At 41.9% G+C, this 72,089-nt stretch overlaps 1 protein-coding gene and 2 pseudogenes across 5 annotated transcripts in view; 2 read left to right on the forward strand and 1 right to left on the reverse strand.

The window, feature by feature from the left end:
* The first annotated feature begins 13,052 nt into the window (after positions 1-13,052).
* Positions 13,053-15,590, forward strand: LOC116541617 (annotated as a pseudogene). The gene has a single exon (XR_004264882.1). The product of XR_004264882.1 is annotated as a heat shock protein HSP 90-beta pseudogene (transcript).
* A 30,717-nt stretch (positions 15,591-46,307) lies between these two features.
* On the reverse strand, positions 46,308-46,449 carry LOC116554445 (annotated as a pseudogene).
* Positions 46,450-60,809: 14,360 nt separating this feature from the next.
* Positions 60,810-72,089, forward strand: part of ZNF608 (zinc finger protein 608) — a 115,592-nt gene continuing 104,312 nt past the window's right edge. The window contains exons 1-2 of one of the 4 annotated variants that reach the window (XM_032266153.1): positions 60,810-61,101; positions 64,462-65,550. In XM_032266153.1, coding sequence (XP_032122044.1) covers positions 64,645-65,550 — 906 coding nt within the window. In that variant the 5' untranslated portion in view covers positions 60,810-61,101; positions 64,462-64,644. The other 3 variants (XM_032266083.1, XM_032266233.1, XM_032266312.1) reach the window with 3 other exon arrangements.

Raw genomic sequence — 72,089 nt, forward strand, 5'->3', positions numbered from 1 at the left:
GAACTTAAGACCTTTTCTATCTATAGTTCTATGAGAAATATTGTTGTAAGTCACACATCTCAGATTTTCTGGGACATCCCAATTCCAAATGTTGTGGCTCATCATGTCTCTGAAAATATTTATACTCATCAAATGCTGAATTCAGGAAACATGATCACCCTTGCTAAAAATAAAAAGAACTATCCGAGTTAAGAAAAGAACGTTGAAGAAAGGCTAGGGAGAATGACGTTACACGATAATTTTCAAAAGAAGGGTGAAATCACGACCCTCATGCAGATATAAAAATGAACACGTTAAAGAATTGATTCTAACCATTAATCAAAGACGGAATGCAGAAGATATTATAACCAGTTCAAGAGAATGTGAAGAGACATATTTAAAGATCAGGAATATTGAAATTAGCATGCAAATGGAATAAAACTGGTTTTTCCAGGGGTAGGGGAAGGAAGTCAATTGAACCTGTATTAGACAGGGCAGAATGTGCATGTCTATCAGTTATCTACAAGTTACAGAGTTGTAACATAAGTCAAAGACAATGAAAGGCTAGAATCAGATAATAGGAGGGGTATACTCCACCAGACGATGCATAGTTTCCCATTGAAGCAGGGTTTTTTTTTTTTTTCTGCAATGAAAATAGCTTTGATGGGGTTCAGAAACCACTCCCCCAAAATATGACATCTTGCATCCCAAGTATTTTAAGCTGAAGGAATGTGAGAAGACGGCAGAAGCAGGAAGGTCTGTCTGACCTTCTCCCATCCTTCCTTCCTGAAGCAGGTCAAAAAATCCTTTCTAGGATTTCCCTGAAGCAGAACTTAAGACCTGGATGTGACAGGCTGCTTCCTACGCCTGGAGGAAAGGAACATCCTTATCTCTGAAGACACAGGGATACAGAGAAGAATCTAAGAAATAGGTGTCGCTAAGTCTCCGCAGTTTATTGTCATTAGATCAGACTTTTTAATCCAATCATACTTATCCACAACTATCTACTTATTCATCAAATCTAGCATAAAAATACATAGATTTTCCTGTTTCTTCAGGTCTTCATTACCTTATGAAGGCTCCCATGTCACATAAAACTCAAATTTCTTTATTTTTCTCTTGTTAGTCCATATTTTGTTACAGGGGCCTTTGCCATGAAATCAGCAATGGATGAGGAAAAGATATTTTCACTCCCCTACAGTTTCAGGTGGAATACTTCATTTTATTGTAATTTTTTATTTTTCAATGGATATCTAAGAAAAGATGTCAGTAGAGGGCCTGGGTGTGAACAAAAATCACCTGAGATACTTTCGAAATAGAATCACACCTCCTTTGACCTGCATCAAGCCGTCCAATAAATGCACTAAACAAATAGAAGGCCTCTTCAACTGCTTTTTGAGGTTGAATTAAGATTTGAGTAGACCTAGAAATTCAGCGGTGTGCAGTCTTTACGGATACAGTAACACTTGCTAATCCTTTAATGAATCTTTTGCGATTTTTCTTGATGTGGTTTAAGTCATGAAACTGTTAAGAGTTTGGTTCAGCAAGGGCTAAGGACCAATGTGCACATTGCAAGGACAGGAAGGTCAAAAGGAAAAAATGGGATCTCGAGAAATAAAAATAGGAAAGAATAAGATAAGGAAGACTAGAAATAGAAATTCCCCTACTAAGAGGGGAATCAGCTGGTGCCCTGGCATGCCAAGGATGCCTCCCTGATAGGACTACTTTGTTAATAAAAATACCATTTTAAACCCGTGCCCATAAAGAGTAGGAGTGAAAAGAAGCTTTATTTCTAAAGCTCTGCTGCCGCCTCCACTGGAAATCTAATGTGGCCGGTTTTTTCCTAACCTTTCAGAGCGTATGTATTCTAGTTCCATTGTAATGGCTGAAAATGCTCTCATACACACTGTTCCTGTGTTTTATGCTTTGGCTTTATTTTCCTCTCTTCTACACTCCCTCCCTCCACAAAAACTGAAAATAGATTAAAATGATAAGTTGAAAGCCCAAATTGTAGTCTTTTAAATTTTAATTTATTTTTTTTTAAACCACAATGTTGTGAATAGACTGGACTAAAGGATATGTAGTTATTTATAGCTATGAAAGGGGAATTTATGGAAATACCAATTCAGGCTTAGCTCAGCAACTAAAATGAAATGTGAAAAAGAAAAGTGGAGCTCTCTGGAGGTTCCAGGATGATTGTGAGAATCACCAGAGATTGATAATGCAGATACTAATCAGGAATTACTTTTGAAAGAAACAAGGTAATGGGTTTCAGGACATGCTGCCCCCCAAATACAGCATCATGGCATTTGAGAAAAGAGCAGAAGCAACAAAGTCATTCTTCCCTTTCCCTCACCCTTCCTCCTTGGAGCAGGGCATAAGACCCTCATTCAAGAAACATCCTACAAAACACAGAGAAAAGGAACATCCTTATCCCTGGGACACAGAGACACAGAGAAGAATATGAGCTAACAGATTTTGCTTAATCCCCCCTTAATTCTTAATTTTTATTACCATTAGATCACACCCTTTTGTCTTCCAATCATACTTAATCCAACCTCAGCATAAGAATCCCCAAGTTTTTCTATTTCTTTGGCCCTTCATTTCTTTCATGTTGTTGTCGAGACAGAGTTTCGCTCTGTTGCCCAGGCTGGAATGCAGTGGTGTGATCTTAGCTCACTGCAACCTCTGCTCCTGGGTTCAAGTGACTCTCCTGCCTCAGCCTCCCAAGTAACTGGGGCTACCAGTGTGCACCACCACGCCCAGCTAATTTCTGTATTTTTAGTAGAGACGAGGTTTCACCATATTGGCCAGGCTGGTCTCGAGCTCCTAACCTCATGATCCACCCGCCTCAGCGTCACAAAATGTTGGGATTATAGGCGTGAGCCACCAAGCCCGGCTGGTCCTTCATTTCCTGATGAAGGCTCCCATGTCACATAAAACTTATATTAAATACATTTGTATGTTTTTCTCTTGTTAATCTGTCTTTTGTTATTAGGACCTATTAGGGCCTAAGCCATGAACTTAACAATAGTTTTTGTTTTTTTTTGACACGGAGTTTCGCTCGTTACCCAGGCTGGAGTGCAATGGCGCGATCTCGGTTCACCGCAACCTCGGCTCACCGCAACCTCCGCCTCCTGGGTTTAGGCAATTCTCCTGCCTCAGCCTCCTGAGTAGCTGGGATTCCAGGCACGCGCCACCATGCTCAGCTAATTTTTTGTATTTTTAGTAGAGACGGGGTTTCACCATGTTGACCAGGATGGTCTCAATTTCTTGACCTCGTGATCCACCCGCCTCGGCCTCCCAAAGTGCTGGGATTACAGGCATGAGCCAACCGCGCCCAGCCAACAATAGTTTTTTAAAAAAAAAGATATTTCTTTTCCCCTACTAAGGTAACTCTTACATTCAAACATACCAACCTAAGATGGGAGGCAATTTGATCTTGACTAAATCCTTCTGGAACGATGGACACTAGGAAAGGAAGAGAGGCCCTATGGCTTTTCTACATGACACAGAGCAGATGGTCAGCAAACTCTCTGTGGGCAGTGAATTCACAGTCAAAAAAGGTTAAACCAACTAACAGCATGAAACAAATGAAAGAACGCTACTTGAGTCTTTGTGAAATCAAAGTTTCAAATAAATTGTTTGGTCGAACAGAATAGTTGCTTTCTTTTCACTGTTTTAACCTGAGGGATGAAGCAAAATAAATCAATGTCAGATTTTTTTAAAAACCGCTTCTGGTGGCTGGGCAAAATTTATAAAGAAATGAAAATAATCATTTGCTTGTGGGAAGAAAAAGCCAATAAAACTTATAGAAGCTTCCTTCTAAGAGTGCATTGCTAGGGTTCAAGACACATTACACCCAAGATATGTTGCCTTGGCATGTTAAATATTTTAAACTGAAGGAATTTGAGAAAATTGTAGAAGTAGGAAAGTGTCTCAGATCTTCTTCCACCCTTCTCTTCTGATGCAGGTCCTAAAACCTAGGAAGGATTTTCTGACCTTTCCCTGAAGCAGGTCATTAGGACCCTCATGTCAGAGGTTCCCTGCCTACACATAAAGGAAAGGAACATCTTTATCTCCAAAGGCACAGGAACATAGAAAAGCAGCAAATGTTGCAAAGTTCGCCGCCCCCAAGTATATTACCATCAGATAATACTTTTTAACCCAATCATACTTCTTCACAACTATCCACTTACTCACCCAGCTTAGCATTAAATCATATAGAGGTAGCTCAGGCTCCATGCCTGATGCCTGTAATCTTAGAACTTTGGGAGGCGGAGGTGGACAGATCACTTGAGGTCAGGGGTTTGAGACCAGCCTGACCAACATAGTAAAACCCTGTCTCTACTAAAAACACAAAAACTAGCTGGGTGTGGCGGCAGGCACCTGTAATCCCAGCTACTCAGGAGACTGAGGCAGGAGAATCACTTGCACCCAAGAGGCAGAGGTTGTAGCCAAGATCAAGCCATCACACTCCCAGAGTGAGACTTCATCTCAAAAAAAAGTAGGGGAGAGAGAGAGAAAGAGTCCTTGTCCTTTTTTTTTTGAGACAGAGTCTCGCTCTGTTGCCAGCCACCAAGCTGGAGTGCAGTGGCACGATCTTGGCTCACTGCAACCTCTGCCTCCTGGGTTCAAGCAATTCTCCTGCCTCAGCCTCCCGAGTAGCTGGGACTACAGGTGCGCACCACCACGCCCGGCTAATTTTTGTATTTTTTTAGTAGAGACGGGGTTTCACCATGTTAGCCAAGATGGTCTCAATCTCTTGACCTCATGATCTGCCCGCCTCGGCCTCCCAAAGTGCTGGGATTACAGGCGTGAGCCACCGCGCCCGGCCAGAGTCCTTGTCTTTTACAGATACATACTAAAATGCAGTTGTCCCTTGGTGTCCATGGGGAATTCGTTCCAAGACGCCTACAGATACCAAAATCACACCACTGCACTCCAGCCTGGACAACAGAGCAAGACTTCATCTCAAACAAACAAACAAACAAACAAAACACACAGGTTTACCTGTTTCTTCAGGTCTTCATTTCCTTATGAAGGCTCCTATATCACATAAAACATGTATTAAATAAATCTGTGCTTTTCTTTAATCTGTCTTTTGTTACACAGGCCTCACCATGAACCTGGCAATGAGTGAGGAAAAGACATTTTGACATTTTTTCTCTGTCACAGTACACTGGTGTTTTTTTGCTGTGGTTGTTGTTGTTTTGAGACGGAGTCTTGCTCTGTCACCCAGGCTGGAGTGCAGTAGAGCAATCTCGGTTCATTCAACGTCCGTCTCCCAGGCTCAAGCAATTCTCCTGCCTCAGCCTCCTGAGCAGCTGGGGTTACAGGTGCACTGGCACCCACCCAGCTAATTTTTGTATTTTTGGTAGAGAAGGGGTTTCACCATGTTGGCCAGGCTAGTCTCGAGCTCCTAACCTCAAGTGATCTGCCCACCTTGGCCTCCCAAAGTACTGGGATTACAGGTGTGAGCCACTGCGCCTGACCACAATACAGGTACATTGTTTAAAAAGGAACTTTAGAGACGTTATTTCTCTTCCGCTCTTTCTCAAAAGCTACGAGGCACACAAACTAGGGCGCTTTCTAGATGTCATGTTTTAAATAGTACTATACACATATCCAAGTTTTTAAAAGCCCATTCAATGTTTTAAATAAAAGCAATTTAAGGAATGGGTAGAGAGTGCACTACTAAATATAGCAACATAATTACTTTCATGTAAATTATCTCTTCTATAAAGTGTTAGAAAAATAAGAACCAAAAAAATGTTTATACTGACAAAATTGAATAAGTAGAAAAGGTGGATTTAATTCAGAATGTCCATAACTTTTCCATCCATAGAAAAAGAGTAGGGAGCCCCTTTAATTTCCTTTGCATTTGGGGAGTTGTCCACGGTGCAGTCAGATCATGTGTCCCTGCATGATCAGGTGAGAGAAGGAGAGAACTACTAATGATGAAAGGAGACAGCACAAGGGCAAGATGCAAAATAGCTCTTCCTTTTCTCACCTCATCTGGCTGGGTCTGAATTTCAACCATCTCACTTTTCTTCTGTTCTCATAGTGATGGTGGGTCTATTTTCGAAAACTGGGTTAGAGACATTGCAAATTGAGTTCTACAGATTATTTTTCTTCAGTGCCATTCAAAGAAGAAATGTGATGTCAGTTTGCTGATTGGCTATTTTGTTCTGTCTATTTGTATGCATTTCTCAGTTAATAAATTGAGGGCAGCTTAACCATATGGGCCAGGTTCAGTGGCTCTTGCCTGTAATCCCTTTGGGAGGCCGAGGTGGGTGGATCATTTGAGGCTGAGAGTTTGAGACCACCTTGGCCAACATGGCAAAAACAGATCTCTACTAAAAATATGAAAAATTAGCTGGCCGTGGTGGGGCACACCTGTAATCCCAGCTACTTGGGAGGCTGAGGCAGGAGAATCAGTGGAACCCAGGAGGTGGAGGTTGCAGTGAGCCAAGATCGTGCCACTGCACTCCAGCCTGGGCAACAGAGCTCAACTCTGTCTCAAAAAAAAAAAAAAAATTAATCATCATTCAGCAAGCATCAGCTATTATCCAGGTACATGGAAATAATAAACACAGAGATCTTGTTCTTGAAGCAATTTTTTTTTTGGAATAGAAAGTTAGAAAGCTGTGATTAAAAAAAAAAAAAGTTTACTTATCAGAATAATGGAGCATTAAAATTCAGGAGTAGAAGTGACTTCCAATACTGTGTCTTTTAGGTAAATGCAGGATTGACCCAGAGCCCTCAGTAGACTGCAATGTAATATTCCCTAGAATAAGTCAACATCTGGAAGTCAACACTGGGTACTGGACCCCGGAAGCAGAACAGGAGAGTTGTCAGGAACGCATGGGTCTCCAGCACACAAACTAGACCGCTGATCAGGTCGTTTTCCTTTACTGCACGCTTCCAAAAGTCTCTAGAAAAGAAAAACTCTGTCCTTTTAGGGAAAAATGTGAAAACAACAGCAAGGTCAGCATTTCATTTCATTAATATAGATAATACACAGACCAAGTACAAACACTCTTGTTTTAAACTCAAGTTCATACTTTATTTAAATTTCCTTAGTTTTTAACTCTGTCCCAATAGCCCACTGATGTAGGATATTTCCTTGACCCCTTTGTGGGACTCATGACAGGGGTGCCCTGTTGACTCAGTCTGCCATGCTCCAGCCCCACCGGAGGGGACACGTAGATAATCGAGTTCGGGAACTAGCTGGCTGCTTTGGCAACAGCAGATGCAAACTCTGTGCAGGCCCTGCAGTGGCATCCAGGTGGGGGTGCCTATGACCCTAAGGCCCTAGAGGGTACATTACAATGCTCTCTTAGCTCTGCCCTCCACAAACAGCAGGGTGATATCAGCTCAGTGAGCCTTCTTCCTCCTTGCGTGGGGCGGGCTGTCCTCCACCAGCAAGGGCAAAGGCCCAGTGTGTGACAATCTTTTGGGGTATCTGGACTTGGTGGGTTCTGAATTCTTGTCTGGTGCCCAAGAAGAATGAGGTCATAGGATGAATTGAAGGACTGTGAATGCAGAGAATTTTACTGAGTGATGAAAGCAGCTCAGTGGAGAGGGGAGCTGGAAAGCAGATGGGAAGAGCAGGTTGCTCCCTCCTGAAGTCAAGTGGTCTATCTGCTTCTCTCCTCCGAAGTCAAATTTCCTCTGTCCAGCATCCAGCCATTGTCTTTGAAGCCAAGTCGTCTCTCCTCAATGTCCAGCTGCTTTTCTTCTCCTCCAGCTGAGTCAGGGATCTTTGCAGGTACAGGAGGTGGGTCAGGGTGGGCCACAGGTAGTTTTGGAAAAGGCAACATTTGATTGGTAAAAAAACATTATTCATCTGGGCACAGTGGCTCACTCCTGTAATCCCAGCACTTTGGGAGGCTGAGGCCAGGAGTTTGATCCAGTTGGCCAACATGATGAAATTCTGTCTCTACCAAAATTACATAAAGATTAGCTGGGCATGGTGATATGCACTTGTAGTCTGAGTTACTTGGGAGGCTGAGGCAGGAGAATTGCTTGAATCCAGGAGACGGGGGTTATAGTGAGCCAAGATTGTGCCACAGCACTCCAGCCTCGGTGACAGAACAAGACCCAATTAAAAAAAAAAAATGACCTTTTCGGAAAGAACCAATCAGGAGAGGGCAGGCAAACAGGTACAGAAGTTCTCACTTTGGACTGTGGGTTTCAGGCTTTTTGGCTTGAAGGTGGGGCAGACCTTCCCCTGCTCACCTAGAGTTTCTCTGCCTCCTGCTTCTATCACCATAAAACACTCTCATACAATGAAAAGAATACAGGAATACAGAAAGAAGAAAAACTATTTTCTGTTGACTTACCTAGGAAAATGTCAAAGGCAACTTGGAAGTATGCAGCAGTCAACTGGCTGGCCTGACCAGGGAAGGCTTAGCAGACAGCCTTTCATCTACTGCCTGCTGCCATTTTGGGTCAGGTTCTTCCCTGGGGTGAAGAAGACATCCAGAGTGAGCAACAATATCCCAAACATGAAGTCACTCTACTCTAGGTCACCCAGAAACACAGTAACTCTGAGTTGACTACAAATACACCCTTGCTTCCCTAGGCCAGCATTGCTTGGTAGTAAAATCTCTCAGGCTGCATGGCCTCCTGGGCCCTGTCTCACACAGAGAGCAAAAGGAACTATGAAATAGTGACAGTCAGGCCGGGCGCGGTGGCTCAAGCCTGTAATCCCAGCACTGTGGGAGGCCGAGGCAGGTGGATCACGAGGTCAAGAGATCGAGACCATCCTGGTCAACATGGTGAAACCCCGTCTCTACTAAAAATGCAAAAAATTAGCTGGGCATGGTGGCGCGTGCCTGTAATCCCAGCAACTCAGGAGGCTGGGGCAGGAGAATTGCCTGAACCCGGGAGGCGGAGGTTGCGGTGAGCCGAGATCGCGCCATTGCACTCCAGCCTGGGTAACAAGAGCGAAACTCCGTCTCAAAAAAAAAAAAAAAAAAAGAAATAGTGACAGTCTTATTAAGAGAATGGTGTTTTTTAGTGGAACATCAGTCACTGCTAAATAATTGTTATAAAGGAAATGTAGCTCCTACAGTGGGAAAATTCTTTCAGGACCAGTCCAAAAGTGAGAGCATACTAGCAATAATCTAAACATGAGAACGCAGTTATGAAAGAATCCCTTCCAGTCCCAATCCCACCCTCCCACGTTCTAAATGTTTTCTTTCCCAAAAAATATCAAAATGGTGGTTCCCAACCTTTTTGGCAACAGAGACCAGCTTTTCGAAAGACAATTTTTCAATGGACAGGAAGGATGGAGGGGATGGGTTGGGGTTTTGAGCCATTAGATACTCATAAGGAGCATGCGACCTAGATCCCTCACATGCACAGTTCACAATAGGATTCAGGGTCCTATGAGAATCTAATGCCGTGGCTGATCTGACAGGAGGCTGAGCTCAGGTAGCAATGCTCTCCTCCCCTCAACTCCTGCTATGAGGCCCGGTACCCGTCTGCAGCTTGGGGGTTGGGGACCCCTGCCTTAGAACATATTCTAAATTAAGACAAACACACAAATAAAAGCAGCATCCTACCACCACCTGCACAGGCATTTTTCAGCCACAAACCCACATCCCATTGAGCCCAAAATGCAGAGGGTGGGGTGTGCAGAGGAGATGGATTGGATAAGAGCAGGAAGGGCAGATAATACCTAAACTTCTGATAGGAATGATGGTGCTTTCATTGAGATAGGAACTCTGGACAAAGACTAGGTTTGGATAAGAAAGACTGTAATGGGGAAGAATCAGGAGAGAGAGAAAAACACCTGAAAATAGAGAAATGGAAACACATGATAAAACTAAAACTGAGAGAAAACAACAAGGAACTGATGAGTGGCATACAGGTTGAATGTTTTTTTTTTGTTTTATTTTGTTTGTTTTAAAAAAAAGAAATGGGGTTTCACCATGTTGGCCAATCTGGTCTCGGACTCCTAGCCTCAAGTGATCCACCTGCCTTGGCCTCCCAAAATGCTGGGATTACAGGCATGAGCCACCGTGCCTGACCAAAGCCCCTTTCTCTTTCTTTTCTTTTTTTTTTTTTTTTTTGAGACGGAGTTTCGCTCTTGTTACCCAGGCTGGAGTGCAATGGCACAATCTCGGCTCACCGCAACCTCCGCCTCCTGGGTTCAAGCAGTTCTCCTCAGCCTCCCGAGTAGCTGGGACTATATGCATGCACCACCATGCCCAGCTAATTTTTGTATTTTTAGTAGAGACGGGGTTTCACCATGTTGACCAGGGTGGTCTCGATCTCTTGACCTTGTGATCCACCCGCCTCAGCCTCCCAAAGTGCTGGGATTATAGGCGTGAGCCACCGCGCCCGGCCTAGGTTGAACGGTTAATCTTAAGGAAAGAAGAACACTGATTCCTGTACATTAGGAAACTCCTTACTCTAAGCTAGAAAACTCCTTTCTTTCAACTAAGAGCCTAACATTTGTTGATGGCTTTGCATGTAGCTAGCCCTGTGCTTCAGCACTTCTTGTACAGTTGACACTTGAACAGCATGAGTTTGAACTTTGTAAGTCCACTTATATGTGGATTTTTTTTCCTACGTCTACCATCCCTGAGACAGCAAGACCAACCCCGCCTCTTCATTCTCTTCCTCAGCCTGCTCAGTGTGAAGATGGCAAGGATAAATAGCTTTATGATGATCCATTTCCACTTAATGAATAGTAAATATATTTTATCTTCTTTATGATTTTCTTAATATTCGCTTTTCTCTAACTTACATCAGTATATAATACATGCAACATACAAAATGTGTTAATCACCTGTTCATGTTATAGGTAAGGATTCCAGTCAATGGCTGACTATTAGTAAATTTTGAGGGGAATCAAAAGTCATATGAGGATTTTTAACTAGGCAGGGGTTGGCATCCCAACCCCCAAGTTGTTCAAGGGTCAAGTGCATGTTAGGGAACTTTTTATTTCTTTTTTTTTTTTTTTTTTAAGATGGGGTTTCACCGTCATGGCCAGGCTTGTCTTGAACTCCTGACCTCAGGTGATCCACCCACCTCAGCCTCCCAAAGTGCTAGGATTATAGGCGTGAGCCACTGCGCCCGACTAGGGAACTTTTTAAAAAGAGCAGGTTATCATATGATAGCTTTTATTTTCTATGTGTCTACAGAACAAGATCACTGACTGAGATTTTAAAAGTTGAGAGTGAGATTAAGAAGATGGTTACATTTGGGAGTATGCTTTGGGGAAAGTGAAAGGAAAATGACTAGTGATAAATAAAAAGAATGCCAAATGGTATTCAGTGTGGAAAGCCGGATATGCATGGGCCAATGTCTTAATTTTTTTAGACTAACTATCATGTTGACATAATCCAGGGTCTATAGCAATTAGAATCGAAGAAAATTGCTTTCTTTTTTCTTAAAATAATTTTATTCTTAAAACGCTAAACTAAACTCGAAGAACTGAGAAAACAGAAGTAGCTGGCAAATTTCTGAGTGACGGCTTGAAACTGTGCAGGATTCTTAAATAGGTACCCTTCTCAGGTCAGTAAGTTCAAGACTAGCCTGTGTTAGATTGGTTCAGATGCCCTGCAGTTTTCCCAAGGGTTTGATTCTACAAATTAGCAATACCAGGAGATACAATTATTACACAGCTTCATGAGCTCTGATAACTAAAGTATTTTTGTGAATCTCTGACAGGTAAGGTGCAAGCAATGTAGTCAGATTTCCTGAAAATGTGACACATTCCTGCAAAATTAGTTACAATAAGCACTCTTGTAATAACCAATTAAGCAAATAGGCTTATTCAATGTAACAAACATTTACTAGGCACACCTGGGTGGGAAGCACAAGGCTGGACAAACAGGGAGGTGTGATGAGGAGGAGTGGGAGAAAAGGGAAGAGGAAAAGACAGGAGCTAACCTTCATGGAGGACTTACTGTGTGTCAAGTACTGTTCTAAGGTCTCCACATGTGTCCATCTCAATAGATGCTTACAACAACCTTATGAAATAGGTCTAATCCCAAGTGCACAGAAATGGAAACTGAGGTGTGCTGGTCACTCTCTCTGCCCTTCTGAGGCCCGGGGCAGTGAAAGCCACACTTGGAGGAAGAGTAATCTGTCTCTCCTTGTTTATCCCACACTCACTGTAAAAGCAATAGTGGTGAAAGGGAGCTCAGAAGTCACGAGAGAAATAAGTGAACTCTTACATAAAGTCTAGATGTTGAGAAAATGGACCAATTTTATTGTATCATATTAGATCATATCAGATCAGATCAAATTATCTTTTTTTCTGTCTTTTTGTCGTTTTCGTTGTTTTGAGGAGTCTCGCTCTGTAACCCAGGCTGGAGTACAGTGGTGCGATCTGAGCTCACTGTAACATCCACCTCCCCGGTTCTTGCAATTCTCCAGGTGCACACCGCCATACCCGGCTAATTTTTTGTATTTTAGTAGAGATGGGGTTTCACTGTGTTGCCCAGGCTGTTCTCAAACTCTTGAGCTCAGGTAATCCGCCTGCCTCGGCCTCCCAAAGTGCTGGGATTACAGGCATGAGCCACCACGCCAGGCCATTTTATTTTTTTACTTCTTTTTGAGACAATGTCTTGCTCTATCACTTAGGCTGGAGTGCAGTGATGTGAACACGGCTCATTACAGCCTTAACCTCCCAGGCTCAAGCAGTCCTCCTGCCTCAGTCTTCTGAGTAGCTGAGACCACAGGTTTGTACCACCACAGATGGATATGTTTTTTGTTTTTTATTTTTTGTAGAGATGAGGTCTTGCCATGTTGCCCAAGCTGGTCTCAAACTCCTGGGCTCAAGAAATCCTCCTGCCTTGGCTTCCCAAACTGCTGGGATTAGAGGCATGAACTACTGCACCTGGCCATGATTATCTTGATTGTCATAAAGATAAATTTAGAAGTGTCATAAGCAGCCTTGGAACAAAATTTCTTGTTAACTATATTGGTTAATGGGTAACTGCTACACATAATGTAATCGTCGTTCTAACCTTAAAATGTTTGACGGTAGTGTGAGTGCTTCTGATGAGGACATGGGAGGAAATGTGTAAAAAGCATGTGATCGCTCTCGAGTCCCTCCGGTGCTGCTCGTGTGCCGCGTGTGTGTTGGACAGCCAGCCCACCTTCCTTTCTAATACCTGTGAGCCTTTTCTTTTCAAGATGCTTGAGGAAGTGCACCCTGGAGAGGAGGAGGTGAGACTTTTGCTTTTCAGGCAGAAATTGCCCAACTCACGTCTCTCATCATCAATACCTTCTATTCCAACAAGGAGATTTTCCTTCGGGAGTTGATCTCTAATGCTTCTGATGCCTTGGACAAGATTCACTATGAGAGCCTGCCAGACCCTTCCGAGTTGGACAGTGGTAAAAAGCTGAAAATTGATATCATCCCCAACCTTCAGGGACATACATTGACTTTGGTAGACACAGGCATTGGCATGACCAAAGCAGATCTCATAAATAATTTGGGAACCATTGCCAAGGCTAGTACTAAAGCATTCATGGAGGCTCTTCAGGCTGGTGCAGACATCTCCATGACTGGGCAATTTGGTGTTGGCTTTTATTCTGCCTACCTGGTGGCAGAGAAAGTGGTTGTGATCACAAAGCACAACAATGATGAACAGTATGCCTGGGAGTCTTCTGCTGGAGGTTCCTTCACTGTGCATGCTCACCATGGTGAGCCCATTGGCAGGGGTACCAAAGTGACCCTCCACCTTAAAGAAGATCAGACAGAGTACTTAGAAGAAAGGCGGGTCAAAGAAGTAGTGAAGAAACACTCTCAGTTCATAGGCTATCCTATCACCCTTTATTTGGAGAAGGAACGAGAGAAGGAAATTAGTGATGATGAGGCAGAGGAAGAGAAAGGTGAGAAAGAAGACGAAGATAAAGATGATGAAGAAAAACCCAAGATTGAAGTTGTGGGTTCAGATGAGGAGGATGATAGCGGTAACGATAAGAAGAAGAAAACTAAGAAGATCAAAGAGAAATACATTCATCGGGAAGAACTAAACAAGACAAAGCCTATTTGAACTAGAAACCCTGATGACATCACTCAAGAGGAGCATGGAGAATTCTACAAAAGCCTCACCAATGACTGGGAAGACCACTTGGCAGTCAAGCACTTTTCTGTAGAAGGTCAGCTGGAATTCAGGGCATTGCTATTCATTCCTCGTTGGGCTCCCTTTGACCTTTTTGAGAACAAGAAGAAAAAGAACAACATCAAACTCTATGTCCGTCGTGTATTCATCATGGACAGCTGTGATGAGTTGATACCAGAGTATCTCAACTTTATCCGTGGTGTGGTTGAATCTGAGGATTTGCCTCTGAACATCTCCCGAGAAATGCTCCAGCAGAGCAAAACCTTGAACGTCATTTGCAAAAACATTGTTAAGAAGTGCCTTGAGCTCTTCTCTGAACTGGCGGAAGACAAGAATTACAAGAAATTCTATGAGGCATTCTCTAAAAATCTCAAGCTTGGTATTCATGAGGATTCCACTAACTGATGCCGCCTGTCTGAGCTGCTTCGCTATCACACTTCCCTGTCTGGAGACGAGATCACATCTCTGTCAGAGTACGTTTCTCGCATGAGGAGACACAGAAGTCCATCTATTACATCACTGGTGAGAGCAAAGAGCAGGTGGCCAACTCAGCTTTTGTGGAGCGAGTGCAGAAGTGGGGCTTCGAGGTTGTATATATGACTGAGCCCATTGACGAATACTGTGTGCAGCAGTTCAAGCAGTTTGATGGGAAGAGCCTGGTCTCAGTTACCAAGGAGGGTCTGGAGCTACTGGAGGGTGAGGAGAAGAAGAAAATGGAAGAGAGCAAGGCAAAGTTTGAGAACCTCTGCAAGCTCATGAAGGAAATCTTAGATAAGAAGGTTGAGAAGGTGACAATCTCCAATAGGCTTGTGTCTTCACCATGCTGCACTGTGGCCAGCACCTACAGCTGGACAGCCAATATGGAGTGGATCGTGAAAGCCCGGGCACTTCGGGACAACTCCGCCATGGGCTACATGATGGCCAAAAAGCACCTGGGGATCAACCCTGACCACCCATTGTGGAGACGCTGAGACAGAAGTCTGAGGCAGACAAGAATGACAAGGGAGTCAAGGACCTTGTGGTGCTGCTGTTTGAAACCGCTCTGCTCTCTTCTGGCTTTTCCCTTGAGGACCCCAGACCCACTCCAACCGCATCTACCGCATGATCAAGTTAGGTCTAGGTATCAACAAGATGAAGTGGCAGCAGAGGAACCCAGTGCTGCGGTTTGTGATGAGATCCCTTCTCTTGAGGGTGATGAGGATGCGTCTCGCATGGAAGAAGTAGATTAGGAGTTCATAGTTGGAAAACTGCCCTTGTATAGTATCCCCATGGCTCCTCCTGCAGCCGTGAGTGCCCCTGTCCCACCTGGCTCCCTCTGCTGATGTCTGGTGTATTTTTTCTCTCCTGTCCTTCTGTTGAAGGCAGGAAACAAGGGTGTCAAGCCCCCATTCTTTCCCTACTCTGACAGCAGGATTAGATGTTGTAAATTGTGGTTTTTTATATTGTTTGTTCATTTTGTTCTGAAATTAAAGTATGCAAAATAAAGAATATGCCGTTTTTATACCAAAAAAAGCATGTGATCAACCACATTTTATCTCAGTCTCCTCAAAACATGGAAAAGAAACTTATGTCTACTAAAAACATTGTGTATGAATGTACTACAATAGTTCTAGGAGCGTCTGTATTATCAAGATATTTAGGAATTTGTCCATATTGAAAACATTCCTTTATTAAAATGTCTGGCTATCACTCCATATCATTGTTGACCTTGGATTTTTTCTTTTCTTTTTTTTTTTTTTTTTTTTTTGAGACGGAATCTTGTTCTTTTGCCAGGCTGGAATGCAATGGCACAATCTTGGCTCACTGCAATCTCTGTCTCCCGGATTAAAGCGATTCCCCTGCCTCAGCCTCCTGAGTAGCTGGGACTACAGGCACACGCCACCACACCCAGCTAATTTTTTTGTATTTTAGTAGAGGCAGGGTTTCACCATGGCCAGGATGGTCTCGATCTCCTGACCTCATGATCTGCCCGCCTCGGCCTCCCAAAGTGCTGGGATTACAGGCGTGAGCCACCATGCCTGGCTGACCTTGGATTTTTTTAAATGCCATCAAAAACATGTCAGCTACCACTTGCAGCCTCAAGAGTATACGTTGTCCCTCAGTAACCATTTGGGATTGATTCTAGAACTCTCTTGGATGCCAAAATCTGCAGATGCTCAGTCCCTTACGTAAACTAACCTGGTATTTGCATATAACTTACACATTCTGTCATATACTTTAAGTTCTCCAGATTGCTTATAATACTTAATACAATGCGTACACATCACCACATTCGCGTGAATTCAGCACAATGCTCGGTGGGTGGCAAATTCAAGTTTCACTTTTGGCAATTTTGTGGGACTTTTTTTTCCCCAATATTTTCAACCTGAGGTTGGTTAAATTCATGGATATGGAACCCAGGAATGTGGAGAACCAACTGTATACACAGATCTTACACCATTTTTAGAGAAAAGCTTGTAAACAGTATTTGTGGCTAGTTTATCAATATTATTTAAATAATAACACAACCAGAGTTGATTTGCTGCCACTACCTTGGAAATATTTAAGCATTATTAAAACTTAGCTGCACATTCTAGTTTTATCTCCAAAATTAATGCTTTTAGGCACAATTTATGCCTGTCAACAAGTAATGATCATAGATGTGAGCTGGCTCATAATCCAGCGGTACCAGGTTACAATGCGTTACCATGGAAACTGTGTTTTATCGCATCCTCTCTTCTTGATTTAAGGCATTTGACAATCATAGCAACTGTTTGCCAGTCTTCTCACATCATAAAAAATTCAAAAACACAAACAACCAATAGAAAAAAAAAAGAAAAAAGGAAGGAATATCCTCTACTGTTCTTGGACCCCACTAGAAACATAAAAAGGAAATGAGAGCCTTATACTTAACACGAACCTTTTGTGAATAGTTTATCTGTTAGAAACTCTAAACGTGTTGGAAAATTCAATCAGTGGTTAGTCATCGAATGGGCCTGTCTGCCTATGGTTCATTTTGTTTATTGCATCATATATCTTTTATGATCACTGGGACTTTAGCCTGAAACAGCATTTTCTTTAATAAGGACCGTGTTTCCTTTAACGTTGTTTATTGCATCTGAAACATTACTCTTTGAAATCATGGTACATTTTCCATCGAGCAAAGGTCTGCAACTGAATCTTGCATGAATGTGTTTATTCAGGAGCCAGAGCAGAGCAGGGGTGGGGGAAACCACCTCATCCAGTTCATGTAACATTAATCACTTTGCCAGTGTTCAGCTGAGGTCATTGCCACATTCCTAGCAGTATTAAGGCAAGTCAAGATTAATCACGTACATTAAACCTTGGAAGGGGAGCACGTGAAAGGGATCTCAAATTAGACAGGTCTTAAAATACAGAGAAGGGACTGTAGCGAAATGGGTTTACCTTGCTGCAGTTTGTCTTGGATATAACTTGCTTGCTTTTACCACATGTAGTCATATAACTGCTATGAATCTGTAGGTCTTTTTCCTATTTCTGGAAGTTTATAAGTCAAATTTAAGGTATTTCTGAGAATTCAAAATGAAGACTCATTCACCAAACATTTTTCAGTACATACTAAACACCTGCTAGGAGTTGTCCATGCTAAGACAAATGAGACAGAGCCCTCCCTCTCTCTGCCTCCTCCAGTAAGTGCCACCCACTCAGGAACACTAATACCGCTAATACTAGCCCTGCGCACTGGGAACCTGATTTGGTGGGAGTGCAGGAGGGAGAGGAGCTGATTGTGATGGGAAATCAGAAATTACTGAAGTTAACTTTAGACAGGGAGAAAGATGAGTAAAGCGATTTAGACATAAGAAAACAACATAAAGGCTTAGTGAGTGTTCACAGACTAATGAGTAATCTGTTGGGGCTGGGGCAGAAAGCAAGATTGTGTGCAAGAGCTGGAAGGAGCGATAGAAGATGAGATTGTATGGTAAATTGGAGCCAGACTGCAAAAGTCTTTGAACATATACTTTATTCTAAAAGGAATAAGAAAACCGTGAAGGATTTAAAGCAGAAAAATTAGAATCAGATTGTATTACAAACTGATTATTTAAGGCACGGACAGGTTGGATGGCAGATTAGTTGGTAAGAAACTAGAATCACTGTCTCCAAAGTGGAAGAGAGTGCAGGTCATTCAGAAGCAGTGATAAGAGCTTAAACCCACAGAGTGGAGAGAAACACTGTGGAGCTGGATGTGACAGAACTAGTCAGTGGAGTTCCTGAAGGGAGCCAGAGGGTGGATGGTGGAGCAAAAGGAATCTAAGACCCAAGGGATTGGGTTGTGTCAAATAGGCAGATGCTAATGCCATGGACCAAGGCATGTAAGGTCACAGGAATGGTGATTTCCGTTAGGATGTTATGGCACACATGAGTGACAATAGGGCTGTACATTGAGTTGGGTGTTATCAACTTATATTTGATTGTTTAAGTCATAGAGGAAGATGAGACTCTCAAAGGCAAAAAAAAAAAAAGTAGATGAAGGAGAGAGAGTCTAGGGAATATTTCATGGGAGAAAACTACTTCCCATTTTTTGTGATAATTTTTACATTAAGAAAAACATTAGGGCCGGGCACAGTGGCTCAAGCCTGTCATCCCAGCACTTTGGGAGGCCGAGGCGGGTGGATCACGAGGTCAAGAGATCGAGACCATCCTGGTCAACATGGTGAAACCCCGTCTCTACTAAAAATACAAGAAAACATTAGCTGGGCGTGGTGGCGCGTGCCTGTAATCCCAGCTACTCAGGAGGCTGAGGCAGGAGAATTGCCTGAACCCAGGAGGCGGAGGTTGCAGTGAGCCGAGATCGCGCCATTGCACTCCAGCCTGGGTAAAAAGAGTGAAACTCCGTCTCAAAAAAAAAAAAAAAAAAAAGAAAAACATTAGAAGCTTGAGGAATTTTTATGGTATTTTTTTCTATTTACAAAGTAAAATTGGCACAGAGTATCAATTTCTTAAAGACAAAATTTGAGAATAAATTTTAGATTGAAAATATTTTACATTGGTTGCTTATATATAACACAATCTGTATTTAAGGTGCTAGTGGGCTCATATTTATAGACTAATGTTTCACACAAGAGGCTAACATTATTTTGAACCATTGCAGCTTTAAATGTTCATAATATGCATATTTAAATGTGTACTTATATTGTAGGTGACAGATTTACACACTTTCCATGTCAACCATCACACACTTTCATTAAAGATTTATTTATTTTTAAAAATACATTTTATATTCCCATAAAAAGGGGAAATTAAATCGTAAAAATACACACAAAGTTAGTGTTTACAGTCTACTACTCACTCAAGAACCAGCGGAGTCAGTGCTGTCTTTCCCCAGTTGAGTGTGGAGAGAAGCCCCAGGGTAAGAGCTTAGTCTCTGCTCATGGAGATTTGAATTACAACGACTAAATTTTAATTCAAACCTAAATATAACAAATGTGACATACAAAAGTATCATCTTCTAATCGAGCAGAAGACTAAAATCATATTCATCTATGCTTTGCCTCATCTTTGTTAATATTGAAAATTAATAACTGTTAATCATCCAGTAGCAAAAAACCAATGAAAAAATAATAATTTTATGTTAAATTCAGATGGAAGGTTTATACTTTATAGCGAGTCTTCTGTGAACTCATACAATGATTCATTCATTCATAAGTACTTACCAAGCAGCCATAAAGAGCCAGATGCTATGAGTGGATAGAAGATGGTGACATAGTCCTTGCACTCAAAGAGTGAATACTCTTTGGGAAAGGATGAGATAAATTCTAAGGCTGCCATTGTGATTGGCTGGACACACTGTGTTTTACAAAACTCCAGGGGGAGCTAATTATATATAGACTACAGTGTAGCCCTGAAGAGATGCTAACCCTGCCTTAAACCAATTGGCATACACATCTCCCTGGTTACCGTGACGAGCTCAGAGATGAATGTGCAACCCAACCAGAGCCAATGAGATGTGAAGAGATGTTTGCTGGGACTTTGGGAAAAAGGAGTTTTCTTGCTCTTCCTGAGAGCTCCCAAAAGGAGCTCATGCTTAATGTGGTGTGAGGACGTGCAGTCAGAAATTGCTTTGGGTGTTCTGCAACCAGAAGTTATGAGCTTGGAGTTGCTGAGGTCTATCATGTGGAACCTGAAGGCAGAAACAAGGCAGGCAGAATGGAGGGATGGAGTACCCAGCCCCTTAACAACATCATGGGAGCAGGTCAAGCCTCCTCCAAAGTCAGAACTATTTCATGTGAACGAGCCCTTTTTTGCTTAAGCCAGACCGAGTGGAATTTCTGGTCACAATTGTGAGAATGCTGACATAGTCACCAAATTAACACCTTCCCTGTATCTAATTTTTGCACCTATTCAGGTATCTATTGGTCTATGTTCTTCCAGATGTATATTTCAGCTTAGGGTGACATAAGTTCAAGTGGAGTCAATGAGAGAATGAATAAGCTCATTTTTGAGAGCTTGACCTAAGCACAGGGTAGAACCAACTGCTTTCTAATCCATCAATTCTCATTCAATTTGATAGAAAATGGACATTAAAAAGAAGTATTTAGGCTGGGCGCAATGGCTCACGCCTCTAATCCCAGCACTTTGGGAGGCCAACGTGGGCAGATCACAAGGCCAAGAGATTGAGACCATCCTGGCCAACATGGTGAAACCCCGTCTCTACTAAAAATACAAAAGTTAGCTGGGCATGGTGGCACGCACCTGTAGTCCCAGCTACTCGGGAGGCTGAGGCAGGAGAATTGTTTGAACCCAGAAGTCGGAGGTTGTAGTGAGCCGAAATAGCACCACTGCACTCCAGTGTGGTGACAAAGCAAGGCTGTGTCTCAAAAAAAAAAAAAAGTATTTAACATTCAAAGCTAACCTCCCAAGCTGTCTTAACACTATCTTCCTGGAATTGGAGGCTTTTTGTTTTTAACGTCCTCAATAACACATAAGAAACTGTTCAGCATTTGTATGATCCTTAATAAAGATTTGCTTTAGAAATTTTGTTTTAATTGTAGTAAAATATACATAACATAAAGTTTATGACTTTGGCCATTTTTAAGCACACCATTCAGTGGCATTAGTACATTCGCAATGTTGTGCAACCATCCATCCCTCTCCATAACTTTTTCATCATTTCAACCTGAAACTCTGTACCCACTAAACAATAAAGAGTCCAGCCAGGCACAGTGGCTCACACCTGTAATCCCAGCACTTTAGGAGGCCGAGATGGGTGGATCACCAGGTCAAGAGATCGAGACCATCCTGGTCAACATGGTGAAACCCTGTCTCTATTTTTTAAAAAAATTGAAAAACAAACAAATAAACAAAAACAATAAACAGGTCAGGCATGGTGGCTCACACCTGTAATCCCAGCACCTTGGGAAGCCAAGGCAGGTGGATCACAAGGTCAGGATTTCAAGACCAGCCTGGCCAAGACGGTAAAACTCCATCTCTACTAAAAATACAAAAAAAATAGCTGGGCGTGGTGGCAGGTGCCTGTAATCCCAGCTACTCAGGAGGCTGAGGCAGAGAATTGCTTGGACCCATGAGGTGGAGGTTGCAGTGAGCTGACATTGCACCACTGTACTCCAGCCTGGGCTACAGAGTGAGACTCTGTCTCACAGAACAACAACAACAATAAATCAATCAACAACAGCTTCTCGTTCCCCCTCTCCTCAGCCTCTAGTAACCTATATTCACCATTCTGTCTCTAAGAATTTGCCTATTTTAGGTACCTCATATAGTGGAATTATACAATATTGTCATTTTATCTCTTATTTTATTTACCAGAATGTTTTCAAGGTTAATTCATGATGTAGCATTAAGATTTATTTTTAGGACCGGATGTGGTGGCTTACCCCTGTAATCCCCAGCACTTTAGGAGGCCAGGCGAGTGGATCACCTGAGCTCAGGAGTTCAAGACCAGCCTTGCCCATACGGCAAAACTCCATCTCTACTAAAAATACAAAAATTAGCCAGGCGTGGTGATGTGCACCTGTAGTCCCAGCTACTTGGGAGGCTGAGGTAAGAGAATTGCTTGAACCTGGGAGGCAGAGGTTGCAGTGAGCTGAGATTGCGCCACTGCTCTCTGGCCTGTGCGAGAGAGCAAGAGTATGTCTCAAAAAAAAAAATAAAATCATTTTTAGCAGAGTGCAGTGGCTCAAGCCTGTAATCCCAACACTTTGGGAGGCCGAAGCAGGTGGATCATGATCATTTGAGGTTGGGAGTTTGAGACCAGCCATGGCCAACATGGTGAAACCCTGTTTCTACTAAAAATACAAAAGTAGCTGGGTGTGGTGAGGGGAACCTGTAATTCCAACTACTCCAGAGGATGAGGCAGGAGAATCACTTGAACTGGGGAAGCAGAGGTTGCAGTGAGCTAAGAAAGCACCACTGCGCTCCAGGCTGGGTGACAAAGCGAGTCTCCATCTAAAAAACAACAACAAAAAAGTTGTTAAATGTATTTGCCCTCACCATGTTTCATTTCTACTGTTCAAAAAAGAACACGTAAATATTGTTGCTGTTTTTAATTATAACATGCTCAGGAGCTGTATTAGTCATGGTTCTCTAGAGAAACAGAACTAATAGGAGATACACACACACACACACACACACACACACATATATGTAAAGGAACTTTATTAAGTAGTATTAACTCACACAATCACAAGGTCCCACAATAGGCCGTCTACAAGCTGAGTAGCAAGGAAGCCAGTCCAAGTCCCAAAAGCCAAAGAACTTGGTGTCTGATATTTTAGGGCAAGAAGCATCCAGCAGGGGAGAAAGATGTCGGCTGGGAGGTTAAGCCAATCTAGGCTTTTCACGTTTTTCTGCCTGCTTTATATCCTGGCCTTGGTGGCAGCTGATCAGACGGTGCCCACCCAGATTAAGAGTGAGTCTGCCGCCGGGCGCGGTGGCTCACGCCTGTAATCCCAGCACTTTGGGAGGCCGAGGCGGGTAGATCACGAGGTCAAGAGATCGAGACCATCCTGGTCAACATGGTGAAACCCCGCCTCTACTAAAAAATACAAAAAATCAGCTGGGCATGGTGGCGCTTGCCTGTAATCCCATCTACTCAGCAGGCTGAGGCAGGAGAATTGCCTGAACCCAGGAGGCGGAGGTTGCGGTGAGCCGAGATCATGCCATTGCACTCCAGCCTGGGTAACAAGAGTGAAACTCCATCTCAAAAAAAAAAAAAAAAAAGAGTGAGTCTGCCTTTCCCAGGCCACTGACTCAAACGTTCATCTCCTTTGGCAACACTCTCACAGACACACCCAGAATAAATACTTTTCATCCTTCAATCCAATCAAGTTGACAGTATTAACCATCATAGGAGCTGACACATATATAGAATTCCCAAGGGCCCAGACAATGTACTAAGCCCTTTAAAGACATTACACTATTTAATACTGAAATTGTAACAGTCATATTATTGTCAAAAGATCCCTCAAGCCTCAAGATCATGTGACATTGTAACTAGGATACCATCCTCATTCTCTCTCATTCAGAGCTCATGCTTTTCCCATTTCTCCATGTTGCAATGGTCCAGATACTCCAAACCAGAGAACGATATAATAGAAAAACGATTTCTTGTTCTATTAATAGCTTTAAAATTTCCAAGGTAATAGACATCCTTCTAATTAGGCTTTGTTTGGGCTAACATAAAAACCAGTTCACACTACATCCATCTACTTAAATCTTTGGGAAAAGGCTACCCTACAGAAACCTACAGAGTGATAGATCTGTAATACTGGAAACTCAAGCTTTGTCTGTCCAAGATAGAGTTCACTACACAAACAACACATAGAAATCCTGGGCCAGGTGCAGTGGCTCACACCTGTAATCCCAGTACTTTGGGAGGCTGAAGCAGGCAGATGACAAGGTCGGGAGATCAAGACCATCCTCGCCAATATGGTGAAGCCCTGTCTCTACTAAAAATACAAATCAGCTGGGTGTGGTGGTGCATGCCTGTAATCCCAGCTACTCAGGAGGCTGAGGCAGAAGAATCATCTGAACCAGGGAGTTGAAGGTTGCAATGAGCTGATCACGCTACTGCACTCCAGCCTGGTGACAGAGTGAGACTCCATCTCAAAAAAAAAAAAAAAAAAAGGAAACCCTGATTGCCATTTGTCTGACCCCCTGCTGTGCTTTGCACACACTAAGTGCTAATAAACATGAATTGAATACATAGTATTATCAGCTTCTCGCAAGGGACCAAGGCTCCCTCAGAAATGAGTGGCAACAAGCCTCCATAACTACCCTTCAACCACCTCTGGGACCTGTGGAAATCTTAGGGAAAAGATGGTGTTTACCTCCGCCTTTCCTGCCGTGTCCTACCTCTTCTTATTCCTCTTTAACAATAAACAGTGGCCGGGCGCGGTGGCTCAAGCCTGTAATCCCAGCACTTTGGGAGGCCGAGGCGGGTGGATCACGAGATCAAGAGATCGAGACCATCCTGGTCAACATAGTGAAACCCCGTCTCTACTAAAAATACAAAAAATTAGCTGGGCATGGTGGTGCATGCCTGTAATCCCAGCTACTCAGGAGGCTGAGGCAGGAGAATTGCCTGAACCCAAGAGGCGGAGGTTGTGGTGAGCCGAGATCGCGCCATTGCACTCCAGCCTGGGTAACAAGAGTGAAACTCCGTCTCAAAAAAAATAAATAAATAAATAAAATAAAATAAAATAAAATAAAAATAAACAAATGCAACTGCGTGCGGTGGCTCAGGCCTGTCATCCCAGCACTTTGGGAGGCCGAGGCAGGCAGGTCACGAGGTCAGGAGTTTGAGACCACCCTCAGCATGGTAAAGCCCCATCTCTACTAAAAATATAAAAATTAGGCAGCATGATGGCATACGCTATAATCCCAGCTACTCAGGAGGCTGAGGCAGGAGAATTGCTTGAACCCAGGAGACGGCGGTTGCAGTGAGCCGAGATCGTGCCTCTGCACTTCAGCCTGGGCGACAGAGCAAGACTCCATCTCAAAATAAATAAATAATAAACAAAGGCAAAACAACCTGTGATTTTTAGGATGCTTATCATTACCACAGAGCTCAAGATTCTTCTGGCTCTTCCACGCAAGCACTCTAGCTACCCGAGAGCAGCCTTGCCCAGCAGTACCCAGAGCAAAGGGACTAGGGCCACTTCCTAGCCCAAAGCCTGTGTTGTTGTTTGGAGGATTCATAAAAGAATGGAAAAAGGCTGCTGGCAAAGGTATTTTGTTTTCTAAAGGCAGAGAAAAGTGGGTCAGAGATTTTTTTTTCCCAAATCTGGGGCAAACCTATTTTTTGGCTGAGCACTTTAAAAGACATTGCTCAGGGCCGGGCGCGGTGGCTCAAGCCTGTAATTCCAGCACTTTGGGAGGCCGAGGCTGGTGGATCACGAGGTCAAGAGATCGAGACCATCCTGGTCAACATGGTGAAACCCCGTCTCTACTAAAAATACAAAAAATCAGCTGGGCATGGTGGCGCGTGCTTGTAATCCCAGCTACTCAGGAGGCTGGGGCAGGAGAATTGCCTGAACCCGGGAGGCGGAGGTTGCGGTGAGCCGAGATCGCGCCATTGCACTCCAGCCTGGGTAACAAGAGCGAAACTCCGTCCCAAAAAAAAAAAAAAAAAAAAAAAGACATTGCTCAATTTAACAGACAAACACCATTGCCACATACCCAGCTCTTCCGAGAATGATTCCCCTGAGTTTGGATTTTCACTAAATGTGCAATTATGCATTTTTCACCCATATATAGTTTAACTTTGCAGATGGTTCTTTGGGGACACGTTGAGGAAAGTAGCGTGTGTCCTGGCAAAATAACAGGCAGTGTAGTCAGCAGGCTAGGTTGGAATTACAGCTCCAACACTACTTCTTGTGAAATTGCGAGCAACTCTCCAAACCTCCCACTGGCAGATATTTATTTGTTGCTGTGTAACAAAACAGCCCCAGATTTAGCAGGCTTAAAACAGTAATCGTTTTATTTACCTCTGATTGTGTGGGTCAGCTCACTGGACTAGGCTCCATGAGGCAGGTCTTCTGATCTCTCCTGGGGTCAGGTATGAGGATATAGTCGGACAGTGACACAACTAGGGGATGCCTGATCGAGGATGGTCTCACATGTCTACATGGGGCATCTCACTTCTCCTCCCCATAACCAGCAGCCTAGCTTGGGATCATTCACACGATGATCTCAGGATTGCCACCACAAGCAAAAGAGCACAAACTCATCTACAAACACTTTAAATCGGTGCTTACATTGAGCAATGCAAGTGTCACAGCCAAGCCCAGATTCAAAGTGTGGCGGAAAACCTGGGCAACGTGATGAAACCCCATCTTTAAAAAAAATACAAAACTTAGCCAGACGGGACGACCACGTGAGCCCAATAAGTCAAGCTTCAGTGCGCCGTGCATATGTCACTGCACTCCAGCCTGGGTGACAAAGTGAGACCCTTATCAAAACAAAACAACAACAAAAAACAGAGGGTAGAGAAAGAAACCATCTCTTGATGAAAAGTCAAAGTCACATTACAGAAAGGTGTGAACGTAGGAATGGGAGGAATTATGTAGCCATCTTGCAAACAAACTACCTTCTTTATGAAATGTGGATAATAATACATGGAATATAACATTATTATGGACACTATAATTTCCTTCTCTTTGTTGGCTAGGTCACTGGGGCTTAGAAATGGAAAGGGTGTAACATAAGGTAGACTCAGTCTCATGATGGAAGGTCTTGAATGCTCAGTTGAAGCAGCCATGGAGCCTTAATGATACACCAGGAGGTACCTGTTGAATGACATCATCTGAATTTGTTCAGGGAACTATTTCTACTGGTATATATAGAAAGTGTGGAGATCTGGAGTGGGATAGATCAAGGATAACAAGAATTGCTGCAAAGAGGAAAATAGAGAGTGGTAGTGGGGAAAAATAACAGGGCAGTAGGTAGAGCAAGGACCGTGGTTACGGATGCCATCAGTGTAGAACGGAGCAAAGGGGAGGATCAGAGGTAACCCTCTGTCTCCACCCTGGGTTCCTGAGATACTAGCGGTCCTGTTCACAGAGAAAGAAATGGGAATAAGAGGTCCTTGTTAGGTGGGAGAGTGGGACATGGTGTGGAGGGGCCAAGGAGATTTAGAGATCTCAAAGTATCCCATGAGTTCAAAGTGTTGACATTTGAAAAGATTTTAGACTTTTTTGTAGCAAATCTTAAGCTTTCCATTAAGCATAGGATTGTCTTATCAGGGCAATAATGCTTTATTCTATAAGATCATTTTTCAAAGAGTAAATATTTTTTAAGTATGTGTGAATTGATCATTTCCCGCCTTCAAGGTCTAAGATTTCTTCATTATGGTGGAAGGTATTTATAAAATCTGCCCACCCATATGTTTTTTTCATCTGAAGTCAATTCCTTCTTATTCCCTTTGATTCACTGACTTTTCCCATGGTGGCAGTCATTGTGTGGTTTGCAGTTTCTGTTTGAGATGTGGCTGAATTGAGCAGCGCACCACCTGGAGCACTGTCTCTCAGCAGCGCCACCATCGGCTCTCCCTGGGATCATGGCTCCGACCTTCCTCTTCGTCTCCCACCCCATCTCCTCACTCCAACCTGTCTTCCAATTACTCACCAACTTATTCTCTACATAAAAGCCCCCCAAAAATTTTAAAAACATAGCTCTGATCTTATCATTTTCTTTTTAGTACTTTTCTCTTTTTCCTTAGAATAAAATCTAAATTCATAAACGTAGCCTAGAAGAGCCTAACTGATCTCACCCCTGCCCATACCTCTGAGAGCTTCGCTCCCCTCACTTTCTGTATTTCAGTTACCTTGGCCCTCTTTCTCTTCCTCCGAGGCACCACGGTCATTCCTGCCTTGTGGTCTTTGCATATACTATCCCTTCTGCAAGAAATGCTTTGCACCCAGATTGTAGCTTGGTTGACTTCTAGCTTTTCCAGCGTTAGCGTCAGTGCCTCATCCTTAGAAAGACATTCCCCGGCCTCTCTGTTAAATGTTACTTACCCTACTCTGTACATCTCTTGTCATCGTGTCTTACTTCTTCACAGCAATTATCACTATTTAAAATTCTCAGTTTCATTTATTTATTCTCTTATTTACGGTCTATTTTCTTCCAGCAAGGTTATAAGTACCATGAGACAGAATAAAGGTTTTGGTCTTTTGCTCTGTACTCACCACAAAGAGCTATGTCTGGCTCAGGAAAGCATTGCTGCATGATTAAATGCAGTCAAAGTCACTTTAAAATTCCTCCTATAATATGGCTTACAGACTTTTCACTGCACTCATGCCTGTCAAGATGCATGATGTCCTCTAGTCCCCAGTGTCCTCTACTACTATGCACAATCCTCCTGGTATATTTGATAATCATTGAAGAAGGATAAGAGTAAGTCTTGATCTGATCACTTCACTTTCATTGATGCAGGCTAAGGTGGAACTTCTTGGTTCATATAGAACTTACAGGCAATGAAAAGTCCTATTTTCACCTATAAATGACCCTTAATACAAATCTTAACCTTATCACAACCCCAAACTGTCATTAAAAATCTTTTTTTTTTTTTTTGAGACAGAGTTTTGCTCTGTCATCAGGCCGGAGTACAGTGACACGACCTCGGCTCACTGCAACCTCCACCTCCCAGGCTCAAGCGATTCTCCTGCGTCAGCCTCCCAATACCATAAAACACAGAAGCTTTATCCTCACTCAGATGTCTCTTCAGTTTCTGGCTCGTCATCAAATTTGTTGGAATTTTTCTGAATCCACATTATGTCACCAAACACATTTGCTTGCTTTCCCAGTTTTGTGCCAAATTCAAATTTGATAAGCACATTTCCTCTGTCTTCAGCAAAGCAGATGATAAAATCTTGGGCGGGCAAGTCCTGAAAGAGAGACGTGCCAGTATTGTACACGAAAAATCTCCCCCGAGTTAAACCAGCCACACCCACTCAACACTCCGGTTCCCCACTTTTCATGTCTCTATCTTTCCTGAGGATGTCATTGGCAGTTTGTCATATGTCTTGTTGAAATTTAAATATTAAATATTAGGCTTAGGTGGGAGGATCTCTTGAGGCCAGGAGTTTGAGACCAGCCTGGGTAACATAGCAAGACCCAGTCTCTACAAAAAATGTAAAAATTGGTCAGACGCAGTGGCTCACACCTGGAATCCCAGCACTTTCGGAGGCTGAAGCAGGCAGATCATGAGGTCAGGAGATCGAGACTATCCTGGCCAACATGGTGAAACCCCATCTCTACTAAAAATACAAAAATTAGCTGGGTGTGGTGGCATGTGCCTGTAATTCCAGCTACTCGGGAGGCTGAGGCAGGAGAATTGCTTGAACCAGGGAGTCAGAGATTGCAGTGAGCTGAGATAGCACCATTACACTCCAGCCTGGAGAGAGCAAGACTCCATCTCAAAAAAAAAAAAAAAGTAAAAATTAGCCAGGCAAGGTATGTACTCCTCTAGTCCTAGCTACTTAAGAGGCTGAGATGGTAGGAAAACTTGTCCCCAGGACTTTGAGGCTGCATAACCAAGACTGCGTCATTGTACTCCAGCCTGTGTAACAGAAGGAGAACTTGTCTCAATAAACAAATAAATATTGGCTGGGAGCGGTGGCTCATGCCTGTAATCCCAGCACTTTGGGAGACTGAGGTGGGCGGATCACAAGGTCAGAAGTTTGAGACCAGCCTGGTCCACATGGTAAAACCCCAACTCTACTAAAAATTCAAAAATTAAGGCCGGGCGCGGTGGCTCAAGCCTGTAATCCCAGCACTGTGGGAGGCCGAGGCGGGTGGACCACGAGGTCAAGAGATCGAGACCATCCTAGTCAACATGGTGAAACCCCGTCTCTACTAAAAATACAAAAAATTAGCTGGGCATGGTGGCGTGTGCCTGTAATCCCAGCGACTTAGGAGGCTGGGGCAGGAGAATTGCCTGAACCCGGGAGGCGGAGGTTGCGGTGAGCCGAGATCGCGCCATTGCACTCCAGCCTGGGTAACAAGAGGGAAACTCCGTCTAAAAAAAAAAAAAAAAAGAAAATTCAAAAATTAGCTAGTGTGGTGGTGGGTTCCTATAATCCCAGCTACTCGGGAGGCTGAGGCAGGAGAATCACTTGAACCCAGGAGGGGGAGGTTGCAGTGAGCCAAGATCAGTCACTGCACTCCAGCCTGGGTGACAAGAGTGAGACTCAATCTTGAAAACAGAACACCAAAACTCTTACCTGATTTTACCAACACCCACAAAAATGGTGCCTCACTTCCCTCTTCCCCTTCATAGCCAACTTACCCCCCGCATCGTCTAATCTCATACTCTCCATTTTCTCATGTTCATCCAACACCACAGAAACATCTTTAAGCAAGTTCACCAGTAGTTTTCTTGTTGCAAAAAAAAATTTTTTTTGAGATGGAGTCTCCCTCTGTTGCCCAGGCTGGAGTGCAGTGGCACAATCTTGGCTCACTGCAACCTCCGCCTCCTGGGTTCAAGCGATTCTCCTGCCTCAGTCTCCTAATTAAGCTGGGACTACAGGTGCCCACCACCACGTTCAGCTAATATTTGTATTTTTAGTAGAGACAGGGTTTCACCATGTTGGCCAGGATGGTCTCCATCTCTTGACCTCGTAATCCACCCACCTCAGCCTCCCAAAGTGCTAGGATTACAGACATGAGCCACCATGCCTGGCTTCTTGTTGCTAAATTTCTTTATTTATTTATTTATTTTGAGACAAAGTCTTGTTTTGACACCCAGGCTGGAGTGCAATGGCACGATCTCAGCTCACAGCAACCTACACCTCCTGGGTTCAAGTCGTTCTTCTGCCTCAGCCTCCCGAGTAGCTGGAACTACAGGTACACACCACCACCACGCCCAGCTAATTTTTTAATTTTTAGTAGAGACAGGGTTTCACCATATTGGCCAGGCTTGTCTCCATCTCCTGACCTCATGATCTGTCTGCCTCGGCCTCCCAAAGTGCTGAGATTACAGGCATGAGCCACCGAGCCTGGCTCTTGATGCTAAATTTAGAGGTCACCCATCTGACCTATTTTTATTCCATCTCTCTGCCACATTTAAGAACTTCTTTTTAAAAATATTTTTCTAAGGCTGGACAAGATAATTCCTGCCTATATTCCCAGTACTTTGGGAGGCCAAGGCAGGAGGATCACTTGAACCCAGGAATTCAAGGCTACCCTGGGAAACAGAGAGACCCAAACTCTACAGGAAAAAAAAAAAAATTAGCTGGGCATGGTGGCACATATCTGTGGTCCCAGCAATTTGCAAGGCTGAGGTGGGAGTATCACTTCAGGGAGGTTGAGGCTGCAGGGAGTTGTGATCATACCACTGCACTGCCCTCCAACCTGGGCACGTGAGACAGACTTTCTCTCAAAAAACAGAATGCTTTTCTTTTTCTATTAGTTTCTGGAATATCATGTTTTTTCATTCTTTGCCTCCTAATTCACTGATTTCCATTTATTCTCTTTCACTAGTTCCCCATACTCAGCCCGAACTCTAAATGCTGATGTGCTTTAGGGTTTGGTCATAGACTTTCTTCTCTATCTCACTGCTCCTCTAGATAATCTTATCTAGTTCCCTGTGGCTTTAAATACCACATCCTGCATTTATACCTGTTAGCCAAGACCTCTCTCATGAACTTTAGACCTAATTCCAAGTGGAGATCCAACTACCTATTTGACATTCCACTTGGATGTCTTTTTCTTGAGAATCTCAAATTTAAATCTTAATCTTCCATCTTAAACCTAGTTCTCTCTCAATTATCCTGTGGTAGGCAGGATAACATCCCTCCCAAGGATGTCCACATGCTAATACCTGGAACCTTTGAATATATTACCTTCCTTCTTTTTTTTGTTTTTTCGAGACGGAATTTCACTCTTGTTGCCCAGGCTGGAGTGTAATGGTGCGATCTCAGCTCATGGCAGCCTCTGTCTCCTGGGATCAAGCAAATCTCCCGCCTCAGCCTCCCGAGTAGCTGGGATTACAAGCATGTGCAACCACACCCCACTAATTTTTTATTTTTAGTAGAGACAGGGTTTCTCCATGTTGGTCAGGCTGGTCTCGAACTCCCAACCTCAGGTTATCTACCTGCCTTGGTCTCCCAAACTGCTGGGATTACAGGTGTGAGCCATCGTGCCTGGCCAAATATATTACCTTACGTAGCAAAAGGGACATTGCAGCTGTGATTGAGAACTTTGAGATGAGGAGATTATCCCAGATTGTTTTAATGGAGTCAGTGTCATCACCAGAGTCCTTAAAAGTAAAATGAAGAAGCAGGACAGAGAAGGAGCTGTGACAATGGGAAAGAGAGCCAGAAAGATGGCAGCATGATTATCAAGGTGGGCCCAGTCTAATCCTTAGAAGCAAAGAATCTTTCCCAGTTGTGGTCCGAAGGAGATGTGACAACAGAAGAGAGATTAAATGCAAGAGCCACCTTTGTTGGCTTTGAGGATGGAGGAAGAAGGCTATGAGTTTTAAAATGCTGCTAGTCTTTAAAAGCTGGGATTGACAAGGAAACAGGTTCTCCCCTAGAATCTCCAGAAAGAAACAGTCTTGCTGATGCTTGGATTTTAGCCCAGTGAGACTCAGGCCGGACTTATGACCTACAGAACTGCAAGATACTGAATCTGTATTGCTCTAAGCTGCTAAATTTATGGTATTTTGTTACATCAGTAATAGAAAATTAATACAACCCTCCCATCTCTGGAAGTAGCACCAATATCTACCCGGTTGCCCAGGCCAAAACCTTACATGTACTTTGTGATGCTTCCTTTTTAACTACTTTTTACCCACTTAATTAACAGGTTCTAACGGGTCTACCTCCAAAATAGAACTTGAATCTGTCCATTCCTCTTCCTCTTCACCAGCATCCTGGTCCAAGCCACTATCATCTCGCATCTGGACAGCCACAGCAGCCTGATAGTCTGTGTCAACGATGGCCACCCTCCAATTAATTATTCATGAGTCAGCGACAGTGCTCTTTTAAAAAGTGAATGTCACTTTTCTGCTTTAAACTCTGTAATATCTCATCAAGTTGTATACAGTAGATATGTACAGCTTTTTGTATGTCAAAAATAAAAACCTCGGCTGGGCGTGGTTGCTCACGCCTGTAATCCCAGCACTTTGGGAGGCCCAGGCGGGCAGATAATCCAAGGTCGGGAGTTTGAGACCAGCCTGATCAACAGAGAGAAACCTCGTCTCTACTGAAAATACAAAAAATTAGCTGGGCATGGTGGTACCTGCCTATAATCCCAGCTACTCAAGAGGCTGAGGCAGGAGAATCACTTGAACCCGGAAGGCAGATGTTGCTGTGAGCAGAGATGGCACCATTGCATTCCAGCCTGGGCAACAAGAGCGAAACTCGGTCTAAAACAAAACAAAACAAAAACCTTTGTAATATCTTCCCATCACAATTAGAATAAAATCAAGTTTCTGAACCCACCCTATAAGGTCCTCCATAACCTGGTATCTGCTTACCTCTCTGACTTCACTTTATACATTTATCTTAACTCACTTTGTTTACTATATTGAACTCCTTTATTTTCCTATAACATAAAAAAACTTGTCCTTTGTATATGTTATTCTCTCCCCCAATAATTTCCCATGTATCGCCTTTTTTTTTTTTTTTTTTTTTTTGAGAAGGAGTTTCGCTCTTGATGCCCAAGCTGGAGAGCAGTGGCGCGATCTCAGCTCACTGCAACCTCCTCCTCACGGGTTCAAGTGATTCTCCTGCTTGGGACTACACGTGCGCACCACCACACCTGGCTAATTTTTTGTATTTTTAGTAGAAACAGGTTTTCACCATGTTAGCCAGGCTGATCTCAAATTTCTAATCCCAGGTGATCCGCCCGCCTCCGGTTTTCTGAAGTGCTGGGATTAAAGGCGTGAGCCACCGCGCCCAGCCTGCTGCTTTTTTATATCTGAACTCAACTATCACTTTCTTAGATAGGCTTTCAGTGACCACTCTAGCTAAGTGCCCCAGACCACCTACTTAGTGATTATTTATCACAAGCATTTATAACGATCAAATTCATTTGATTTTTTTCACTTTGTTCCTCCAACCAGAAGGCAAGCTCCACGAGGCTCTCTTAGCCGATTCAACATTACTCCCTCGCGTGCCTACCACAGTGCCAGACGTATGGTCAGTAGTAAATAGATGCTCTTTGAAATCTTAATGAAGAGTGAGTGAGTGAGTGAGAGTGATGAGATCATGGTTTTCTTTCATTGAAGTGAAATGCACATAACATAAAATGAACAATTTTAAAGTGAAGAACCGGTGGCATTCAGCACATTCACAGTGTTCAATTACCATCTCTATCTAGTTCCAAAACATTTTCATCACTCCAAAATAAAACCCCGTACCCATTAAGCAGTTACATCCCATTCTCTCCTCCCCTTGGTCCCTGACAACAACCAATCTGCTTTCTGTGTCTATGGATTTACCTATGCTGAATACGTCATGTCACTGAATCATATGATACAAGACCTTTGTGTCTGGATTCTTTTACTTAGCGTAATGGTTTTGAGGTTCATCCACATTACAGCATGTTTCAGTATTTCGTTCCTTATTGTAGATGAATAATACTCCATGATATGGACATACCTAAATTTGTTTAGCCATTTATCTGTGATGGACATGGGTTGTTTCCACCTTTTGGCAATTACGCATACTGCTCTATGAACATTGTTAAGTTTCATTTTAACAGGCCCCAAATTCCATTTTGGAATTTGGGGGATATGCAGTGATTTCTAGAGTATAAACTCACTCAGCTTATCTCTCACACCCCAGGATTTCTCAGAGTCATTGAGAGTAGCTTTATGATCAGGTCCCAAACTCAAAAGGGCTGGAGACAGAACTGGAGGTAGGCAGGAAGAGATTAAGGGGAAGGGTGGTACGTGTAGTTCAAATTATAACTTTTTAAAAAATGCACATTGCAAGATAATCAATTTACTCATTCAGTAATAAACTCTGTTTCCCTAAGAAATGTCAGTAGCTGCCCATGCTTACTGAATTAAGCACTTGGAGTTCCTTGGTGGTATGTTCAGTGCCATCTCCAGTATTAGAAAGTTTTAATCTGCAATTAGATATATATTAAGCCATTAAAATATCATTGCATTTTAATGATTTGAATCTATGAAAATAAGTAAATTAGTAATGGCTTATTAAACTTTACAATTTCTGGTTATTGTAAAAAAAGATCTGTACATTATAAGATGTCAAGGGGGGAGCCTTTTGTGTATTTTATTACATTATTCTTCAGTGAAGATGACAAGAATAAAAACGTTCATGCAATTACTAATTTTTAAAAATAAGTACATTAACTATTATGAACTGAAACTATTTCCATGAAAGCCAAGTGCAAACAGTTGTTTAGGTCTAAGCACTTTATCTCAATCCCTGGCACTCTGTTTTGTGCTTTGGAAAGCTCTACTCATTCAGAACATAAATTTAGAAAAGGTTTCCTCCCTGAAACCCTCTGAAAGCCTGTAGTTATGGTGGTTACTTAAATATTATTTCCATAGCTACGCTGGCTTCTAGCCACAGCTCAAATGCATATCAACAAGCTTGGTGTGAAAATGGAAAAGAAGGGGGAAAAAAAGAAGAGACAGAGGACGCTAATTTTTCTTCTTCAGAGTAGGAGGTATAATGTCTTTATAAAGTAATAATTAAAAGAAAAACAATTACTGGAACCTTATCTGGACCATGCAGCTGTACTTCCTCCTTTTACATTAGCAGTGTTTCTAAGGTTATGACAAACCATGAAAATTGCATCTTTAGGGGAGTTTTATTCCTTTTCCTATGATTTGATTGAAACAGACAGCTACATTTTGTGTATATATAATTAGGCAGTAAAATAGGCTTTGAAGGCAGGTTTCCATTTAGTATGTGAGTCACACACACAGCAGCCTTTCATTCAACAGCCAAAGACTGATCTTTTTAATGCTTCAACTCACTCAACATGTTTTCTGAATGCTACATCTTGCACTGAGGGGAAAAAAGAAAAAGAAAAAAATCAGCTTTTAGCCCATATTTCTTTCTTTTCTTTTTTTTATCTTCTTTCCAAAGGAAAAACCAATCTGAAAAACCAATCTAGGAAGTCTTTGGTGATTTAACCTTACGACAAACTGATTTTTATCGTCTTTTTTCCAGATTGTCGTTCGGGGCACCAGTGAATGCTGCACCAGTTCTTGGCGTATCTAATCCCTCTCATAAAAGGCCATTGTGGCAGGAAAACTGAGACCAATGGCTTTTTCATTCTCCACCTCTCAGTTCTCCAAAATAATGGCACTGGGTCTAAGAAGGGGGAGCGAGAGGGAGAAGAAATACAATCCCATTTTCTCAATGCTGTGCCCATATGTGGCACTAAGTGATTTTTTTTTTTCTGAACTTAAATTAGGAAGAGCTTTAACATGGTGCAGTTATTTAAGATGCAGCCTGTTTTTATGAAAGAGATTGCCCTCTGAGATTTTGTGAATACAATGAGAACAACCCTGGGTGTATTTTTTTTCCTGTAATAGCAATCATGTCTATCGACTGTGCATCATCATGCCTTATCTGATTACAAAGCAGTCACCTATTAATCTCTAAGCTTTCATCTCACTGTATAGCATTTGCTATCTCCTGTCTCATTCTGGCAAACCCAAAGATGGAGAAAAATAATATCAAGCTACTTGGTTGATTTATGCAAGTGATAGTTTGTGTTTGTAGAATGCCTTTCATCTGAAGACCTCAAAAGGCCTTATGAACGTTATCACATTGACAGGGCCCAGCTCCAACAAAAAGGGCACAGGAGGGCCATAGTCATGTAAATCGAAATTTCTAGAGTGATTAGTACCCTGGTAACCAAAAGAGATAAACTAGATTCTCATTTTTGATGTGAAATTTGATGTCCATGCAGGAATTTCAATTTTCAATTCAGGCGCCATCACTGAATAAACCACTCAGTATTCAATTTACTTCCTGGGATGTCCCCCTGGGAAGTCTACTCCCCAAGATAAAGGGCTTTACATGACAGGCAGGTGTATATATTTCTTCAATTGGCCTAATCTAATAAAGCTGGACATGATTTATATGTGCAAAATGTTGCCATGTTAAATAATTCAGAATGAAACTGCCTTTCTAGTTGTGCTACAAATAGATGTCAATCTGCATTTGATGGTGCCTGTCTCCCACAGGGATTTTGAACCAACCGAAAGAAAATACACTCCTTGTGCTGGTTCTAAGAAAAAACACTTGGGACAGCTCTCCTCACTGAAGCCTATGTAATTTTGGCCCAAACCAAATGACATCTTTCACAGTAGGCTATCCTTGCTGGATCTGCTTTTGTAAGAGAAGCACCTTCCACCGAAGAGTATCCACCCAGGTTTTCATGTCAATCTGATACAAAGACCTCTCTTTATAAGAAAGATACATGTGCATGTGATCAATGTCCAAAGGTTGAGTAATCTGCTAACAGGTCCCTGTTTGGCTGACTTTCTTACTCTTCTTTACATTTCTCTTCCATTCCTACCTCACAGCTTCTCTCCCCATCCCAATCTTATTCTCCCAAACTGGATTTTTAAATATTTTTTCTTTTATGAAAACAATATTATGAGCCAAATTTTTATCATAGCTGATATCAAATGAAGTCATAAGATTTGCATTCATCACTTCCATATTAACCAGAGAGGCACAATGGGAGCTGTCAGTTTGCAAAAACAAGGTCTCCATACTTCTGTAGCGTCATGTGTTTGAACTTCAACAGTGGTTTGCATTTACATGATAAAACATAAGAGGCACTATTTTCCAAATGGAGTCTCTTTGCTTATGACAATGAAATGGAAACATTATGAAAATGATCCAGCCAATATCGGGAGTTTATTGATGATAACTTCAGAATGCCAGTTGATATTACCAACTTGTTAGCCTAATTTTATGGATGGGTATGATAAAACAAGGAAAATGTATGTCCCGTGCCTTTCCTTGTGAACTAACCAGACCACAGCAGTCAGTTATTTCATCAATCTTCAAAAGCTCATTGGGATCCAAGGGTTGTGTTACCCTGAAAGAGAATGCAGCAAATGGCCAAAAAAGAAGTGGTAAATGACAGGTGCCCTTTACTCCTGTGGGTCCCTTGGTCACATAGAACCAAGACATGGTTTTTCTGGGGCTAGCGCTATTTTATATGGGCAATGCTTATTTAATGTTCCCTTTAATGCAAGCATATTTTTTGAGGTTTATTTTAAACCCGATTCAGAGGCATATTCTGCAGTTGTTTTTTGTTGTTGTTTTTGTTGTTTTTTGGGATGGAGTCTCACTCTGTCGCCCAGTCTGGAGTGCAGTGGCGTGATCTCAGCTCACTGCAACCTCCACCTCCTGGGTTGAAGCAATTCTCCTGCCTCAGCCTCCCAGGTAACTGGGATTACAAGCACCCACCACCACGCCCAGCTAATTTTTGTATTTTTGGTAGAGATGCGGTTTCACCATGTTGGCCAGGATGGTCTTCTCCTGACCTCATGATCCGCCCGCCTCAGCCTCCCAAAGTGCTGGAATTATAGGCGTGAGCCACTGCGCCTGGCCATGTTCTGAAGTCATGAAAGGAAAACCCTCATGGATTGTTAACGAAATGGGGAGGGGGCAGGTAGAGGGTTAAAATTCTCTCTGCTCCCGTCATATTCCCTCATATCATTTTTTTCTATCTTCTTTACAGTATTCGTTACTATCTAAAATTATTGTATTTTATTACCTGCTTACATATTATTTCTCACCTTCACTAGAAGATAACTTCCATGAAAGCAGGAACTTTAGTATCCCTGGTTCCTAGAAGAAAGCCTGGCACACAATAGATTTTCAAAAAATATTTGTTGAAAGAATTAATGAATGGATATCGGTTATTCTAAATACATATATCAACATTTGATAGACTTCTGATTCCATAATTTTGTAAATATTTAGTGTACAAATGACCTGATTATTTTGATTGGTGTTTGGTATAAATGACAATCCACTGGAATTAATTGCAAGCTAATGTCCGATGACTCTCTGCTACCACTGTCACACATCTACGTTACAAAGAAAACTAAGATATGTGATGACCCAGAATTAGCACAAGGTGATGACTTACAAGCTAAGCTATAATTTTGAAACAAGAGCTGGATGTAGGTTCTGGGTATTATATTCAAACACATCGATAGTTTTTGGGAGCCATGCACTGCACCCTTAACAACAAGTCTATGGATCAAAGACTGGTCTTGCCAAATGCAGTATATGTCTTCTTTTTTTTCCCCTATTTTGGAGGTCACAGACCATAGCAGTTAAGAATGTGGACTTTGGCAAGGCATGGTGGCTGATGCCTGTCATCCCCAGCACTTTGGGAGGCTGAGGTGGGCGGATCACAAGGTCAGGAGTTCAAGACCAGCCTGGCCAACATGGTGAAACCCCGTCTCTATTAAAAATACAAAAATTAGCTAGGTGTGGTACACCCCTGTAGTCCCAGCTACTTGGGAGGCTGAGTCAGGAGAATCGCTTGAACCCGGGAGGCAGACGTTGTAGTGAGCCAAGATCACACCACTGCACTCCAGCCTGGGTGACAGAGTAAGACTCTATCTCAAAAAAAAAAAAAAAAAAAAAAAAAAAAAAGGAAAAGAAAGAAAGAAAAAGGATGTGGACTTTGGACATGCAGGTTGATTAAGCTCCAACTTTCCCATTATGCCTTCTTTTCTTCCTTCCTAAAATGGGATAACAATTTCTATCTTCCTTTTTAAAATGTATTTTAAGAAGAGAATTATAAGGCAGGGCACAGTGGCTCATACCTGCAATCCCAGCACTTTGGGAGGCCGAGGCTAGAGGATCACTTGAGGTCAGGAGTTTGGGACCAGCATGGCCAACATGGTGAAACCCCACCTCTACTAAAAATACGAAATTAGCTGGGTGTGGTGGTGCATGCCTGTGCTCCCAACTACTTGGGAGGATGATGCAGGAGAATCACTTGAACTCGGGATGCCGAGGTTGCAGTGAGCCAAGATTGTGTGACTGCACTCCACCTTGGATGACAGAGCGAGACTCAGAAGTAGTATCACGATTCTCTTGTTGCCTTTGCTCCCAAACCTATTTTGGCTAGCCTGTCTTAACTTCTGGTATTTACTTTTTGTATCTACATTGTCTTCGGCTCAAGATCTCCCTTCAGATACTTTATTCTTTCCTTTAGAGTTCAGTTTACCCATTTCTACCTTTTTATTGGAGTGGATCATTCAACCAACTTGTCTTTACTCCTGGCTATCCATAAGCTTCATTTTATCTCCTAGTCCAGCCATGCCTGCGTTGTCCATCTTGTCCATCTTTGGAACCCCAAATTCTTAATCCAGCTACCACTTTGAGTGAGTCTCTCACTTTAGGTTTGAAAAATGGTTTCAAAGGTAGCTCTGATTATCCAGAATACTCATCTTGCCACTATCTTTGATGTGTGACCTTTGACAAGGAACAAGCAAACTGAGTTTCCATGTTTTCGTCTACAGAATTAAGGGAGTTTGGATTAGAATATTCTCTAAGGTCTTTTCCAATTAAAAATATTTGGTTCTGGCTGCAAATGGTAGCTCACACCTTTAATCCCAGCATTTTGGGAGGCTGATGCGGGCAGGTCACTTGTGTCCAGGAGTTCAAGACCAGCCTGGGCAATATGGCGAAATCCCATCTCTACTAAAAATACAAAAAAATAGCCCAGTGTTGTGGTGCACACCTGTAGTCTTAGCTACTCAGGCAGCTGAAGTGGGAGATTCACATGACCCCAGAACGTAGAAGCTGCAGTGAACTGTGATCATACCACTGCACTCCATTCTGGGTGATGGGAGTGAGACCCTGTATCCAAAAAAAAAAAAAAAAAAGAAAGAAAGAAAGAAATGTTATATATATAGTTCTAATGATGAAAATTCTTATTTACTTTCATACCTTCTCAGGTTAAATTTTAAAAATTACTACTGTAGCAAAGCATTCAACTTCACTATTATTTTATCAAATGCTAGACTAGCTGATCTAGATTGCACATTTGCTATTATGTCTTTATCTCAACGTCTCCTAAAGCTATCAGTATCTAATATATCATTTTCTAACATACTCTTAGTCTTATCTGTATACAACTGTTTTTATCCCTCTATCAATTCATATTGGAAATACAATTTGGTTGTGTAATATTAGCAATTTACTATGTCTGGTTGTATAATCCACAGTTGTCAAGATGGAGTATCATCCAATGCATGTTTATTTGATACTTTCACTAGACAATATGAAAAATGAAAATGCATTGCATTCGTGGATGGCTTTATGTTTTAAAAGCACAGTCACACATTAACTCCTATGACCCTCACAACAAATGAATGAGATAAGTAGGGCAAGCCTTATTGTCCCAATTTATAACAAGAAAAACTAGGGCACAGCAGAAAACTGAAGTGGCTTGCCCTAGGCACCACCGTTGATTAGTGACAAGTAGGACAAGAACCCAGGATTCTAACTCTGAATCCAGGGTTATTTCCATGGTGCCTGCCTGCATTCTCAGCCAGCTCACTCACTCTACGAGGTGGCCATCACCAAATTCTTCACTGCTGTAAGAGAGCTCTTACTCATTGACCACATTACTTTGGGCAGAATAGTCAAAGAATCTGTTATATAAAAATAAAAATAGAAAAGTATATATATGAGCTTATATTCTTATGAAAAGTTATACAGCTAGGTATTTGCAATTCACAGTTTTGGATGTGATGTGTTGCTGAAGATAAAAATCCTGGCCAGGCGTGGTGGCTCATGCCTGCTATCCCAGGACTTTGGGAAGCCAAGGCGGGTGGATTGCTTGAGCTCAGGAATTTGAGACCAGCCTGGGCAACATAGTGAAAACCCATCTCTACTAAAAATACAAAAAATAATTTAGCCAGGCATGGTGACGCATGCCTGTGGTCCCAACTACTTGGGAGGCTGAGGTGGAAGGATCACTTGAACCTTGGAGGTGAAGGTTGCGGCGAGCCAACAACATGCCACTGCACTCCAGCCTGGGTGACAGAATGAGACTTTGCCTCAAAAAAAAAAAAAAAAAAAAAAGTCTGCTTATGCTTGGCCTTAGTGCCCTACTGCCTTTGCCAACATGGGCCCTGGTGAGGAAGCCATCTGATAATCAGTTAAAAATAACAAGCAAACTCCAAGAGTCTAGTGGAAAAAAAAATAGCATTCCTCTTTCTGGGAAGTGGTGGTTACCATTTGAACTATAACATTCCTGCTACTTACAACTCTGAATAAACTATTAAAGCAGATGTTTACTCTTTCTTACACTCGCCTTCCCAATTTTATTACTGTAACAGCATGGGCATCGGCATTAATCTCTTTCCATGTTAGAGAGCCCAGAAGTTTTCAATACTGGCCCTTTCTTCAGTCTTCTATCACTGACCTCTGTCACACAAGTATCCATGAACCCATGTATCGTAGTAGTTATCTTTCCATTTCTTTTGATTTGCAAATTTTATAAAATAGATTTCATTTGTATATTGTTTAGTCTACTGCATCTCTAGTCACAGCTAAGCCCTTTGCAAAAAACATAAAAGTAGAAAATACAATACTATCTGTCTGATTGAAGTCTTGAAAGACAAGATACATTCAAAAAGGCAATTGTTATGCACTGAATGTTTGTGTCTCCCCCAAATTCATATGTTGACACCCTAACTTCCGATGTGGTGGCTGTATTTAAAGATGAAGCCTCTAAGGAAGTAACTGAAGGTGAACGAGACCTTATTCTTAGAGCCTTGATACAACAGCATTGGTGTCTTATAAGAAGAGACACCAGAGAGCTGTCTGTCTCTCTCCCTTTCTACCATATAAAGGCACAGGGAGAAGGGAGCCATGTGCAAGTCAAGAAGAAAATGCTCACCAGTAACCAACCATACCGGCTCTTGATCTGAGACTGTTAGCCTCCAGAACTGTGAAAAAAATACATTGCTGTTGATTAAGTTTCCCAATGTATCTTGTTTGTTATGCTAGCCCAAGCTAACTTTTATAGCTTAGAGAAAAAATATATGACAACCCATGGAGAGCTAACTAGATCATGTAATGTACAATGCAATAAATAAATAACAAATAAGAGAAGTAAAAAGTGATTTGGGCTAGTATTCCTCAGCATAAAAACTATGGTGGATTTGATTGACTTTTTAACCTTGAAAGAATTGCACGATTTGGACTGCAAAAACCAGCGACACAAACTGTGAATTACAGGTATAGTTACATGACCTTGGTTTCAGGAAGATAACATGGAGTCATGAAGGAAAAAGAGGCGGCGGCTTTGGACTCATAGAGACTTGGGTTCAAGTTCAAGCTTGATGTCTTCCTAGCCACAATAATAGTATTACTATTACAGGCCAGGTGCAGTAGCTTACGCCTGTAATCCCAGCACTTTGGGAGGCCAAGGGTGGGTAGATCCCTTGAGCCCAGGTGTTCAAGACCAGCCTTGGCAACATGGTGAAGCCTTGTCTCTACCAAAAACAGAGAAATTAGCCAGTTTCATAACCCGGTCTGAAAATAAATAAATACATACATTAAAAAAAAATAGTATTACTATTACATTGCAAAACCCATAATTACTTTTGCACCAACCTGACATTTATCATTTGAAAGCCTATTTTGTGCCAAGTACAATTTTACAAGCATGATTTCATTGAATCTATTTTCCTTCCTTCCTTTTCCTTTCTTCCTTCCTTCCTTCCTTCCTCCCTCCCTCCCTCCCTCCCTCCCTCCCTTCCTTCCTTCCCTCCTTCCTTCCTTCCTTCTTTCTTTCTTTTTTGATGGAGTCTCACTCTGTCACCCAGGCTGGAGTGCAGTGGCGCAATTTTGGTTCACTGCAACCTCTGCCTCCTGGGTTCAAGTGATTCTCCTGTTTCAGCCTCCTGAAAGTTGGGATTACAGGCGCACACCACCATGCTTGGCTAATTTTTGTATTTTTAGTAGACATGGGGTTTCACCATGTTAGTCAGGCTAGTCTTGAACTCCTGACTTCATGATCCACCCATCTCGGCCTCCCAAAGTGCTGGGATTATAGGCATGAGCCACCGCGCCCAGCATCATTGAATCTTTCAAATAACCTTGCTACTCAGTGCCTGACACACAGTAGAAACTCAGTAAATGTTTGCAAATGATTGAGTACTAGAGTTTGGTTCTCATTTTTTTCTACGCGGAACACGAAGCTCTGAGAAGTTATATGACTGGCACAAGGCCACATGGCTAACAAGAACAGAACTAGGATTTGAACAAAATCTGTTTAATTTAAAAACGGAGATAACACTTTTCTTGGTTGGTGTATGGGTTAAGCAAAATACTCTGGCTAAAGATTTAGCACAATGCCTGGCAAACAACAAGTGCTTAAATAAATATTAGAACAAAACATCTCACATCAGATAAACTGATATAAGATGAATAAGGAACAAAAAGGAAAGCAGTAGCACAACTATTTTTAGATTTTCAAGAGTTTAAGGCAACGTGTTTAGAGTTGATAGAACCTCAAATGACCCATGGAAAGCAAATATTTAATGTGATGTTTGCTTTCATGTTCAGCCGTGGCCACTCTTACTTAGTTTTTTCTGCCAACAATTTTAATCCTAAGCATAAGAGAGACAACTAAATGACTTTTCCTGGAATAGTCTTCATTTTTCATACTGAATAGCTTAATAATATTTTCTGTTGTGATATGAGATGTTATTTGATACCCCTGATACATATAACACCTTAATAACTCTTTGAGATGTTGAATCAAACCATAAGCTTTTTCTTTTTTTTTTTTTTTTGAGACGGAGTTTCGCTCTTGTTACCCAGGCTGGAGTGCAATGGCACGATCTCGGCTCACCGCAACCTCCGCCTCCTGGGTTCAGGCAATTCTCCTGCCTCAGCCTCCTGAGTAGCTGGGATTACAGGCACGCGCCACCATGCCCAGCTAATTTTTTTGTATTTTTAGTAGAGACGGGGTTTCACCATGTTGACCAGGATGGTCTCGATCTCTTGACCTCGTGATCCACCCGCCTCGGCCTCCCAAAGTGCTGGGATTACAGGCTTGAGCCACCGCGCCCGGCCAAGCTTTTTCTAAACAACCTAAATACTCATCACTTGGAGAACTGATGTAGTAAATTATAGTATTTCCATCCCAATGATATCACGCAGCCATAAAAAGAATGAGCTCATTTATATGTACTGATCTGGGAAGATGTTTATCATATATTCTTAAGTAAAAAAGTAATTGCAGGAAAAGCTGTAATAGTGAAATTCTAGTTTTTGCAAGAAGAAAACTGCATGTGATATATACACTTATAAATGCATGGAAGCAAACTATGCAAGAGAATACAGTAAATCACAGAGAAACATTTCTGCTGGAGAAGAGAGTATGGTTTGAAGGAGATTTGAAAGGAAACATACTCCTTTTTGCTTTATATACACCTGAATTTTGTATTTATTAGTAGTCACATTTTTACTTTATGAGATGAACATAATTATTTTTACTTAGTATTCCAGTTTAAAACTCAATTGGGATTACATCAAGATAATGGCCTCAGCATGCCTATATAATTTAACACCCAAAACTCCACTGGAATGACAGAAAATAACCTTTAAGAGTGCTACAAAGCAACATGGGTTACCATAAGTGCACTATATTATCTTGAGAAATTCCTGAAAGAGAAAAAGCAGTAGAGAAGCACATGGACAGAAGAAAGCTATCACAAACGCGGCATCAGTAACACTAACAATAACCTAGCATTTAGGAAGCTCAATAGAGGTTCCACAGTAATCCCCAAAGCACCAAAGAATCACATTTGAGAGAGCCACATTAGTAGGGTCCAGTTCCTTGCTCCTTTGCCACATCAACGGAACAGCAGGAAAAAAAAGTTTTTTGCCTCCAGATTACTGATCTAACTTCTTTCCAAATAAAATAAGAAGGCCTCTATTTTGTGAATTCAAGTTGTAGAGGAGCCCTAGGTAAGTCAAGGTCTACCCAAGGGCCCGGGAGTGGGGAACATCTGCACACTGGATGCAGCTGCCTTCCTTTCCTTTTCCATAGCATTTGTTACTAGGATAAAACCTTGAATAGGCAATTCCTTAAAAAAAAAAAAAAAAAAAGTATTTCCACAGGTTATTGGGGAACAGGTGGTGTGTGGTTACGTAAATTCTTTAGAGGAGATTTGTGAGAGTTTGGTGCACCCATCACAGACCCAAAAGTCCATTGTGTCATTCTTTTTTTTTTCTTTTCTTTTACCTGTGTGTCCAAGGCAGGAACCAGGCATGGGCACAGATCAAAAGCCAAGCTGGGATGAACAAGGAGATGCTTTGTCCCTGGCTGATATGAGATGGGCACCACCAACGAGATGCCAGATGTCACTCTACCCAGGTTGGGGACATCTTTTTTTTTTTTTTTTTTTGAGATGGAGTTTCACTCTGCAGCTCAGGCTGTAGTGCAATGGCATGATGTCGGCTCACTGCAACCTCTGTCCTCCCAGGTTCAAGCGATTCTGCCTCAGCCTCTCAAGTAGCTGGGACTACAGGCGTGCGCCACCACCCAGCGTATTTTTTTATTTGTAGTAGAGATGGGTTTTAGCCATGTTGGCCAGGCTGATCTCGAATTCCTGAACGCAGGGGATCCGCCCACCTCGGCCTCCCAAAGTGCTCTGATTACAGGCGTGAGCCACCACGCCCAGCCCCTCTCTACTGACTCTTTTCTCTTGGCATGTTAAGAATGTTGAAGGCTGTTTCACAGGAAACAACAACAAAAGCCTTCTCCCAGACTCTTTTTCTTCAAGTGATCCTTCTCTCTTCCCTTTCAACAAGTTTCTAAGAGTAGACTTCATTTGCTCTCTGGTTCCTGTCTATTTCAGTCCCAAACCTATTGTAGTCAATGAGTTGTTGCTACCATTTCACTGACATTGCTCCTTCTAAGATCACTAATGACTTCTCCAAAACTAAAAACCAATGGTTTTTAGTTTTTCTGTCTGAAGCTTACTTGATTTCCCTGGTGCATTTGGAATTGTTGGTCGCCCTCTCCTCAGAGCTGTTCTTCGCTATTTTTAAAAAATCTTTCTTTGCCGGGCATGGTGGCTCACACCAGTAATCCAGCACTTTGGGAGGCTGAGGCAGGCAGATCACGAGGTCAAGAGATCGAGACCATCCTACTATAAATACAAAAATTAGCGGGGCATGGTGGCGTTCGCCTGTAGTCCCAGCTACTTGGGAGGCTGAGGCAGGAGGATCGCTTGAACCCGGGAGGCAGAGGTTACAGTGAGCCGAGATCCCACCACTTCACTCCAGCCTGGTGACAGAGCAAGACTCCGACTCAAAAAAAAAAAAAACAAAAACAAACACACACACAAAAAATCTCTCTTCTCACTCATTTAAGCCCTTTTATTTTTTGCCTCATACTTAGATTTTATTTATTTATTTATTTTTCCAGAAGCTCTTTCTTGACAACTTAGATGTTGTTGTTCTCCAGGGATCCCATTTTTAACTCTATGTTCCATTTGTTGACATTAACTTTTGTTTCATTCAACAGGTTTTCATTCATAAAGACCTCTCTCTGCTTCCATTTGTTTATTTAATTTGGCTGTAAAGTAATTTTGCAGAATTTGGTCTTTCTAATTTGAGGGTTTCTAAATTCAGAGTTGTCTTACTGCATGTTTATTGTTCTCCTTTGTCCAGTGAATATACTCATTGGCTTCAGCATATCTCCATATAGCCTGAGCAGCTTGCAATTTATTACTGTCCCTTATATTTTTGGGGAATCCATCTCTCTACTATTTACACATATAGAAGTTCGATATAAATTCATTAATTTAACAAATGTTTTAAGCATTATAATTTTCAAGAACTTATCAAGGCATATGTGATATGATTCATTACTATCTCTTGGAACTTTTCTATCTTTTCTTTTTATATATGTCAATAAAAAACTGTAAATGATAAGAGATTCAAGAATTTTCCATAGGACCTACTAGGGGTAGGCCATTGTCCTCTGATAAACTCAAACTCCCCTTTAAAGGGGATAAAGGCAGCTGTGTAATCCAGTCTGGATGACAGCACGGTTTGACATACATTACAAAAGATTGCCCTTCGTTAGGGTGACACAGCACAGAGGCAGGGCACTCAGCCTGGTGAGCAGAGCATGGCCTGATGTCAGCGTCCATTGTTCCCTCAACAGAACACCGTTGTGCCGGTCCATAATGACCCTATCTACAATAAGACTTCAGCCTACAGTCTGACCAGCATTCCTTCCCTTTAAGACCCCTAAGATCTAGCCATGCTGGACAACCCTGGTGCCCCATTCTCTCTTGTCCCTACATGTATGCTCATTATATTTCCTCTGCTTGGAAATACAATCTCCATTCTAATGTGGTTTAACAATTTAACCTACTTTGTTTCTAGAACCTATACTGACTCCTTAAAGTTAGCTTTTCCTTTTCCCCTAAAGCAGTGCTTTTTTCTACTTATCATAAATCACATTCTTTTCATAGTTTGGTGTCTTATCTCTTCTAGGAAACTTGAAGCCTCTTGAGGGCAGAGATGATGTCTTTTCCTTTTCATATCTTCTTTGAAACTTACATAACACAATAGAGGTTTGTTGAGTTACTACATGGATATCTTAAACTTAATTACAGGAAATGAGTTGACATTTGTAAAATGCTTAGCATGGTGCCTTGTACTGAGTAAGTGCTATACAGGTGTTTCTTTTTCTTATTCTTTTTTTGAGATGGAGTCTTACTCTGTTACCAGGCTGGAGTGCAGTGGTGCAATCCGGGCTCACTGCAATCTCTGCCCCCAGGGTTCAAGTGATTCTCCTGCCTCACCCTCCCAAGTATCTGGGACTATAGGGACGCACCACCACGCCCAGGTAATTTTTTTTTTTTTTTTTTAAGTAGAGATGAGGTTTCACCATGTTGGCCAGGATGGTCTCTAGCTCTTGACCTTGTGATTCATCCACCTTAGACTCCCAAAGTGCTGGGATTACAGGTGTGTAATCCGGGCCACTGCGCCCGGTTCCAGGTGTTTCTTAAATAAAAAGAAAGGATGATAGGAGATAAGTTTGAATTTGGAAGGACCATTGTTATAATTAATGAAAACTGGGTCTATAATTTATTAATAGACTCAGATACTTTTCTCTTTATCACTAGACTTTTACTAATGTGGAACCATGGATAGAAACATTGCTTTCTTTTTATATTCTGTTCCTTTTTCTAATTACATATCATTTCTCTTACAGTGATAGTTAAATCTCATTACATTTAATGATTTATCCATTTTCTGCTATAACAGTTTTATCAGTGACTCCTTGTGTTATAATCTCATTATTTCACAAAATTATGTCCTATTTGTTAAGAATAGTAACTGTTACAACGATTTTATCTTTCTCAATGCCCTTTTTAATGTCAATGTCTTAGACCTCTTTGTGAAAAGATTAAACATTTTTCTCTTCATTTAGTCTAATTCTGTTCAATGTTGCCTATATTACATAGTGTCTTTCACTGTATCCTGCCATTTTATTTAAAGAATTTAATTCTGGATAGGCATGGTGGTTCATCCTTGTAATCCCAGTGCTTTGGGAGGCCAAGGCAGGAGGATTGCTTAAGTCCAGGAGTTCAAGACCAGCCTTGTCAGCAAAGCAAGATCCAAAAAAGAAAATTATAAAATTAGCCAAGTGTGGTGGTGGGCACCTGTAGTCCCAGCTACTCAGGAGGCCGAGGCAGAAGAATGGCTTAGGCCTCGGATTTTGAGGCTACAGTGAGCTATGATCGTACCACTGCACTCCAGCCTAGGAGACAGAGGAAGAACCCACCTTAGGAAGAAAAAAATAAAAGAATTTAATTCTGTGTCTGAATTGTGTGTTTCATTTCTACAGCTCTATTTCTTTGAATAAGACAGAAAATATGTACTGAAGAAATCTAAACTACCAAATTTGTCTTTCTTTTAAAGCATATTATTCTTGGAATAAAATACTGAATCTTTGTTCCTTAATTTTGATTGAATATATTTCTTTCTGGGATTGATTTTTTTTTTTACTTCCTAATTGAAAAACAGTAGATACAGGGACGTTATAAAATGTTCAACTAAGTCTCCTAGACCTATGTTGAAAATATAAATAACAGCTGAGCGTGGTGGCTCAGGCCTGTAATCTCAGCACTTTGGGAGGCTGAGATGGGTGGATCGACTGAGGTCAGGAGTTTGACTGCCCTGGTTCACATGGTGAAACCCCACCTCTACTAAAAATACAAAAATTAGCCGAGCATAGCGTTGCATGCCTGTAATCCCAGCTATTTGGGAGGCTGAGGCAGAAGAATCACTTGAACACAGGAGGCAGAGGTTGCAGTGAGCTGAGATTGAGCCATTTCACTCCAGCCTGGGTGAGAAAGCCAAAAAAAAAAAAAAAGAAAGAAAGAAAAGATAAATTTTACCCCAATGTATTAATGCAAAAAATGTTCTAAAGCCAAAGGATTAATTGTGTTTCTGAAGTGCTCCTTCCTTCCCCAGGACATGGTAGGCTATTTTTTTTGTTTTTTTTTTTTGAGAGGGTCTTGCTCTTTTGCCCAGTTGGAGTACGTTGGAATAGCTCACTGTAGTAAGCCTTGAACTCCTGGGCTCAAGTGATCCTCCTGCCTCAGCCTCTCAAGCAGCTGGGACTACAGTCACGTGTCACCACACTCAGCTAATTTTTAAAGTTTTTTGTAGAGACATGGTCACGTTATGTTGCCCAGTCTGGTCTCGGACTCCTGGCCTCAAGCAATCCTCCTGCCTTGGCCTCACAAAGTGTTGGGCTTACAGGCACGAGCCTCTCAACTGGCCCCAGTTTTTAACATAGAAATTTTCAAAAGTGTGTGTGTTTGTGTGTGTATATATGTGTATGCGTGCACACGCATGTGCGTGTATTACATAAAGAATGTTATGATCCCAATCAACAAACCACCAGTCCCAATAATGGCCAGTTTATGTCATTTTTTAAACTCACCGTGCCACTTATTGTTGTAGGACTTTTTCTTAGTTCAGCTAAAGACAGGGTCCTTTTCCGTCCCACGGCCATGAAAATTTAGGCTTGCAGATGGTTTGAAGGGTGAGTGAAGCTGGGTTTTCCTGGGTAAAAATGAAGAAGAGGGGGAAACAAGGACTCTGGCAAGACCAGATAGAGGGCAGGCCACAGGGGCTTGAATCTCAGGTTCCACACAGGAAGAGGTGGGGCAAAGCTCTTCCCTGCTGCAAATGTCCTGAACTTTGTGAGGCTCCACCTCGTTGGGCAGGCTGGATGGAGTTTCCCCAGGGACCCCCCCCACCTGGCCGTCTCACTATTATGGGAATATTTTTTAAATGTTTAAACATTTTCTCAGATCCAAAGATCTGACCCCCAATTTTTTTTTCCCATTAAGTGATAAGAAGAAAATCGATTTTTAAAAAATATCTTGAGTCTTAGGGCCAGAAGTGATACAATTTCTCACATAATTTGTCTATATCTAATCAAAAGTGCCGTATCTCCGGTTTGGCATAGAGTCGTTCTAGTTGGAAAAAAATCACCACATTGCTTTTTTTGATAGGAAAGGCAGTTAACTATATTCTCTCAGGAAAAGAAGTCCTCGGTCACCTGTTAACATTCCTGTAATCAACAAATAGAGTGGTATTGTTGTCTGGAGTTTTGTTTATGACAGTCCTAGTGCAGTGGTTAAGCATACAGGTTTCCTACATTAAATCTTGACAGGACCAAGATTTGGCTGAAAAATTTAGACAAATTACATCAGTTCTATGTCTCAGTTTCCTCATTCTGATGCTAATACTACTTATCTCACTTGCCTACTGTGAAGATGAAATAAATTAATACATATAAAGAATTAAGAAGACTTTTTGGAACATGGTAAATCACACATATATTTCCTACTATTATTCACTTGAATTACAAACCTATTTCAGGCCAGGTGTGGTGGCTCATGCTTATAATCCCAGCAGTTTGAGAGGCTGAGGCAAGAGGATCCCTTGATCCTGGGAGTTTGAAACCAGTCTGGGCAACATAGGGAAGACACCCTTCTCTACAAATATAAAGAAATTAGCCGGATATGGTGGTGAGTGCCTGTGATCCCAGCTACTCAGGAGGCTGAGGTAGGAGGACTGGCCGAGCCCAGGAGGTTGAGGCTGCAGTGAGCTGTTATCATGCCACTGCAATCCATCCTGTCAGAGTGAGACCCTGTCTCCAAAAATACAAAACAGAACAAAACAAAACAAAAAATCCCACAACAACAAGAAGCTTGAAAGAGTTGTGCATTGTGAAGACACTGTAGGAGTGTTAACTTCTTGAGACAGAGTCTCACTCTGTTGTTCAGGCTGGAGTGGAGTGGCATGCTCTCGGCTCACGGCAACTTCTGTCTCCCAGGCTCAAGCGATTCTTCTGCCTCAGTCTGCTGAGTAGCTGGGATTACAGATTAAAGGTGCCTGCCACAATGCCTCGCTAAATTTTGTATTTTTAGTAGAGACAGGGTTTCATTGTGTTGGCCAGACTGATCTAGAACTCCTGACCCCAAGTGATCAGTTGCCTTGGCCTCCCAAGGTCCTGGGATTACAGGTGTAAGCCACCGAGCCAGGCCAAGAGTGTTAAAACTCTTTTAAAACACCTTTTAAAATTATAAATTAAATGCAATGTTTTAATTACGAAAAAATACATTGTCTCTTTTGCCTGAAAGAGTACTTTTCAGTATTAAAGGTTTTTTCATTTAATGTTTTGAATTTTTAAAATCTCAAGAAAATTCTTTTTGGGAGAAATAATGTTTAGAATTATAAAAATGAAAGTGTATGTTTGTTTATTTAACTTTCATGGGACTCCTCTAAAATCCAAAGACACACCGTTAAAACCCAAACAGAAAACATTAAAATACGGTTAGAAAACATGTTCTTGTATATTCAACTCTATTCTTAACAGATCATTATACTTTAAAGGTGTTTGAAATAAAATACAAGGTGCTTCCTTAAATTATTTTTAAGAATCTTAGAAGACAGAAGGACAGAAAAGAAAAGAAAGGAAAATAAAAGGTGATTAAAATATTCATAGAAGAAAAAGGTTCACAGAGCAGTCTGGCATGCAATGCTTGTGTTGAGCTGTAGAAACCTTAAACATCTTGGGCCAGAAGTCAGCCAATCAGGGGGCTGAGAACCACATTTCCATAATGATGATTGGCTGGTGGACTGGAGGCTCAGCTGAGCCGTGAGGAAGGGAAGGAAAGGCTCTGCTGAGAAAATAGCAAAACAACTTTCTGGCTTTCTGTTGTTTATTGTATATTCTCCAAATGATTGTAGTGATTCATTCTTTAGGAAAGCTTGTTTTGAAAACAAAAGAGGCACAGTTGTTCACAACAAAAGTGATATTCAACAGCCAAAGGAGCCGAGTGTAATGACACTCTTTTATCCTTCTTTAAAATAAACTTTTGTCTCCTGATTTCATCTAACCAAATATGTTAAGACTTCCTAGGTGATGGATAAGGGTCGGATTTAAATCACAAAATTAGGTAGGGGTTATTGTTTCTGATAAGTATCACTGCTTTATTCTTTTGTCACCTTTAGAAAATGTGCACAAAGAGAATATAATTTTATAAAATGTGAAAAAAAATCTTTAAGTTCTAGCATCAAAAGTATATTTAATACTTCCACAGTTGAGGGAATTCTGCCACTCTCCATAAAGAAGCTAATTCAGGCATTTTTTTGCTGCAGTCATATATGTGTGAAAGTTGGAGATATATTTGTCAATGTGTTTGGTATTGCTCTCATAAATTTTTACGCATATGTAAAAATCTGCTGTCATTAGGGCATAGGGATTTAAAAAATGACAAAGGAGGAGGCAGAGAAATGGAGGCAAAGGAGAAAGATGGAGTGGAACGTAATGGCTGGATCCTGCTGCCTCTTGCTCTTCTTGTGCTTGGCAGCACTGCATTTTGTTGTAGTTGTTTTGAATTCAAATAGAGCAGTGACAACATTTCACCTACAAGTTTTTAAATTTAGTTGTACAAACATTGTATCTACAGGCCATCTTTCTGGAAATGAGAATAACTCTATAATGCAGATTAAACAGAAGTATTTTGCTGTCAGTCTCTCCCAGTGACTATTCCTTGGCTAGCTAACAGACCAGCCATTCAGAAGCAATTTTCTTCAGGCTGAAATTATGTGCTGACCTTAGCAGATCACTTCCCATAATAACCCTTCCCCCACCCAATGCTAAATACAATCTGTCTCCTACTCACTGTAATAACGTGCAAATGACTGTAATTTTGCAGACAAGAAACAGCCCAAAGTGAAACGTGTCTAAACAGAGGTCGATTTGAAAAATCAGGGCTATTACCTAAATCTGTAAAATACATATTGTAATAAAACCAGCAACAGAAATCTACAATAAGTAGTCGTTTTTTTTTTTTTTTTTTTTTTTTTTTTTTCAAATGTAGCTTGTGTTTTGATCCTCTTTATGGAGCCAGTCTCCACTGGCATATGAGAAAAATCCTTTTCCAGAAATGTTTTTATTACATGAGATGTAAATTGCCTTACTTTGCTAACTGATCCCCAGACCTTCCTTGGGCACCCGCTCAGCTATAGCAGCACACACCACACCACAGGAGCCTGAGCCAAGCAGAGGCACAATTTCAGACACTTAACACTGACCTACATGGCAGTTCTCTTAATGTGAGCGGTATACAAATGTTTTCCTTTAAAGAACACGTTGTTTTGCCATATTTTGCTAGATTTTCTAGAGCTGCAGGGCATAAAAAGGACACAATTTGTTGCCTTTTCTTTTTTTTTCTTTTTTTTTTTTTTTTTTTGAGACAGAGTTTCACTCTTGTTACCCAGGCTGGAGTACAATGGCGCGATCTCGGCTCACCGCAACCTCCGCCTCCTGGGTTTAGGCACTTCTCCTGCCTCAGCCTCCTGACTAGCTGCGATTACAGGCACGCGCCACCATGCCCAGCTAATTTTTTGTATTTTTAGTAGAGACGGGGTTTCACCATGTTGACCAGGATGGTCTCGATCTCTTGACCTCGTGATCCACCCGCCTCGGCCTCCCAAAGTACTGGGATTACAGGCGTGAGCCACCGCGCCCAGCCTTACCTTTTCTTTTTGATTATTTTAAGAGGGAGGATTGGAGAATGTATGAGGAATTACATAAACATAGAGGTTTTATAAGTACACTTCAGTTTTATATTGCTTTACTAATTGAATGCATTGTAGTATTTAATAAATTCATGTAATATTTGCTTTATATCATCCCAACTTGTTTAAGGTAACCTGTATTATAAAGACATGTCAAGACTGTCATTATTTTCCCTCCTTTGGATGCAGGGTCCTTTTGCTATACTCTAAGGAATTTAAACTGGAGGTGAATTAATAAGGCATAGAAATAGCTTGAAAGGTTTACATAACAGAGTTATACAATATGTATAAACAGCCATATTTACAAAATGTATATTGGAAATATCCCAGAGTCTTTCATGACAGGAGAACACTGTTGGTATTTTTCTTCTTTGAGACCCTGTTCCCCAAAAGGACCTGAAATGTTATGGATTGCAGAGGCCCCTCTTTTCCCTGTAGACAAGATTCTCGGTGCTTTGTCTTGTTCCAGTGATATTTTAGGATAATGCAAAACATCAAATGTTTGACCAAAAATAACGCTGCTTATCTCCTTTTCAGCACAGTTATATAGAAAGTGATATTTTTTTGTTTTTGTTTTTGAGAGTTTCACTCTTGTCACCCAGACTGGAGGACAGTGGTGCGATCTTGGCTCACTGCAACCTCTGCCTCCCGGGTTGAAGAGATTCTCCTGTCTCAGCCTCCCAACTAGCTGGGATTATAGGCACTGGCCACCACACCTGGTTAATTTTTTTGTATTTTTAGTAGAGACAGGGTTTCACCATGTTGGCCAGGCTGGTCTCAAACTCCTGACCTCCAGTGATCCACTTGCCTCGGCCTCCCAAAGTGCTGGGATTACAGGCATGAGTCACCATGCCTGGTGGTTTTTGTTTTTTTTAAAGACAGGTTCTGGCTCTGTTGCCCAGGCTGGAGTGCAGTGGTGTGATTATATCTCACGGCAGCCTCGATCTCCTGGGCTCAGGTGATCCTCTCACCTCAGCCTGCTGAGTAGCTGGCCTTATAGGCATGTACCACCTTGCCTAGCTAATTTATTTATTTTTTGTAGAGACAAGGTCACTGTATGTTGCCCAGGCTGGTCTATGTTGCCCAAGCTGGTCTTGAACTTCTGGGCTCAAGCCATCTTTTCACCCCAGCCTCTAAAAGTGTTGAGATTATATTCAGGAGTCACCACATCTGGCCTGGGAAATGGATATTGTTAAAAGTACTACCCAGAAACTTGAATTGGATTTAGCATGCTAATGCGACAAAGTAGAGAGTGTGTTTTCTAGTGAACCTTTAGCAAGTCAGGATGTTAGCCGTACAGAAAAAAAGCGAAACCGTCTAGTGTTTGTGTGGGTGTTTAATAAGTCATCAACTACATTCCCAAGAAACCAGGGCAGGACACTTGCCCACCCCCCTGAGGCAGTCCTGTTCAGAAGCAAACCCAGAGAGATAAGAATCTTTCTTCATAATCCTCTTGGATAGCCAGTAAGTTTGTCATCATGTCTAAATTAAATTCCTTTTTCTATAAATTAACCCCATTTTCATGAAGGTTTTATTTTTTACAACTTTGTTTTCTGCTTTTCCCCTTGATCATGAGTAGATCTCAAGTGTCAATGCTGGCATAAATACAGAAAAGGTAGGCCTAGGAATAGACTCCTTTACAAATACACAAAAACTGGAGAAACATATATACATGTAGACATGTTCTTATTCTGTTGCTGAGGCTGGAGTACAGTGGTATGATCATAGCTTACTGCAGCCTCCAATTCCTTGTCTCTAATGATCCTCCCACCTCAGCCTCCATAGTAGCTAGGACTATAGGCATGTACCAACATGCCTGGATAACTTTTGTTTGTTTGTTTGTTTGAGTGCAGTGGTGCAAACGGTGTTATTTGGCTCACTGCAACCCCTACCTCCCGGGTTCAAGCGATTCTCCTGCCTCAGCCTCCTGAGTAGCTGGGATTACAGGCACCTGCTGCCACACCCAGCTAATTTTTGTATTTTTAGTAGAGAGGGGGTTTCACCATATTGGCCAGGATGGTCTCAATCTCTTGACCTTGTGATCCAACCACCTCGGCCTCCCAAAGTGCTAGGATAACAGACATGAGTCACCAGGCCTAGCTCAAGAAATAATCTTTGATCATTAATAATATACCCTAAATCAGAGGAAACAGCACCAAAGAAAGATCACCATGTCTCCCTGTATTACTGCTAGAAGCCCCTGGCCTCCTCAGCGTCTAGGTCTTCTGTCTTTAAAAAAGGAGGAAAGGGCCGGGCGCAGTGGCTCACGCCTGTAATCCCAGTACTTTGGGAGGCTGAGGTGGGCAGATCACCTGAGGTCAGGAGTTCGAGACCAGCCTGACCAATATGGTGAAACCCTATTTTAAAAAAAAAAAAAAAAAAAAAAAGGAGGAGAGGGACCTTTTGATGACCTTGACAATGATGCAGTGTAAGTATTGGCAGAGTTAATCTTGAGACCCAAGGAGGGGATAGTGGAGGTTATTGGAGGTGGGATGATACTTTTTTTTTTTTTTTTTTTGAGTTGGAGCTTCACTCTTGTTGCCCAGGCTGGAACGCTGTGGCGTGATCTTGGCTCACCACAACCTCCGCCTCCACCTCCTGGGTTCAAGCGATTCTCTTGCCTCAGTCTTCCAAGTAGCTGGGATTACAGGCATGTGCCACCAAGCCCCGCTAATTTTGTGTTTTAGTAGAGACTGGGTTTCTTCATGTTGGTCAGGCTGTTCTCAAACTCCCGACCTCAGATAATCCTTGCCTCTGCCTCCCAAAGAGCTGGATGATACTTTTAAAGTGCCCCTTTTACACAGTCCTCATGCTCTTTCCACCCCTCTGTTGTAAATACTCATTTCCAGTCATCTCCTCTCTTCTACCACCACTCTGAGTAGACACTAAAATGTAAAATTACAAAGTGCGTATATTATAAGGTAGTGTATTGGTATGATGAAGTATATGCATGTGGATATTAGAAAGGAGACAAACGGGTTCCTAGTTACCTTGAAGAGAGATTGAGATAATATTTTTGTCTCTATAAATACAGAAAACGTGTCCATTTTGCGAGAGGAGTAGCTCTGATTTTCAAAGCTGGTAGTTAATTGTCTTAGTTTCAGTCTTCAGTTAGCTGATGGTCCTCTGATGCCTCTTGATTGGTCCCTTTGTCAAACAAAACAAAACAAACACAAGAAAAGCCAGTCTGACAACACTGGTTTATTCAAAAGTCTCCTGGAAGAACCTGGGAGGAAGGAGGTGGGGGTGGGGTGTAAAGGGAGTGTGGAGGTGGAATGGAAGGAAATGCTCCAATTTATCAAAATGGTTTGGGTTAACCTTGTGGTCGAGTTGGGCCTAAGCCTTTATCTCGGCCAGGAGGGTTTCTCAGAAAGGTTTAAGGTTTGAGTTTAAGTGTTGCAGCCAGGGTTAGATTAGATTATTTGATTATTAGGAACCCTAAACTTTGGTTTTAGTTAGGCTTCATCTGTGCTGCAGACGCTGTAATTTGTTTTGTATTGGAGAAACTCCAATCTCTTCCATCTTCACTAGGTCTCATTTTTTAAATGTCCCGTTCTTTTAAGAGCTAACTATTGATTTTTCCAAACTAATATAACATACAGGGTAGGGATGGGCTTCCAAAGACTGAGATGCAGATGACACACCAGAGACACAGGAAGTGCCCAAGAGTGATCTGATCCCTTGAGAAATCACTCTTTTAAAAGAAGAAAAGTTAAAAATCACAGTATGGTGCTGTATTGTTATCAATGGGGCATGCACAAATGTAAAATCTCTATATCCAAAAATATAAAACAAATCTCAAAGCTAAAATGGGGGATAGGTAGATTTCAGATGCCTAATTTGCCCCATTTTATTTGTTAAAGTGCAGCTTTGATTTGAATACAAATTGACTTAGGGAGAGCTAAGGACTATTACAGATTGCATTCCTCTGGTTTATATATCCCAATAAAGGGTGGAAACTGCTGTTTATTACTATTTGCAGCCTCAAATCTAGTTCATTTATGGTAGTGAAACAGCTAATTGGCAATTTTTTTACGGACTAAATATACTGAAAGCTCAAACATAAGTCAATAGCCATTATTTAAAACATGTGACATAAATATTTTTATTGATCCACGAAGTCATCACTGAATATTTACATCAGAAGCTGTCTTCTGCTAGCACTCATTCACTTTATGTGTCCATATGACTCAGTTAAGACACAATCTTAAATTGCAATTGTCATGTGGAAATTACAATCCTAGTAGTACTGGCTCTTTACAATTTGAGATCACGATGCTTGTGATTCACAGTACCCTTTGACTTTAAGATGTCCACAGTTTAGCTCCTAAAAATAAAGGAAGGTAACAATAAAAAATTAAAAATTAAATGCACTCTAAAGGCTTAATATATGTAAATACATTAGCTTAAATATGTTACTGTTACACTAAAATGTTAAACTTGTTATTTCATATTAACCTCTCTAATCCTATGACCCGAGTCTCAAATACTTGGTTGCTGACATTTGTCCTATAATAAATTCTAAAATATTTCTGTGTTTGTGGATTGTAGATGTAGCATTCAGAGGATTTATGACACCATCTTCCCCACCAGAAAATTTGGGGGAAGAGGAATTCTGACCATCCCACGGTTTAAATATGTGTACTGGGACTATTTAAGGTTAATCTTCCTAGTACACTTATTTCTCACAAGTCGATTTTTTAAAAGATGAGGCCGGCCCGAGGTGTTACAACGGTAGGCTGGGGCCTTATTTAAATATTATTTTTTTCCTTTTTGGAGCCACATAACACCAGGTGGAAAAGATTTGTTACTAATTTCAGGGAAGAACCATTCACGTAGTGTTGGTTAAATGGTCGCCTGCTTTCACACTTCACTGCCTGTAGACCAGAGCCCTGGAAACAAAAGGGTTACTTGTTTCCCCACCATCGCCTTTACCCGCAGATCGATTTTTCTTATTTAATCAGCGAGTAAAAAGAGAGACACAGGGAAGAAAAAAAAAAAAAAAATTGCAGGAAGGGCAAAGTGGTGGGGGGAGGGTTGAAAGCCAGAAGCTGCAATACAGAAAATCAGTCTTGGGAGTTGGGCTGCGGAGTTCTTGGAACAAGGAAGGGAAGCCAGCAAAATGATCGCAGTCATTTCCACACAGCCAGCCTCCCTTTTCTCCTCGCTACGCGCTGGTGGCTCATTTGGCTTCCCTCTGCCACTGAGCGATCACATACATTATTTCCCCCAAGATAACACAATCAAACTTGTATTTACCGACATCCTCTCCTCGCAGCCTGTTTGAGATTTGTTTTAATAAATAAGTGTTTTATGTGAATGATGTAGTAATTGAAAGAGGCGCACCATTTTTTTTTTCCTTCTTACTGCGGGAGGTTCCTCAACCCCAATCTGGTTGGAAAATAAAACGCTTTGTCTCCACAACCACCCCCCACCGCACCCCCACCCGCTCTCAGTGTGTGTTTTATACGTGTGTATATCTCAACCCCCTACAGTAGCCAAGAGAAAGCAGCTAGCCAATGAGAGAGCCGAGTTTCATAAAAGCTGCTCTCTGATTGGCCCGATGCGAAAGGGCATTGGGAACAAAGAGAAGTCCCTTTCAGGTATAGAGGCTGAGAGCTTCTTTTGCTCCACTCCCCCTGTGTGTGTGTTGTGTTTCAGTCCTGATTTCAGTGTTGCAGAACAAGCTTGTTGTGTGTATGCACCAGGGGGATTTTTGTTTTGCTTTTTTAAATTTTAATTTTTGCTTTTATAAAAAATACACAGGACGGTCTGTGACATTTGATGGTCCATCTTCTTTAATAATAAATTTGTTGAAGAGATTATAATTTCCAAAATAAAGCGGCTGCAACCAAACACATTCAATGCAGTTAGAAGGAAAAGGTCAACTCGATCCAATACAGACCGTAAGTACGGTTGCGTGGTGTGTCTCTATATAGCACTTAGCGGGGACTTCATGCAGGGGAATGTGAGAGTTTTATGCATAGAAATGAGGAACTAGTTACAGGGTTTGGCTTTTGCATTTAGAACAACAACCCAAGAGGGTGAATTTTGTTCAGTAGAGGGTGAAGCATTTGTAAGTTCACACAAATTAAGCTTGACTCGGCACTCGGGGTAACTTGGAGTAAATTAGCTTTTGGGCTCTAACCCAAAGGAGAATAAAAGTGACACAGTTACATATCCTGGTCTGCAATGTCAGTTCTCTAGCTCACCTTACTCCCTCCCTCTCCTGTCCTCGCTCGGCAGACCACCCCCGCTCCAACCGATCCAGGAAAATGGGGGCAAGGGCAGAACAAGCCGATTTCTGTCTCCTGTCAGATCCCAGTGCCCGATAATTTAATATTAAACAAGGGAATAGTCACTCATTACATGTAATGGTGATAATTACCATTCGCCATCCCCTTAAAAAAAGCAAGCAACAAAAATACCATTAAGAGAAAAAAATAAAAGCTCCACCCAACCCAAACAAACCCACAAATAGTAACAATGGTGTGTTTATGACAGGACCAGGCTGGGGAGCAAGCAAAAGGTTTTTCTTTGTTTAATACATGTAGTGGGGGTCCCTAAACTCCAAGTAGCTAGGAGGTACCTTTCTCCCTCCCCCAGGCGTCCCCGTCCCTGGCCCCTTGGGAAAACCGACAAATTGGAGATAAGTTGAGGAAAGGTTTATAAAGTGTTTCTTTAAAACATCTGCTTCGCTCTTGTGCTCATTACATTTCACTCCTTCCGAACTTCGGAGATCCTACATCTCCGAGAAATGTTTCACATTCATAACTTGTAGCTTCGCTCACTGCGGGGTGCGCGGCGCGGGGAGGAGTGGGGGAGTGTGTGCAGGGGGAGGGGAGAGACCTTCAGCTTTTTTTTTTAAAGACCAGATCAGTATTTTCTTGATACGCTTGTCACCATTTTTGTTCTCACGACAACCAATTGAGCCCTTGATCCTCACGTGATGTGAAAGGCTTGCACTGTAACAAAATCGCTCCTTTTAGATGGTTGGTTCTTACTAACTCGCCCATCCCCCTCTCCCGGCCCCGACATTTCCAGCAAAGCGACTCTCTACTTCCAATCCATCAACAATTCATTACTGCTTTTAGCTTCCAAACGCCAGCTAATTAAAAATACTAAGCCAAGCTCCAGGGCCATCTGACTAAACACAGGAGGGGGTGGGCGAGAGGAGGAGGAGGAGGAAAGAAAAAATAAATAAAAGGGAGACACACCGTTGGCTGCGACTATAAGAGGGAAAAACTCCTGAAAAAGGTCGCCTTTAAAAAAAAAAACAAAAACCTTTTTTTGACTCTAATTATCGAATTACCACATGACTGATTGACCTGAGCGACAGAGGATTCCACCCCGCTCGGGAACTAGACTAGGAACTCAGTTCCTTTTTCTTAAAACAACATAAGACAGGAAAACATCACATCCTTTAGGTTTCGAAGACTGAGCCCATTTTAAACGCCGTTATTTTCCCCACACCGCCGCCCCCCGCCCCGAGCGAATGCTGTTATAACTGGTTTATCAGCTCACTGAATCATCTGCTCCCTCCTCCTCCACACCTTTCTTTTTCTCCTCTGGCCCAGCTTCTCATCCCACCCTTTCTTCCTCCTCCTCCTCCCTCTACTCCCCCCTCCTTTTCTCTTAAGTTAGTTCAAGAAATCAAATCTGTCAGGACGGGCGGAAAAATGCCACTTCCCGACTAACAGGCGGAATCCAGCCCAGATTTTCAGTCCTTTCTTCTTATTCTTTCTTCCCTTTCACTAATTTATCCCGATGTTAGCACATTCTGTCTTGTTACTAGCGGACGCCTGTAGGTTTGCTACATGGGATCATTACTGATCACGGTGACTCTGAAGTCTGGAACTGAAGGCGGAATGAGAAGTTGGGAAAACTTTTTTCTCTAAACTCTCTGTTTTTTAAAAAAACTATTATTCTCGATGCTTGTTAAGAGGAAAAAAAAAACCTTTGGTGCTTCTGTTGTGAATGTGAAACATTATCTTCCAGCTGTACAGTGACACATTTTTTTTTTAAGGAGAAAAGGACTGATCCGTTTGCCAAAAGGGGGGTGGGGAGGTGGAATAATGTTATCGAGTGATTATTCTGGCTGAGATGTGTTATTTGGTTTCTTCCTTCTTGATCATTTGGTGTTTAAGTAAAATGAGGCACAGGCTTGTTTGCCGAGTGGAGTGGGAAAGGCATTTTGATTTGCTGGCCTAATTAAAAAATGATAAAGGATTAAAAGGTAAGCAATGTCTGTGTGTGTGTATGTGTGTGTGTATGTATATTTATTTATTTTTTTCTTGACAATCAACTGTTAAAAAGGGGCTGATCCCTTTAAAAACCGTTTTAACTGCTCTTTGTCAAACACACACTCATTTGCGGTCATTGAGGCCACCTTGGCGCAGATCACTTAAAGTGTATGTCTTAATCAGTTTTCCGTACAGTCAGTAGCACCATATTTAACAGAGTGAGCAATTCTGTGACCTAGGAATACGGTAGAATTGTTTAAATGTATTTTTTTCTCAAAAGGCAGATATTTAACTTTTTATATAACACTGTCTTTTCTAGAGAGAAATGCTCTTAAAGACCTATATGTATAATTCAAAAAAAAAAAAATTATGTAAGCTGTTGGGGAAGAGAGGATAGGAGGGAGGCTTGTGTGTGTGTCGAGGGGGGAGTTATTGGTTGTGTTTTCTGTTCCTTACTAGGAACAAAAACCAGATTGCCCAGACAATTTGTAAAAAGAAGTACTGAAACCTAAAATTAGAAATAAGGAAAATTTAGCAACATTCTATTCTGAAAACTAGCCTCAGAACTTCCAGGGTCTGGTCTTTTAAATTGCACGATCTAGGACATGTTTAGGGATGTTTAAAGCTGTGTTCTTCCTTCTTGTCTGAGTGTTCAGGCTGTGTTTCTGGGGTTGAGATATCACATGTGCCAGACAGAAATCCTAAACTTTAAAAAGGAACACAAAAACCTTTCCGGACTGGAATCAGATCCTTAAGATAATTTAATGCTTTTAAAAAGGTGATTATCCTTGTGTTGTTGATAAAGGGATTTTCCTTTTAGCTACTGTAAGATGCTTACTGTCATGGGTTTATTTTTCGGGTTTGGTTATTTTCCTTTAAACCTGATATTGGACTATGGAGACAATACATGAGCCACCTTACTCTCCATCCTTCCCTGTCCCCCTTACTGACTCCCCAATACTAATCGTTTTTTATTCTGGTAACACCCAGACAAGAAATATTCGACTTTTCCCCCCTTCACAGGAAAAGGTGGACCTGGACTGAGGGTGTAAAATCCCTGGACACATTCGTGGGGCAGGAAAAAGAAGAGGAAGATTAGAAGATTTTTTTTTTCTTTGAGAGAAAGCCCAGCGGAGATAAACGAATGTCCCCTCATCTCCAAAGGAAAGTTCATCGGATTTTTATTCTAGAGAGCTCATCTTCAGGATGTCAGTGAACATTTCTACTGCAGGAAAAGGTGTGGATCCAAATACAGTTGATACTTATGACAGTGGCGATGATTGGGAAATCGGGGTTGGAAATTTAATAATTGATTTGGACGCTGATTTGGAGAAGGACAGACAGAAATTTGAGATGAATAATTCCACCAACACCACTAGCAGCAGCAACTCCAAGGATTGTGGAGGTCCGGCCTCCAGTGGGGCTGGTGCTACCGCAGCCTTAGCTGATGGCCTAAAATTTGCTTCTGTTCAGGCCTCTGCTCCCCAGGGGAATTCACACAAAGAGACCAGCAAATCAAAAGTGAAAAGGAGTAAAACTTCTAAGGATGCTAATAAATCTCTGCCTTCTGCTGCCTTGTATGGGATTCCCGAGATTAGCAGCACTGGCAAGAGGCAGGAAGTCCAAGGGCGCCCTGGAGAGGCAACTGGCATGAATTCAGCGCTGGGTCAAAGTGTGAACAGCGGCGGCAGCGGCAACTCAAACAGCAATAGTACCAGCACCAGCACCTCTGCCGCCACCGCGGGGGCAGGCTCCTGTGGGAAAAGCAAAGAGGAGAAGCCAGGTAAAAGCCAGAGCAGCCGAGGCGCCAAGCGGGATAAGGATGCAGGGAAATCCAGGAAGGACAAGCACGACCTGCTTCAGGGCCACCAGAATGGCAGTGGCGGCCAGGCCCCTTCTGGGGGGCACCTCTATGGCTTTGGGGCCAAGAGCAATGGAGGTGGCGCGAGCCCCTTCCACTGCGGGGGCACTGGGAGTGGCAGCGTCGCCGCTGCAGGGGAAGTTAGCAAAAGTGCCCCGGATTCAGGGCTCATGGGAAACGCTATGTTGGTAAAGAAGGAAGAGGAGGAGGAGGAGAGCCACAGGCGAATCAAGAAACTGAAAACTGAGAAGGTAGGATAAAGTCGCCTTCCTAGATGTCCTACTCTCCTCTGTGTGCATTTGTGTGGGTGTGTGGGGGTGTGCCTCTGTGTGCTTTACACTTCTTTATGCTTTCTGGTTCTTGGTGAGATTTCTGTGGTATGCATCTTTTATATTAAAATTTGCTATGGGGGAGCTTACTTGGGTACAGTGTTTGGCTCTTGCTTCTGCTGTCCTTGCTGCTGCTGCTACTGCTTGTGATGCTAGTGTTGGGTTCCCAGGTGGGAGGGCCTGAGTGTTCTAAGTACCTTTTTCCCTGTAGATTGGTTCCTCACTAGTCAGCAGGTTGCCGTGTGCTTTTAATAGAAAACCTGCCCATGTACTCGCTTGACTCTTGTCCTGGTTTCTTCCTTAAGGGGAACATTTTTCTATTTTAATTTATTCATCCTAGTATTGCTGGTAATGTGTTCTTAGGTGCAAGGTTCAAGTTTCCTCCCCCAGAGGAATGTCGAGGATTCTAATTTACATTCTACCCTCATCCTTTTTTTTTTTTTTTTTTGTTACTGTCTCCAAAATAGTATTGTGAAAGGGCACTCTTCTTGTTCTTGGTCCTGAATTAGACCCCAAGCTTGAAGCGTTGGGTCATTGGTTTCATAACTGCACAAAAACTGGATGGTTTTGCTGGCTGTTAGCACTCTACCCTCGTTCCCTCACCCAGTTCTTAGCTAGAGATTTAAGAGTGTTATCACTTGGATACCTAGCTTGACTGGGGAGCTGCTAAGAAGAATAAAACGGAGTTGCTGGACTGATGCTCATGAAATGTGCAAGCATAGCCAAAGGGGATGTAGACGGTTGAGTGAACCGGAGTACTAGAATGATGTGTTGCGTTTGAACGGTTGTGGATAGTTGATTTAGGCCGTTTGGACCCTTCCTCCCATCTTTGTATAAGTCTGTAGTTATACGCTGCCTTGGAAGAAGTGCCCGCCCCCACCCCCCACCGCGGGTGGTGCCGCTTAGTCATAGACCACATTGACTAATGTTTGGGGAAAAAAGGTGCTCTGTTCACCAGGCAGGTTGGGAAGGAGTTAGGGGTGTGTGTGATATTTCTGTGAAATTAACCTTCAGATTAATTCTACAAGTTGTGCCTTGTAGAAGATTTCTGTCGTGTGGGTTGTGGCATGGTTGTTTGGGAACATGCTTATTAAATAATTTTTTTTTTTTTGGCTATAGTTGGCGATTGGGATTGTAAGTGGTGATAATATGTCTTTGGAGAATTATTTCAATGTAAAATTGTTCACTGCTACTGAAACCTTTATATTCTTGTTTTTGTGTTCAGGATTTAAGTTGGAGTGTAAGAGTAAAGTTCTGATTTTTAAAAGTTGTGAGAGAGACGTTGACATGTAGATAATGCCAAGTTTGCAAAAAGCTTCCGAACACTTATAAATTCATGCCCTCTTGGGCAGGCGGAATTTGTACACTGATGAGTCTAAATGAATTTTTTAAAATTCCAGGTTTTGATTCTTATGTTTAAACGTGTAGTTTCCCATTATTTCTGCTAAAAGGCATTCTGAAATCTTCTCATTACTTAGTACAGTAGGGCATTTACTTTTGTTGCCAATAGTCTTCAAATTGCAGTTCTAATCTGCTTTAACTATCTAGATGAATTGCCCTAATCCAGTGCTCACAATGGCTGTGGTTAAGGAGTCAGAGCCATTTGATTGGATTCACTGGCTGCTTGGAATGTGGGAGGTACTGCCCTTTTGCATTCCCCTTAGCCTTTTAATCTTCCAGCCAAATGTTCACATTCAACAATTTTGTTTAGCTGGCAATCGGAACATTTCAGTATCTCAAAGGCTGCTGTCATGGCAACTGAGATTAGAGCGTGGTGTCGTTTCTCCAGTTTTTTGTGTTCTTTTCACTTTCCAGTCACAGAGGAAACTGGATGAAGAATGGAAGAATTAAATTATTCATATACATGCAACTCATCTTCAGTTAGAGCAGCATAAATGTGATAAATATGAATTACATAAATGAAGAGCAAACAAGTTAGAGTGGATCTGGAATGGGGGAGGGGAGAAAGCACATTGCAATTTAGATTCGCTTCTGGTCCTATACTAGAGGAAGCTGTGCCACCAATCTTAGCCACTGGAGTTGGCACAGGAGCCCCTCAGAGGCTTGGATCCAGGGGCTTGGGTCCTGCAGTATTGGCCATTCTCTGTCCAGGGGCGTTGGCTCACGATCTCAAATCTTATTCCTTAAGGCTTTCCTCCCCACCCCCACTTCACCCTGAGAACAACTTCCCTTAAGAATGCTTTCGGGGCCTGGCAGGGTCGCTCATGCCTGTAATCCCAGCACTTTGGAAGGCTGAGATGGACAGATCACCTGAGGTCAGGAGTTCAAGACCAGCCTGGCCAACATGGTTATACTTCGTCTCTACTAAAAAATACAAAAATTAGCTGGGTGTGGTGGCAGTCGCCTATAATCCCAGCTACTCGGGAGGCTGAGGCTGGAGAATCGCTTGAACTCGGGAGGCGGAGGTTACAGCAACTCCACATTGCACCACCGCACTCCAGCCTGGGTGACAGAGAGAAACTCCATCTCAAAAAAAAAAAAAAAAAAAGCTTTCATCCTTGGCACACAGAAATGGCACTCCCTTGCATGAATGCCACCCAGGAAAGTAACTCTAATTCCACTAACTAGTGGTTGCGTCAAATTAGGCATCAATTTGGAAAATACTTCCTACTGATATGAGGATAACTTTTTAGGAAGTAAAGATTTAGTAGGACAAGAAGCTTCACCTGGAATATTATATCAACCCTGAGGTTTTTTTGACATTTTATACAATGTTTTAATTTCCTTCAGCCTTGCTTGATTATCTGGGTTTGTGAAGAATAAGTGCCTTGAGAATGAAGATTATTAATTTTCAGCAATCATACGTGGCTCATGAGGGGCCACATGTGAAAACCAAAGGGGAGTGTATGTGTGTGTGCATTTTTTTTTCTGGTTGGAAGGTTCACAGGAGATTCATAAGACTTGCTGTCACTGGTTAATTTTCACAGCATGCTTAAATGTCTATTTTTGGTCTGTTTATTCTGTTTCTTCACTACACAAAGTCATGTAAAACATGATAAATTGGACCTTATGAAACCTAATTAAATCAATGACTGTTCTACTCCTTTATGTGGAAACCACAAGTATGTTGTAAAAGTCGCCACTCCCTTAATACGTGAACAAAATCAAAACATGCCATAATTCTAAGACGTTTGAGCTCCATTTCTATAGCCCATTTTGTGGTTAAGCCACCGGTGACATGTCTGAATAAGTAGATTTGACGGGCTGGCTTTTGGTTGTTAAAACCTGCCTCTCTACCCTCCCCTCCTTTCTTGTGAAGTATAATGGCATTGTATTGAAACTCTTCTTTATGTATCCTCCTTAGCCATCTTACAGTTTTGACTTATTAGATAGGGAGGCATTCAGCTGGGCTAACTAAATAGTTTATATAGAGTTGATGGGTTTATTTGATTTCTGGAAAATTCAAAAATATATACAAAAACTCAAAAATCTTGAAAGCAACTGATACTTAAACAGAAGTGAAAGGCACAGGAGGTCATATAGTTGTGTCTCAATACCTATTCAGAGAAGAAAATTATTTCTGTAATATCATATTGCTTTCATTAAGATGGCCCTGGTCATAAAGGTGGTGTCTACAAATGGACCTGTTCATAAAGGATATCATTCATTTTATTTTATTCTTTTGTAGAGGCCTTTTTATACTTCACCAGGCAATTCTGGCACGTTTTCTAAGTGAGTGTGAGCAATTCAAGAACATATTTTGATTAATGAGTTTGGTGGATGATATCTTTTTTTTTCAAATATAGTGTCCTATATGAATTCTACTTAGAGAGTATAGTGTATCTACTGTGAAATAAAAGGGCAGAAAGGTCACTTGCTATAATTAAAGAACAAAGTCCATTGTCAGACAGCAAACTGTTCTGAAAGCTACATAAGAGATTTAGCTGTTAAAAACTTTGGTAACTAAGGGTGGCTTCCAATCAGCGTTGATCCAACTCCTTACTTTTCTGTAGATTGACAGGGTTTTCTGAGGTAGGGAGGGGGGCTGCCCTTTCCCTAAGAACCCATGGAATTTAGGTATTTGTATGATAGACCTATCACTAAATTCTGACTTTAGTATGTGAAACCTATTAACTTTGCTGGAGAGAGAAGGAATACACATAACTCATCAAGATTGTTCTGTAGGAGATAAATAGTGTTTTGCAACTTTTAATAACTTTGTAAATAGTCTGTTAAAAACAGTGGGGGCAGGGGAGCAGGTGCGGTGGCTCCTGCCTGTAATCTCAGCACTTTGGGAGACTGAGGCGGGTGGATTGCCTAAGGTAAGGAGTTTGAGACCAGTCTGGCCAACATGTGAAACCCTGTCTCTACTAAAAATACAAGAAAATTAGCCAGGCATGGTGGTGTGCACCTGTAATCCCAGCTACTTGGGAGGCTGAGGCAGGGGAATTGCTTGCAACCAGGGATGTGGAGGTTGCAGTGAGCCAAGAACACAGGCCACCGCACTCTACTCGTGGGTGACAGAGTGAGACTCCATCTCAAAAAAAAAAAAAAAAAAAAAAAAAAAAAGTCGGGGGAGGGATTGATAGTCCAAATGTCAAGAGGTTAAGAATGCTCTACAAGTGAAATTGCTTGGCTGCAAGATGGTTTTAATTAGACTGTTATAAAGACTTATTTTTCCTAAGCAGCATTTTATAGTTAGTAAATGAAATGTATGCCGAAAGTGCTAAGCAGAAATCTCCCTAACCACAGAGGTGTTCAATAACCAGATTCAAATAACATGGAAAGTACCATCTGTTCTTCGTTTTCAGCATGAAAAAGAGGGATTGAATGGCTGAGATTTGCTCCAATTTCGATGATGTCTGTGTGTGTGCGTGTATTTTTTTTTAATTTAAAAAAGTTCACCTGGTACTTCATAGAAACTTGAAATTGCAGTAATATGAGCAACACTGTGAAAACACATGTTCCCACATTTATTTTAACCAGTTCCACTTTCATTTAAAAGATTTCCAGAAGCCCGGCCATTGAACACTTTATAATGGTTGTACAGTTCCTGCAGGCAATCACAATGAGCGGTCAGCTTTTCGAAAGATCTGACTATTTAGTCAGTACCTGAATTATTCTGTCAATTTTCCCCCTGGAGGCAAGGAGGGGAAAAGGCTCTCACGCTAATTCTGGTCAGCGTTTATCAGTTAATCTAATTGTGTGAGATATTGCTGTGGGCTGGTGTTTACTATACATAGAGACCTTGTTCTTGTTCAGAGCTGTAATCTAGGATTGTTGATAATGAGGAAAATATCCTTTTAAGGGTAACTTTTGAGTCTTTGACTTTTAGACACTAAGAATCTTGCTTCTGAGTTTAGTTAGAGCCCTGGGTAAAACATTATCCGGCCTCTGTTTGAGGTCTTTTATTGAAGCTAATGACTGGGCTTGTGCCTCCCTGAGATAAATGACATTATCTCTGAGTGGACTGACAGGAAACAGACATGTTAATGGTGAAGCTGCAGGGAGGATCTGCTTGGGTTCTGACAAAGGAGTCGAGAAAGGGACCCCTGGTTGTGGTCATTAACACATAATGCATTCTTGCTCTTCCTAAGAGGCCCTTGATAATTGGAAAGCTATTTTAGCCACAAGCACTTAAATCATAAATCTACTACTCCTAGTTCCTTTGCATTCTTAAAAGTAGTAAAGTAATGTGTTTTTTGTTAACAAGTGTGTGATCTGGTTTTTTAACGTGGTGGCAGTTCTAGGCTGCCTGGGTAATGACGTGTGGGAGAGCTGCACATTGAACTGTTTCTATCAGTTCAGATTCTTCTTTGTCTTTCAGCACTGCTCAGCCATCCCTCTACTTTAATAAAGTGAAAAAATGGGTACGGAGCAGAAAAGAAGTCATTTTTCTGTTTGAAGATGTCTTGTGGGAGGGGGATAAAATCCGTTTTGTAAGATTTTGTGCAGTGATTGGAATGCGATGAAACCTGACTTTTGGAGTGGATGTTTTCAAAAGTCATGGGCATAATTGAGTTTCAGTGCAGTTTAAACTCTCTGCTTCTTGAACAAAGATAATTGCCATGTTGAACACACTCTAGAGGTGTAGAAGAGGTGAAAGGATCATGTTATTCTATTCTTTAATATTAAGCACTGGAAGTTTTTCATAGTAATTACTGCAGTACACATAGTTTTGATTGCCAGCACTCTGAACTTGCCAGCAATCTGAACATCAAGGGTTTTGCTTGAATACTAAACAGTTTATTCCTAAATTATTTGTATTATGTTCTTGTGTAATGTGCAAGTCAGAACTGAAGAAATACTGGGCTATCCTTGTTAGCAGAATCTTAGGGAAAACAAACCTTCTTCATTAGGACTGTTGTCGATAAATGATCATAATACCCTCCTCATGTAGTCATTGAAGATTAAAGGGATGGAGAACAGGTGAGCTGCCTGCCTCAGTAATGACTTAGGTTGTCATTAGAGAGTAAGTAATATGTGTATGATATTGGTGC

The sequence above is a fragment of the Sapajus apella genome, unplaced genomic scaffold (assembly GCF_009761245.1).
Source record: "Sapajus apella isolate SASKATOON/1434 unplaced genomic scaffold, GSC_monkey_1.0 scaffold1, whole genome shotgun sequence".
NCBI classification, from domain to species: domain Eukaryota; kingdom Metazoa; phylum Chordata; class Mammalia; order Primates; family Cebidae; genus Sapajus; species Sapajus apella.